This window comes from Nicotiana tabacum, chromosome 16 (genome assembly GCF_000715075.1).
Source record: "Nicotiana tabacum cultivar K326 chromosome 16, ASM71507v2, whole genome shotgun sequence".
NCBI lineage: Eukaryota > Viridiplantae > Streptophyta > Magnoliopsida > Solanales > Solanaceae > Nicotiana > Nicotiana tabacum.
In genome coordinates this window covers 164,216,573-164,277,520 of record NC_134095.1, presented here as the reverse complement: position 1 = coordinate 164,277,520, position 60,948 = coordinate 164,216,573, and the positions used below count along the sequence as shown (strand labels likewise).

At 39.1% G+C, this 60,948-nt stretch overlaps 2 protein-coding genes and 1 long non-coding RNA gene across 7 annotated transcripts in view; 1 reads left to right on the top strand and 2 right to left on the bottom strand.

Annotated features, from left to right (window-relative positions):
• Positions 1–1,819: 1,819 nt before the first annotated feature.
• LOC107831652 (uncharacterized) lies at positions 1,820–19,245 on the bottom strand. Of its 2 annotated transcripts, XR_012699865.1 has the most exons (4): positions 19,056–19,245; positions 18,041–18,147; positions 3,068–3,127; positions 1,820–2,063 (listed from the first exon to the last, which is right to left on the bottom strand). It is a non-coding gene; the product is annotated as an uncharacterized LOC107831652 (long non-coding RNA). The 2 variants fall into 2 exon arrangements; XR_001658423.2 differs by lacking the exon at positions 18,041–18,147.
• A 1,065-nt stretch (positions 19,246–20,310) lies between these two features.
• On the bottom strand, positions 20,311–22,547 carry LOC107831653 (HVA22-like protein e). The gene is made up of 5 exons (XM_016659434.2): positions 22,365–22,547; positions 22,214–22,240; positions 21,823–21,945; positions 20,958–21,150; positions 20,311–20,632 (listed from the first exon to the last, which is right to left on the bottom strand). Exons 1-5 carry the CDS (start codon positions 22,409–22,411, stop codon positions 20,612–20,614), a joined length of 411 nt encoding a protein of 136 aa, XP_016514920.1. The 5' UTR covers positions 22,412–22,547; the 3' UTR covers positions 20,311–20,611.
• A 34,176-nt stretch (positions 22,548–56,723) lies between these two features.
• The window catches only part of LOC107831651 (uncharacterized), a 6,378-nt gene continuing 2,153 nt past the window's right edge, over positions 56,724–60,948 (top strand). For 2 of the 4 annotated variants that reach the window (XM_075233565.1, XM_075233564.1), the window contains exons 1-2: positions 56,724–59,651; positions 59,799–59,885. In XM_075233565.1, the coding sequence (XP_075089666.1) occupies positions 56,956–59,649 (2,694 nt within the window). In that variant the 5' untranslated portion in view covers positions 56,724–56,955 and the 3' untranslated portion in view covers positions 59,650–59,651; positions 59,799–59,885. Of the gene's footprint in view, positions 59,886–60,948 lie in introns of all 4 variants that reach the window. The other 2 variants (XM_075233563.1, XM_075233562.1) reach the window with 1 other exon arrangement.

Sequence of the window (60,948 nt, the reverse complement as noted above, 5' to 3'; positions counted from 1 at the left end):
AGTGCAGAGAAACAGGCCTGACTGCCACCTGATCGACCTCCCCCTCTAGGGCGACCCCTAGTTGGCTGGGTGGGTGGTGATGAAGTAACTGGCGCTGAAGCCGATGATTGACTCTTCTGCTAGGACGAACCCGCAAGACGACGAGGACACTGCCTCCACATATGACCCATCTCTCTACACTCATAGCAACTCCCGGGCACTGGAGACGGGGACTGAAAGGAACCCTTCGAACCAAAATGACTAGTTGATGCACCTGGCATAGAAGAGCCCTGAACTGATGGAGCACGAGACGAACTCTAAGCTAGAAAGGCACTAAGTGATGACTGGCCCTGATGAGAACTGTGAGAACCATGACCCGATGACGCCCTACGATAACCTGGGCGGGCTGGTTGAGCATGCCTGAATGGACGACCTCTATCGTGCTGAAACTGACCTCTCGAGGAAGTACCACCATAACTACTAGATCCTGGAGCCTCTTGGCCTCCCTCTCATCTCGCTCCTAGCGACGAACTGACTCAATCTCACGAGCAATGTCTACAACCTCCTCAAAAGTAGCACCAAACACACTCTCCCTGGTCATAAGAATACGAAGCTGATAAGTGAGGCCATCAACAAACCTCATAATCCTCTCTCTATCTGTCGGAACCAACCAAATAGCATGACGAGCTAACTCAGAGAACCTTATCTCATAGTGCGTCACAGTTATCTCTCCCTGAAGCAACCACTCGAACTGCCTGCGCAGCTCCTCTCTGCGAGACTGCAGCACATACTTCTCCAAGACGAGAACGGAGAACTGCTGTCAGGTAAGGGGTGCTGCACCAATAGGCCTACGCCTCTCAAAGCCTCCCACCAAGTAAAGGCAGCTCCAAAAAACTGAAAAGTAGTGAAAGCGACCCCGCTGATCTCCAGAATACCCGCTGTGCAAAGAATCCGCTGACACTTGTCCAAGAAGCCCTAGGCATCCTCACCCTATGCACCACTGAAATTTGGAGGCTGAAGTCTACCAAACCTCTCCAACCTGCACTGCTCGTCCTCTGGCATAGCAGGAACTACATAGTCTTGAGCAGCTGCAACCGGCTGAGTTGGATGTGCCCCCGGTGTCTGAAGTCCCTGCACGACCTGCTCAGGTGTGCGAGCAGCGGAAGTCTGATTTCCTCCCCTGGCCTGAGAAGTAGTTGCGGCAGTAGTAACTGATATCGCCTGAGCTAGGCTAGTGCATACTGATAGAATCTGATCCAAGGCCTCCTGAAGACTCGGAATCACAATGGGCACAGCTGGTGCTTGAGCTGGTGCTGCTGGAGCGTCCACAACTGGAACTTGATCCTGAACTAGGGCGGCTGGTGGATATGCAGGTTCTGCCCTAGCTGTTGTGCGGGCCATACCCCTGCCCCTACTGCCACTACGATCGCGTCCTCGACCTCTAGTGGCCACAACTGGCGCTATTGGTGGTCGTCCATCCTGACCGGTAGCGCGTGTCCTCACCGTCGGTAAGAGAATATAATAACAGAAGTTTAGTACTCGGATCAACAAATTCGCATGACAAGAATTTTAAGAATATGAAGTTTTTCCTAAAGATTCTGCAGCCTCTCGAAGATAAATACAAACATCTTCGTACTGATCCGCGAGACTATACTAAACCTGCTCATGACTCATGAGACCTATGTTACCTAGGCTCTGATACCATCTTATCACGACCCTAACCCTGGAACCATTTGTGATGACACCTCTCATGAAGACAAGGTCAACCGACATATACCCAATTCATTTTAAGTAGTTAAAATAATATAAATTAATTCTTTAACATAATAATAATCCCAAAATAAGGTGAAAGGTACAATTGCGGAATAGACATAGCCCGATCGGGGTGTCACCAGTCATGAGCATCTACTATCCGAAAAAAGACAGGAAAAATCTACATAGTCTATTACAGAACTAAAACAGAGTAAATAAGATAGGGGGAGAAGCACTGGGCTGCGGACGCCGAGTAGCTACCTAGTGAATCTCCGAATCCGCCTGAGCTGGAAGAAGTTAACACTCACTAGCGGGACCCGAAGCGCCTGAATCTGCACACATGGTGCAGGGAGTAAAGTGAGTACTCCAACTCAGTGAGTAATAATAATAAATGAAGGCTGAGCGATAAGAAATCACATAAAAGCACATCAACATGCTATAAAGAAGCAATATAAAACCAGTACAAGCAATGAAATAGTGAAAGCATATAAAGACACCTTAAATCAGAATAAACTTCTTTAAAACACCTTTTTAACAGTTAAACAATCAAATGAAAAGCAGCTAGAATAGATAAACACATAAAAATCTTCCCCTTGGGCACAATGTCAACAGAATCCGCCCCTCGGGAAATATCATGGAACAACACCAGCCCCTCGGGCTATATCTCATATCATAATAGGTACCCACGCTCACTGGGAGTGTACAGACTCCGGGAGGGGCCCCTTACGACCCAAGTGCAATATTAAGCCATCTCGTGGCAAAATCACTAGGCTCTCGACCTCATATTAACAAGCCACCTCGTGGCATACAATCTCAGGCCCTCGGCCTCATAATCATAATCAGTGTATCACTGATGTGGCGTGCAGCCCTACCCAAAGTATCCTCACAACACAGACCATCGGCCTTACTCAGTCAGAATCTCATAAGCCACTCGGGCAACAGTAAAACATGATGCTCAGCCCAAATTATCATTTAAAATATCATTTAATGTATTAAAACAGAGTAAACATGGTTGAGTTATGAAAACAGTAGAATATAGCATGACTGAGTACAAGTGTAAAGTCAAAAAAGTAAGGAAATATCAGTAAAACTCCCATAAGGGTCCAAATAATTGGCACGAGACCCAAATATGGCATTCAGCCCAAAACATGATGATAGCAAACAGTTTTCAATCAAATACGCGGTAAAACAGTCATTTGGGATGGACTAAGTCATAATCCCCAACGGTGCACGACCCCACGCTCGTCATCTAGCGTGTGTGTCACCTCAATATAGCATAACGATGTGTAATTTGGGGTTTCATACCCTCAGGACAATATTTAAAATTATTACTCACCTCAATCTGGTCCAAACTCTAGCCCGCGGCGCTTCGAATCTGCCTCAACTCGCATCAAATCTATCCAAAATCAGAATCACGACGTCAAAATATGCTAAGGGAACGAAACCCATGCGAAAATAATCAATTGACAACATAAATCCCGAAATTAATAAAAACCTGACCCCCGGGCCCACGTCTCGGAATTCGATAAAATTTACATCAATAGATTCCTTGTCTCCCCACGAGTTTATACATATCAAAAGTCCCAAAATCCGACCACCAATGGCTCCTCAAATCCTCAAGTCTAGGTCTCCAATACCAAGCCCTAGTTTTCCCAATTTTAACCCTTAAATTTCCATAATTACAGCTCTAATTTGTGAAATAATACCATAGAAACAAGTTTTAGGTTCAACAATCTTACCTCCAGACGATATCCCTTGAATCCCTCTTCAAAATCTCCCAAAAAGCTCCAAAACCGACTTGGAAATGGTGGAATAACCCAAAAATTCGCGAAGGAAATAATTTATACCTTCTGGCCTAGGCTTTTCGCACCTGCGGTCCAAATCTCGTTCCTGCACAACCGCTTCTGCTGTCCCAAGCGTTGTATCTGCGGTCCTCACTTACTTGACCATTTTCCGCATCTGCGGTTAAAATATTGCACCTGCACCACCGCAGGTGCATATCTTCGCTTGCTTCTATGGGACCGCACCTGCGGTCCCCTAGTCGCAGGTGCGGTTATGACAGCAAATGGCACATCTTCAGCTGCCAAAACCAACTTCTAAACTTTTCGCCAACTATCCGAAATCACCCGGAGGCCCCCGTGACCTTAACCAAAAGCACGAACACATCATATACCACTATCGAAACTTATACCAATCTTTAAAACACCCCAAACAACATCGAATCAACCAAAACACATCGGATTCAAGCCTAAGTTTTCAAAATCTTCTGAATTACGCTTTTGATCAAAAAGTATACTAAACCACATCCGAATGACCTGAAATTTTGCACACACATCCCAAATGACCCAAAGGAACTACTGAAACTCCTGGAATTCCATTTCGACCCCTATATCAAAATCTCACCTATCAACCAGAAAATGCCAAAATTTCAATTTTGCCAATTCAAGCCTAAATCTACCCCGGACCTCCAAAACACATTTCGATCACGCTCCTAAGTCTCAAATCACCTCCCAAAGCTTTCCAAACCATCGGAACTCACATCCTAGCCCTCTAACACATAAGTCAACATCCGGTTGACTTTTCCAACTTAAGCTTCCTCAAAAGAGACTAAGTGTCTCAAACCTTACCAAAACCTTTCCGAACCCGATCGAACCAACCCGATCACATATATAACCGATAAACAAAGCAATAAGAAGCATAAATGAGGGAAACAGAGCGGTAACTCATGAGCTGACTGACAGGGTCATCACAGTCTCTTGGCTACATTTCTATTAATCTGCTTTGCCAATATATCTAGATATTCTCTATGTATTGGAAGATTTAGAAAAAAAATAAAGAATATTACATCATAGTCATTAAAGATATTCATAAGAAAAAACAGATATATTAAATGAAAAGTTATCTTACTCAATCCAAGCTCTGACTTCCTCACAATTTTGGAGGATATAAAAATGAGCTTGGTTGATTTCAAGATTACTCATGCTTTTCCAATCACCCCTGCTAATGACTTACCATAACAGTAAATATGGACAAGCCATTACGATTTATGTTGGGAGAACCAAAATTTCTATCTGGACGATTTTGCTTTGTTTCCATATCAGTCAAGTATTTAGAACAAAATACCATGCACTCCTCCGCAAGATATTCCTCAGCAATTGATCCTTCAGGGCAGGCTTGGTTGCGTACATAATCTTTTAACGTTCGTAGGTATCTACTAAGTAAATATAAATTAGTTTTATAACAAATTTCTTCTAAAAGAATAATTCAAATAAGTAAAAATCTAACCTTTCGATGTAATACATCCATCGATATTGAACAGGACTACCTACTTTTGCCTCATTTTCCAAATGAATTGCCAAATGAATCATAACATCAAAGAACGTCGGTAGGAACACACGTTCTAATTTATAAATTGTCATCTGTATACTTTTATCTAGTTTCTTTAATCTCTCTACATGCAACCCTTTAGCGCACAAATCACTAAAGAAAAATGATAATTCAATTAAGGGATCATATGCATCCTTTGGCAAAATTCCTTTGATGATAAGTGGAATAATACGCTGAAAAAGGACATGGTGGTCATGACTTTTAAGTCCAAATATTCTAGCTTCACTAACATTGACACACCGACCAATGTTTGAAGCATAAGCATCAGGAAACTTGACTTCTTTTGACGAGTTGGCAAAATTGAATCTTCTCAGTTTTAGACATTGTATAACTTGCCGGAGGAAGTATGTACTTATCCCCACTTTTTATTGAATGAAGGGGATTTTTGATTTTCATCTATTGTATGTCCAATCGAGATTTCAATGTGTCCTTTGTTTTTCCTTCAATATCCAACAGAGTTCCTATCACACTTTCACTAATGTTCTTTTCAATATGCATTACATCCAAATTATGTCTCAACAATAAAATCCTCCAATATGGGAGTTCAAAGAATATACTTTTCTTTTTCCAATTGTCACATCTTTCGGCATCTCTTTTTTTTGTGCTGCCACCAACTAACTCTTGTGAAAATGTATTAAGTTGTGCAAGAACATCATCTCCACTTAAAGCTTGTGGTGAAAGTCTTTCTTCCTTTGTATTATCAAAAGAACTTTTATTCCGGCGATAAGGATGATTTTTCTCCAAGAACTTATGATGATCTATATAGCAATGTTTTCCACCATGTTTTTAGTAAATGGAACAAATATGTACATGACAACCTGGCCACATGCTATAGGTATTACTCATCGAACCAAAAGGATTAAAACCATCTGAAGCTGTGATGACCCGAAAGGTCACTTGTTTAAAAATGAAATTTCCATGTTTTGAGGCCTTGAAACCTCTCTTAGTATCACCTCGATTTGCGTGCGTATAGCCGGAAAGCCTAAATATGAAAACCTATGAAAAATGATAAATTTTGACTGTAAATGAATTAATTTAACTTCGGTCAACATTTTGGGTAAACTGACCCAGATCCGGACCCCTGATTTGACGGTCCTATGGGGTCCGTAGGAAAATATGGGACTTAGGCGTATGCCCGAAATCAAATTCCGAGGTCCCAAGCCCGAGAAATAAATTTTTAAAAGAAAATTATTTTCTGAAATGGTTTAAAGGTTTTGGAAATGAATTTTGATTAGAACGTGTTGGTATCGGGCCCGTATCTTGGTTTTGGCACCCGGTACATGTCTTATATATGATTTAAGATAACTCTATGAAGTTTGGTAAGAAACGGAATCCGTTTGACGTGATTCGGGCCTTGAATACAAATTTGATGTTTAAAGGAGTTTTGAGAAATTTCATTGATCTTGAGGTATAATTCGATGTTCATGATGTTATTTTGGTATTTGAGTACACGAATAAGTCTGTAGGATATTTTTAAGGTTGTGTATATTTATTTTGGTGCCCCGAGGGCTTGGGTGAGTTTTGGACATGCCATGGGGTGGATTTTTAGACTCAGAAAGTTGCAGAAACTTTGCTGGTATGATTAGGCCTGCATGCTTCGCATTTGCGAAGCCTGGCTCGCAAATGCAAGCTTACAAATGCGAAGGCTGGATCGCAAAAGCGAAACCAGCCCAGGCCTGTCTTTCTCACATATGCGAGGCTTTGATCGGAAATGCGATTAGTCCTATTTCAGCCTTGAGTCTCAAATGTGACTCCCCTCTCGCAAATTCCAATTCGCAAATGCTAGGGTCCCTTTCGCAAATGCGAAAGTCCAGCTTTCCTGAAGGGTTCGCAAATGCGAACCCTGTTTTGTATTTCCCATCTTAGCAGAGGTCAGGGTCCGCAAATTTCCCATACCTGCGACCTGCAACTTTATACTTAGACGATTTTAAACTCATTTTTCACATCTTTTCAAAACACAAACTCCTTTGGGCGATTTTCCAAGAATAAATCTTCTTCCAAATCGATTATAAGTTAATTTTAACTCATTTCCTTCAATCATTAACATCTTTTAACATGATTTCAACTTAAAATCAATGGTTTTCATGGGGGAAATTGGGTATTTTGGATAGAACCTAAGTTTTTCAAAAATTGGGGATTTGGACTCGATTTGAGGTCCGATTTCAAAACAAATTATATATTTGGATTCATGGGGGAATGGGTAATCGAGGTTTGGTTCGAATCTCGGGTTTTGACCATGTGGGTCCGACGGCAATTTTTGACTTTTTGGGCAAAACTTTGGAAAACTCATGACTTCGTTGTATCTTTTATGCCTTAGTGGTGGTTTATATTTGTGGTATAAAGTTTGTGGAAGGAATTGTGATCTATGAACCTTGAGGAGCGTTGGCTCAAGTTGTATAATGAGTTGTGAAAGTATAAGTGTAATTGAACCTCTAGAGCATTGGCTCGAGTTGTGAAGTGAATAGTGAAGTGAAAGTGAGAAAGAGAAGAGATCATTATGTTGTCACCCTTGCCGGGCTATTATTGATTTATTTGTTATCTTTTTTGCCGGGATGTTGATGTTATTGATGTTGATCCCTTGACGGGATTAAATTGTTGAATTGTTGTTCCCTTGGCGGGATTTTTATTGCAATTTCATTTGTTCCCTTGCCCTATTGTTTGTGATTGTTGTTTGGGTGAGGAAGAGAGTTAAAGCATGAAGGGTGATGTCGTGCATTGTTTGTTTTGTGAGGAAAGAGTGTAAAGTATAAATGGTGATGCCGTGTATGATTGTGAGGAAAGAGTGTAAAGCACGAGGGGTGATGCTGTGCCGCACGATGTACCATTCCGTGCCGATTATATTGATTATATGGTGAGGAAAGAGAGTAAAAGCACGAAGGGTGATGCCGTGCACATTTTTATTATATGATTGCTTTGGTGAGGACGAGAGTAAAAGCACGAAGGGTGATGCCATGCATTTGTTGATTTCTGCTTCTTTGTTGATATCCGAGTTATATTGTTCCTTTCATTACTTGATGTCTTTCTATTCGAAATTATTATCTCCCCTACAGCGTGCTCCCCCTCCCATATTGAATGGTTATTTCTGAATTTCTTTCCGCTGTATATGTATTTGAACTGCACAGGTTTATTTGGTAGTCTAGTCCTAGCCTCGTCACTACTTCGCCGAGGTTAGGCTAGACACTTACCAGCACATGGGGTCGGTTGTGCTGATACTACACTCTGCACTATTTGCAGATCCTGGAGCAGCTTTTGGACCGTAGTGTGGAAGCTACCTTCAGTCCACCCGGAGATCCAAGGTAGACCTGTAGACGTCCGCAGGCCCTGGCGTCTCCCTCTATCCCTATTTCATGTTTCATCTTCCTTCTATTCAGAAACAGTGTACCGTTATTTCTTCAGACCTTGTATGTAGCAATCCTAGACAGTCTGTGACACTGTGACACTAGGTTTTGGGTGGTTAAGGCTTAAGTATTTGTAATAGATACAGTTTTCATATATTTTATTGTTGTCTTCCGCTTAAATTTGAATTTTCGTTGTTATCACGTTATCTCCTTATATTTGTTATAAAAAAATAATCGGTTAATAAAGTAATTAGATCAAAGGTTTGGCTTGCCTAGCTCACATTAGTAGGCGCCATCACGACTCCTGAGGGTGGGAAATTCAGGTCGTGACAAGTTGGTATCAGAGTTTTAGGTTACATGGGTCTCACAGTTCACAGACAAGCTTAGTAGAGTCTGAGGGATTGGTATGGAGACGTCTGTATTTATCCCCCAGAGGCTACAGAGTTAGGAACAACTTCACATTTATTCTCTCCTATCGTGTGGTTTGGTTTCTCAATGCTAATTGAATTTCTACTCTGTTCTTTCGCAGATGGTGGGAACGTGCGCTTCCTCATCTACTGACCAGCAGCCGGATCCCCCAATAGCAGCTCCCACGAGGGGAAGAGGGCGAGGGCGAGGCCGTGCTAAAGGCCGAGGTAGGGGAAGAGCTTAGCCCCGAGCAGCAGCACCAGCGGCGGAGCCTTAGCTTGACTTTGATGATGAGGTTCCGGCCCCAGCAGTTTCGGTGGGCCCATCTCAGGTCCCAGAGGGGTTTATTGCTACCCTAGTTCTTCAGGATACTCTAGTCCGTCTGGTGGGCCTCATGGAGAGTGTCACCCGAGCAGGCTTGATTTTTTTAGCACCAACCATCTCTCAGGCTGGAGGAGGAGACCAGACTCCTGCTACTCGCACTCTGGAGCAGGTAGCTCCCCAGTTTCAGACTCCAGCGATTTAACCAGTTAGAGCAGTTCAGACGGGTGTGGTAGCTCAGACCGGCGATGGAGCAGCTATGTCTGCCGATGCTTTGTGGAGGTTGGATAGGTTCACCAAGCTCTTTACTACTACTTTCATCGGTGCATCTACTGAGGATCCTCAGGATTAACTAGACAGTTGTCACGAGGTTCTTAGGAACATGGGGATAGTTGAGACCAATAGGGTCGATTTTGCTTCTTTTCGCTTATCTGGATCCGCCAAGACTTGGTGGAGAGATTATTGCTTAGCGAGACCAGCCGGATCGCCAGCCTTGACTTGGGAGTAGTTTACACAGCTATTTCTAGAGAGGTTTCTCCCCATCACTCAGAGAAAGGCCTATCGGAGGCAGTTTGAGCGCCTCCACCAGGGTTCTATGACTGTTACCCAATATGAGACCAAATTCATCAACTTGGCTTGTCATACTCTTATCATACTTCCCACCGAGAGAGAGAGAGAGAGAGAGAGAGAGAGAGAGAGAGGGGGGGGTGAGGAGGTTCATTGATGGACTTATTCAGCTGATTGGTCTTCTGATGGCTAGAAAGGCAAGGAGTGAGATATCTTTCCAGGAGGTAGCCAATGTGGCCAGGAGAGTGGAGATGGTTCTATCACAGGGAGGTGGTTATGGGTTGGACAAGAGGCCGTGTCATTCAGGCCGATTCAGTGGTACATCATTTGGAGGTAGGGATTCATATGGTAGAGGCCATCATCCTAGGCCTTTTCAGTCAGCACTTCAGGTTTCTCACGGTATTTCAGGTGGTCGTGGTCCTCAGATGCAGTATTCTGATCAGCAGTCCTATAATGCACCACCTGCTCATATCATTGCACCGCCGCTTTAGAGTTTTCGGGGTGGTCATTCAGGTCGTCAGGGCCAGCAGTCTCAACAGCCGAGGGTTTGCTACACTTGTGGTGATATGGGTCACATTGCTAGGTTTTGCCCTCGAGCACCGAGCAGCTCTCAGCATTAGGGTTCCCGTGCCATGGTTCAGGCACCAAGTGTCCCACAGCCCACCCAGCCAGCTAGAGGTAGGGGTAGAGGTGCTAGAGGTGGAGGTAGAGGTATTAGAGGTAGAGCTCAGGCCGCTAGAGGTGGAGACCAGCTAGCAGCAGGCCATCCCAAAGATGTAGTTTAGGGTGGTAGGGCCCAGCCCCGATGTTATACTCTTCCAGCCCGACCCGAGGCTGAGGCTTCAGATGCGATTATTACAGGTACGGGTCTAGTTTTTGATAGAGATATTTCAGTGTTATTTGATCCAGGGACTACATACTCGTATGTGTCATCTTATTTTGCACTGTATCTGGTCATGCCTAGTGATTCTTTGAGTGCTCCTATTTATATGTCTACACTAGTGGGTGATTTTATTGTGGTAGATCGAGTCCATCGTTCATGTATAATTGTGATTGGGGGTTTTGAGACTCGTGTAGATTTGCTTCTTTTGGACATAGTTGATTTCGATGTTTATATTGGGGATGCACTGGTTATCACCTTACCACGCTATCTTGGACTGTCATGCCAAGATTGTGACCTTAGCTTTGCCAGGTTTGCCTCGTTTATAGTGGAGAGGGACTACTAGTCATTCCACTCGTAGTGTTATCTCTTATGTGAAGGCTCAGCGTATGGTCGAGAAGGGATGTTTGGCCTATTTGGCATATGTACATGATTCTTGTACTGAGGTTCCTTCTATTGATTCTGTGCCCGTTGTTCATGGGTTTTCTGAGGTTTTTCCTTTAGACCTGCCGGGTATGCCACCCGACAGGGATATTGACTTTTGCATTGATTTGGCTCCACGCACTCAGCCCATTTCTATTCCGTCGTATCGTATGGCCCCGCCGGAGTTGAAAGAGTTGAAGGAATAGTTGCAAGACTTGCTTGAGAAGGGTTTTATTAGGCCGAGTGTTTTGCCTTGGGGTGCGCCGATGTTGTTTGTTAAGAAGAAGGACAGATCGATGAGAATGTGTATTGATTACCGGCAGTTGAACAAGGTTACAATCAAGAATAAGTATCCATTGCCGAGGATTGATGATTTGTTTGATCAGCTTTAGGGTGCCAAGGTATTTTCGAAGATTGACTTGAGATTTGACTACCATCAACTGAGGATTAGGGCATCCGATGTCCCTAAGACAGCTTTCCGCACTCGATACGGGCATTATGAGTTCTTGGTGATGTCATTCGGGTTGACAAATGCCCCAACAACTTTTATGGATTTGATGAACCGAGTGTTCAGGCCTTATTTGGATTCATTCGTGATAGTATTCATTGATGATATTTTGATTTATTCCCGCAGCGGGGAGGAGTAGGGGCAACATCTTAGACTGGTTCTTCAAACCGTGAGGGATAGTCAGTTATATGCTAAGTTCTCGAAGTTTGAGTTCTGGTTGAGTTCAGTTTCATTCCTGGGTCATGTTGTATCAGCGAAGGGTATTCAGGTTGATCTGAAGAAGATTGAGGCAGTCAAGAACTGGCCTAGATCAACATCAGCTACAGAGATTCGGTGTTTCTTGGGATTGGCAGGCTACTATCGTCGGTCCGTGGAGGGGTTTTCATCTATCGTAGCCCTGATGACCAGGTTGACCCAGAAGGGTGCCCAGTTTAGATAGTCGGATGAGTATGAGGCGAGCTTTCAGAAGCTCAAGATAGCTCTGACTATGGCACCGGTATTGGTATTGCCCACAGGTTCAGGGCCTTATACAGTCTATTGTGATGCATCTCGTATTGGACTTGGTGCAGTGTTGATGCAGGATGGCAAGGTCATTGCCTATGCTTCGCGGCAGTTGAAGATTCATGAGAGGAACTATCCGGTTCATGATTTGGAGTCGGCAACCATTGTTCACGCGTTAAAGATTTGGAGGCATTATCTGTATGGCATGGCATGTGAGGTGTTCATGGATCACAAGAGTCTTCAGTATTTGTTCAAGCAAAAGGAGTTGAATTTGAGGCAGAAGAGGTGGTTGGAGTTTTTGAAAGATTATGATATCACTATCTTATATCATCGGGGAAAGGCCAATGTGGTGGCTGATACTTTGAGTAGGAAGTCATCCAGTATGGGCAGTCTTGCTTATATTCCAGTCGGTGAGAGACCGCTTGCTTTGGATGTTCAGGCTTTGGCCAATCAGTTCGTGAGGTTGGATGTTTTTTAGCCCAGTCGTGTGTTATCTTGCACAGTCGCCCGCTCTTCATTATTGGAGCGTATCCGAGATTTCCAGTATGATGATCCCTATTTGTGTGTCCTTAGAGACACGGTGCAGCATGGAGGTGCCAAGTGGGTTACCTTAGGTGATGATGGAGTTTTGAGATTGCAGGGTCGAGTATGTGTGCCTAAAGTGGATGGGCTTCGAGAGTTGATTTTAGAGGAGGCCCATAGTTCCCAGTACTCTATTCATCCTGGCGCCGCGAAGATATATCAGGATTTGCGGCAGCATTATTGGTGGCGGAGAATGAAGAAGGATATCGTTGCATATGTGGCTCAGTATTTGAATTGTCTGCAGGTTAAGTACGAGCATCAGAGGCCCGGTGGTTCATTTCAAAAGATTGAGATTCCTGAGTGGAAATTGGAGTGTATCACTATGGACTTTGTTGTTGGTCTCCCACGGAATCAGAGGAAGTTCGATTCAGTGTGGGTTATTGTTGATAGGCTGACCAAGTCAGCGCATTTTATTCCTGTGGCAGTCTCTTATTCTTCCGATAGGTTAGCTGAGATCTATATCCAGGAGATTGTTTGTCTTCATGGGGTGCCCGAGTCTATTATTTCGGATCAAGGTACACAGTTTACCTTGCATTTTTGGAGGGCAGTTCAGCGAAAGTTGGGCACACGGGTTGAGTTGAGCACAACATTTCATCCTCAGACGGACCGACAGTCCGAGCGGACTATTCAGATTTTGGAGGATATGCTCCGAGCTTGTGTCATTGACTTTGGAGGCTCGTGGGATCAATTTTTGCCTTTAGCAGAGTTTGCCTACAAACAACAACTACCAGTCGAGTATTCAGATGGCTCCTTATGATGCTTTATATGGTAGGCGGTGTCGGTCTCCAGTTGGATGGTTTGAGCCGGGAGAGGCTCGGTTGTTGGGTACAGATCTAGTTCGGGATGCCTTGGACATGGACAGGATCATTCAGGATAGGCTTCGTACTACTCAGTCTAGGCAAAAGAGTTATGCCGACCGCAAAGTTCTTGATTTAGCATTCATGGTCGATGAGCGGGTATTGCTTCGAGTGTCGCCTATGAAGGGCGTGATGATATTTGGGAAGAATGGCAAGCTTAGCCCTAGGTTCATTGGCCCGTTTGAGATTCTTGATCGAGTGGGAGAGGTGGCTTATAGACTTGCATTGCCGCCGAGCTTATCAGTCGTGCATCCAGTGTTTCATGTGTCCATGCTTCGGAAATATCACAGTGATCCATCCCACGTGTTAGATTTCAGCACTGTCCAATTGGACAAGGACTTGTCTTATGAGGAGGAGCCGATAGCTATTCTAAACCGGCATGTTCGTTAGTTGATATCGAAGAGTTTTCCTTCTGTTCATGTTCAGTGGAGAGGTCAGCCTCCTGAGGCATCGAACTGGGAGTCCGAGTCCGATATGCAGAGCCGTTATCCCCATCTCTTCCCCGACTCAGGTACTTCCTTCTTTTGTCCGTTCGAGGATGAACGGTTGTTTTAGAGGTGGAGAATGTGATGATCCAAAAGGTGATCACTTGTTTAAAAATGAAATTTCCACGTTCCGAGGCCTTGGAAACCTCTATTAGCATCACTTTGATTTGCGTGTGTAGTCCAGGCACATAGCCGAAAAGCCTAAATGTGAAAATATGTGAAAAATGATAAATTTTGACTATAAAATGAATTAATTTGACTTCGGTCAATGTTTTGGGTAAACGAACCCGGACCTGTGAATTGACAATCCCGGAGGATCCGTAGGAAAATATGGGACTTAGGAGTATGCCCGGAATCGAATTCCGAGATCCCAAGCCCGAGAAATAAATTTTTTAAAGAAAATTATTTTCTGAAATGGTTTAAAAGTTTTGGAAATGAATTTTGATTAGAATGTGTTGGTATCGGACCCGTATCTTGATTTCGGTGCCCTGTACAAGTCTTATATATGATTTAAGATAACTCTGTGAAGTTTGGTAAGAAACAAAATCCATTTGACGTGATTCGGACCTTAAATGCAAATTTGATGTTTAAAGGAATTTTGAGAAATTTCATTGATCTTGAGGTCTAATTCGATGTTCATGATGTTAGTTTGGTGATTTGATTATACGAATAAGTCTGTAGGATATTTTTGAGGTTGTGTGTATATTTGGTTTTGAGCCCCAATGGCTCGAGTGAGTTTTGGATAGGCCACGGGGTGGATTTTTAGACTCAGAAAGTTGCAAAAACTTTGTTGGTATGATCAGGCCTGCAGGCTTCGCACTCGCAAATGCGAAGACTGGATCGCAAATGGGAAACCAGCCCAGGCCTGTCTTGCTCGCAAATACGAGGCTTTGATTGCAAATGCGTCCTGTTTCAGCCTTGAGTCGCAATGTGACTCCCATCTCGCAAATTCCAACTCGCAAATACGAGGGTCCCTTTCGCAAATGCGAAAGTCCAGCTTTCCTGAAGGGTTCGCAAATGCGAACCCTGTTTTGCATTTCCCAACTTAGCAGAGATCTGCGAACCCCTGTTCGCATTTCCCATACCTGCGACCTACAACTTTATACTTAGACGATTTTAAACCCATTTTTCACATCTTTTCAAAACACAAACTCCTTTGGGCGATTTTTCAAGAACAAATCTTCTTCCATATCGATTGTAAGTTAATTTTAACTCATTTCCTTCAATCATTAACATCTTTTAACATGATTTCAACTTAAAATCAATGGTTTTCATGGGGGAAATTGGATGTTTTGGATAGAACGTAGGTTTTTCAAAAATTGGGGATTTGGACCTCGATTTGAGGTCTGATTTCAAAACAAATTATATATTTGGATTCGTAGGGGAATAGGTAATCGGATTTTGGTTCGAACCTCGGGTTTTGACCATGTGGGTCTGGGGGCCATTTTTGACCTTTTGGGCAAAACTTTGGAAAACTCATTTTATGCATTCAAATTGATTCATTTGGAGTTTATTGATGTAATTAAGTAACTTGTGACTAGATACGAGCAAATTTGTGGTGGAATCAAGGGGTAAAGTTATAATTGAATCGTGAATTGTGTTCGTGGCATCGAGGTAAGTGTTTGGTCTAATCTTAGCTTGAGGGATTAGGAGTTGAGTCCTATTTGCTATGTGGTAATTGTAGAGTACGACGTATAGGCATGGTGACGAGTATCTATACATTGGTATCTAGCATGCCCGTGAGTCTTTATATTGTGATTATCATGACTTTGTTATATCTTTCATTCCTTAGTGGTGGTTTCTATTTGTGGTATAAAGTTTGTGGAAGGAATTGTGATCTATGAACCTTGAGGAGCGTTGACTTAAGTTGTATAACGAATTGTGAAAGTATAAGTGATAATTGAACCTCTAGAGCATTGGCTCGAGTTGTGAAGTGAATAGTTAAGCGAAAGTGAGAAAGAGAATAAATCATTATGTTGTCACCCTTGCCGGGCTATTTTGATTTATTCGTTATCTCCCTTGTCGGGATGTTGATGTTATTGATGTTGATCCCTTGCCGGGATTAAATTGTTGAATTGTTGTTCCCTTGGCGGGATTTTTATTGCAATTTCATTTGTTCCCTTGCCCTATTGTTTGTGATTGTTGTTTGGGTGAGAAAGAGAGTTAAATCACGAAGGGTGATGACGTGCATTGTTTGTTTTGTGAGGAAAGAGTGTAAAGCACGAAGGCTGATGTCGTGTATGATTGTGAGGAAAGAGTGTAAAGCACGAAGGGTGATGTCGTGCCACACGATGTACCATTCCATGCCGATTATATTGATTATATGGTGAGGAAAGAGAGTAAAAGCACGAAGGGTGATGTCGTGTACATTTTTATTATATGATTGCTTTGGTAAGGACGAGAGTAAAAGTACGAAGGGTGATGCCGTACATTTGTTGATTTCTGATTCTTTGCTAATATCCGAGTTATATTGTTCCTTTTATTACTTGATGTCTTTCTATTCGGAATTGTTATCTCCCCCACAACATGCTCCCCCTCCCATATTGACTGGTTATTTCTGTATTTTTTCCGCTGTATATGTATTTGAACTGCACAGGTTTATTTGGTAGTCTGGTCCTAGCCTCGTCACTACTTCGTCAAGGTTAGGCTAGACACTTACCAGCACATGAGGTCGGTTGTGTTGATACTATACTCTGCACTATGTGCAGATCCCAGAGCAGCTTTTAGACCGTAGAGTGGAAGCTACCTTCATTCCACCCGGAGATCCAAGGTAGACATGCAGGCGTCCACAGGACCTAGCGTCTCCCTCTATCCTTATTTCCTGTTTCATCTTCCTTCTATTCAGAAACAGTGTACTGTTATTCAAATTTTGTATGTAGCAATCCTAGACAGTCTGTGACACTGTGACACCAGGTTTTGGGTGGTTAAGGCTTAAGTATTTGTAATAGATACAGTTTTCATATATTTTATTGTTGTCTTCCGCTTAAATTTAAATTTTTGTTGTTATCACGTTATCGCCTTATATTTGTTATAAAGAAATAATCGGTTAATGAAGTAATTAGATCAAAGGTTTGACTTGCCTAGCTCACATTAGTAGGTGTCATCACGACTCCGGAGGGTGGAAAATCCGGGTCATGACAGAAGCAAGCTCAAGTCTTACATTACGTGGATCTGAAGCAAAACTTGAATTCTTTTCATCAAAAGATTTCCATGCCAATGAATCAGCTGGATGCCTTAATACTCCATCATCAACTCTCTTATTTTTATGCCATCTCATATCTTCTGTGATTTGTCTTGTCATAAATAATCGTTTTAATCTTGGTATCAAAGGAAAGTATCTAAGAATCTTCCTAGGAATTCTTTTATTTCTCTTATTCAATTTTTTTGAAGCAACTTCATTATCAATATCTTCTCCTTTTCTTACTATCCATCTTTTTCACTACATTTAGGGCATTGCTCAAGATCAGCATATTCTTTTCTGTATAAAATACAATTATTAACACATACATCTATCTTCACATAATCTAGACCCAAATCTTTTATGATCTTTTGAACTTCATAGATAGAATTAGGGAGAACATTTCCTTTGGGAAATGCATCACTCAATAATTTCAACAAAGAGTCATATTACTCCAGACATGTAGACACTTCATCTAAAAAAGACGCATTACAAACGAGAGTTTGGAGAACTTTTCACAATCGGGATACAACTTTTGCTCTGCATCTTTTAATAACCTATAAAAACTTTTAGCTTCTATATTTGGCTCTTCGTACATAGAGTCAGTGGTCTCATCAAACAAACGACTATTAGAGGGAACACCACGATACATGTCATGCAACATTTCAAAAGTGCAAGCATCATCATTCCCTAAATTTGAATCTGTATTAGAATTTATTTCATCATCCGAAGATGAATCCGACTCACCATGATAAATCCACCTATCATAGATCGGATCTATTCCCCACCTAAGTAAATCATTCTTCACCTCATCGCGTGATTTTCTAAGAACATTATTACATTTAATGCACGAACATTGGATTCTTTCACTAACCTCAGGATTAGAAAATGCAAAGTTCAAAAAATATTTTACACCATTCAAGTATTCCGGTAATGTCCTATTCTTAATAAGTAGCCAATTCTTATCCATCATATGCTTACCTACAATGAAATATAAAACAAGAAATATAAAACTATACAATTAGAATTGTTAAATTATATAATTAACTTTCTCTCTATTTTATTATCTAAAACAGAAGTTAGAGAAGACTCTATATTAGAAAACAGTTAAAATAAAATATATAATTTGAACTAATAGCCACTGAAGCAAAGGAAGATGAGTAGCATCTTGAAAAAGTAACAAAAAAAAGAAGAAGATAGCAAGTGAAAAAAAAAAGAATCTGAAATTCCTAAAATGCATCTGCTACTACTAAAAGTAAAGAAGCTCTAGATTTTAGCTTTGAAAACTAAAACTAAGAAGAATGATTAGTTTCTACTTTAAGCAAAGCATGTCTGATTAACTAAATTTTTTAAAGTGATTCAATTAGGCATGGTAATTTGAGTTACTTGATGACATGTTTATGTGATATTTCCTAATCATATTTGCTATTGAATTTTCTCATTTGAAGGACCTTCTAAGTGAAGAAAAATCAAGGACAATGCTAAAATATACCAAAACCAGATTCAACTACCCATAAAATCCAAAACAAAATCATATTGTTCTATTCCAAAATTTGGAGTTTTGCAACTGAAATTTCATACTTTCGTACCTTCTAGGCAAAAAAATAATCAAAGATAATGCATAAATCAATAATGCCAAAACCATATCCAAATAACTATAACACCCAATACAAAACCAATTGTTTTCTAGTCCAAAACGTTAGTATCATAAAAAGAAAAAACGGAATAGAGATCAAAAGCAGAATATGATTAAGAATTAAAAAGAAACCAATTAAGTTTAGCACAATAACTGAAAAGAGAAAACCTAAGAAGAAGAATACGACTAAGCTAAATCAAACGCAGAAAGCACCAAACATTAAGTAGAAACGAAATCAAAATCGAGAACTCACCAGATTTTGGGTAGAACACAGCGATGGAGATCGAAGAATCGAACACACCAGATGCAAGAACTTAGTTTAGCCGAATAATGAAAAGAAAAAACCTAGATGCAGTGGAAATTAAAAGTGCGCTAAGAATTTGGGGAAAAGTAATAGAATAGGAAAACCTGTTTTGGCGTGTTTGTTTTGGCGGAAAAGTAAAAGTAATTTATTAAATTTTAGGCCACAAACTTTTGGGTAATAGCAACAACTTATATTTGTTGTTGCCAATTATTTTAATATTTAATACTTATTATATTACTCTTAAAATATAGGAACGACAATCTAAAATATGTAACAAGAAAATACTTGTTAAAAATTCTATAATATAACAACAATCTAATCACGTCGTTTCCACTTATTAAACTTAGCCAACAACTGCAATATTGTTGGTAAAAAGTTGTTACTAATTTATATTTATTTAAAATTTATTATATTATTTATTAAATATGGCAACAATATTAAAACTTTTGCTAATAAAAAAAAAATTGTGGGTAAAAATTCTATGATATAGCAACAACTAAATAAAGTTGTTGCCGTTTATTGTATTTTACAACAACATTATTGTTGTTGCAAAAAAACTGTTGCCAATTCTATACTTTCTTGTAGTGCCGAGACTAATGGGGTCACGTCACCCCTCACCTCACCACATAGGTCCGCCTCTGCGTGTACATATAGGTCACAATTTGAGCCATGGAAGCAGTGACTACATCATTTGGGGTGTGACGCTTCCTCGGACCTTGCTTGAATGCATGATGCTTGCACATGTACCGGGATGCCCCCTTTTTTATTGGCGAATTCAAATTTAAACTTTATGCATTCAAGTTCGAAATTCTACTACAACTCGTTTGATTTAATGGATTCGAAATATATTAATTGTACTTATTTACTGGATTTTTAACATAAATACAAATTCTTGGCGAAGACTAAATTTGTCTCTACATGGTAGTGTAAAAGTTCTTTTTATAGTATTATTGTTTGGCACGAGTGACAAAGAATAATTAATCGCAGGATTAAATTTGAGATGAGTTTATCCCACATTTGGTTGGGATAAAAATACGGTATAACTAATCTTGAAATTAGTTATTTCGGGATTGTAGAGTTATTTTTACCCCTATGGAAAGGTGGAATAACAATCCCGGAATAATTAATCCTGAAATGACTTGTTTCCCTACCAAACAATTCTAAGTGTAATAAAAATTATACTCATATTCATAATAATATCGACATCAACTAACATACATAACGGATCTCGTAATTATAAGCTTGTCCATAATACAAAGTTTGCTTCCAGTGTCAAATTAAAATTACAACAGCTAGCAAACTTTGAATATCATACAACAAAAGACTAGTCAACCTGGAAACAGCCTCTCTGCCCCTCGTAATAGGGGTAAGGTGTGCGTACATATTACTCTCTCCAGATCCTACTTGTGGGATTATACTGAATTGTTGTTGTTGTTTTCTTTGTTGTTGAATATGACCAACAAAAAGTTGAGTGATCTGTACTGTAGCATTTCTTGTGTGCTCCTTTAGTAAACTTCATCTTCTCCCTATCCAAGAAAATAGACTGTTAATTATACTGATTAAAATGGCCAATGAGGATTAATCTATATTGCCTGGACCCTTCAAAAAAGTCTTTGGACGTGTGGCGAATTCTGCATAAGTGGTGCATTTTTGGAGGATCAAACACGGGCACGGCAACATTTTGGAGAGTCCATATTATATGGGGATTAATATAATCAACTCCAACTTGTTTAGGATTAAGACATTATTGTTGTTGTTGTTGCTTCTTACAATCAAGACTTTAATATTTTGCTAATTAAACATAAATTATAAAGAAACTTATTCATAATTTGCTCGATCAAATTAACTCACCTTCTTTGGAGTAATGAAGTGTACAGATTTCTTTTTGGCCTTTCCTTCAGGAGACATATGTTGATGTGATTCTCCATATTTCTTGATTAGTTTTTCCCTAACATAGGTTTCATATATAAAAGTAGCTCCTCTAAACTGGGGCAAAACTAGCCATGCCACAATGATCAACTTCACATCGTACCATATTGGTATCCTAAATCAAAATTCAGAAACACAAAATTAAAGTAAATAAATAATAACTTATGATACATATATTTATCTTCACTTTCTATCTCACATTAAACACAAAGTTGCTACTATAGTATGGAAAAAAGCTTCTTTTGAATATGCGGTCATTAAATAAATCGATCCATTAGTAGATAGCATTAGGAGAGATTCATTATGGTGGGATGGACCGTTCTCGAATTCTGGCTGGCATTCTGTCAATTGGAATACTCACGCATACTGGGAGGGTACATATATACGACTTCAAGGGATGGACTCGACCGAACGGCCAACCATTTGCTATTTTAGGAGATGAAATCCAAAAGACTATTATTAGCGTGTAGTAGATTGGCTCCAGTACGTAATAGGCCAGTCGAGAAGAAATTAAATCAATAGATTGAACGGTAGATAAAAGATCAGAGGATGAGAAGGGTAGATCTACCCAATATGGACCGTTAAGGAGTTCAGAAAGGATCTGATCATAAACTGTTGGGGGATGGTGGCGGAACTATAGCCAAGTGGATTAAGATAATGGTGTGAATCCGCCACGACAGTTATTTAGACCATTTAAAAGTAAAATTAGTCGACGAAATCTTTTATTCTATTCTCTCGTAGAATGTGAAAATTCTCCCGAAAAGTTTAAAGAGAGCTAATAACTTACCAATCAAGAATGGGTTGAAGTAGCATCTCCACAAGTGTAAGAAAAGAATAGAGAATCCAATAAGCAAGCCATTGTTCATCATCCAACTTGGAAGTGCTCTCTATAGCTACTATTGATGCATATCTACACAATATTATATTCAAAAGGAATTCAACAATATCACCCTAAAACAATCAACTTAATAAGGAAATGAAGGGCACTTTTTTTATATACTCCTCTGTTTTAATTTAGATATTCATAAACTATACGAGAAATACTATAAGTTGCAATTTTTCTTATGTCAATATGATAAAAAAATATTTTAAAATATTGGTCAAACTTTATACAATTTGACTTTCGATAAACGAAGTATGTCATCTAATTTGAAAACGGAGGGAATAATATTACGTACAGAGGATAGAGCAACATCGTCACTGGCCTGCAATTTTAATACAAAATATACAACTGTCACTTTTCAAGAATTTACAAGTACTAAACATAGATAAATAAAGACCCCATAAGAAAAAGATAAAGGATTTTTTTATAAAAAAATATTAAATTACCCGGCGATAGTATGAAGATGAGTGATCAAAGTCCAAAAATGACCCATTATTTCCTTTTGAAAAGGAAATGATATGATTCAAATGAAACTTCAAAGAAGACGAAGAAGAAATGTCTGAGTGAGAAACTGTTTAAGTAAATGAAATGATAGTTTTGAGAGGAAGAATTGTGGAAGCACAGGCTTTATTGAACAAAAGAAAACACTTGTCGGTTTTAAGATGGACAAATCCGTATCAGGTTCTTACTTTGACGTAGTGTTCTAGGTTTAGCACACGACAGATCAATTGAACTTGAACATTCATGGACAAGATCCAAAATGTAGTACTAACACATCATTAGATGGAGTATTTATATAATATAGTAAGATGTCCACCAAGAGACCAGGGTTGTGTGGAAATTAGACCAAATAGTCACTTTTAAATATGTCCGTAGGCATATAAATTTTATTAAAATTAAATTCATAAAATAATTTGGATTATATTTTAAATTCAAGATATATTGTCCAAATAAATACTATTGGTTAATATAGTTGAATTAATTATATAAGTCCAATATATATGGATTAATAAATAAGTCTTAATCCATTGGGCTAGCGTAGTTAATTGGGACTAAAGTGATAAGCCCACTTCATTAAGCCTAAGATGTCATCTTCCTAGAGGCCCACTTTGGTGCTACGTGTCAAATGACGTGGCATGCCAAGTCAAACAGAAGAGCCAATAGGACCATGTCACGTATCAAAATGACAAGGCATGCCAAATCAAATTAAAAGGCTAATGAAATCGCGCCACATGTGCAAGTGACATGTTCTAACCAATCAAATGCGACTTTGTCACTCTTCAGTCAGATTGGTCGGAAAGAGTTTGTTCTCATCGCAACTCTTCCATCCCACAATTATAAATAGGGGTCTTCATAACTCAAAAAAGACACCAGAAGATGTAACAAGAAGTAAGAAAGAGCTCGTGGATCAAACGCTGCAAATTCCTCCATAAGTTTCAAGCTTCAAGCAATCAAGTTCAAGCTCAAGAACAAAGAACAAATCAAGTTCAAGCTCAAGAACGAAGAACAAATCAAGGTCAAGTTCAAGCAATCAAGCTCAAGCTCAAGAACAAGATCATCGTTCGTGGCAATAACTACATATTCAAGATCAAGCTCAAAGGCCCCTGAATTTATTTATAATTGGAAAGAAGAATCAGAGGATTCATAAAGATTGTACACTCATATTATTTGAAATGAAATACTACGATTGTCGCAATATTTTTAGTCTCGATTATTTTCTTGACGCAAATTTATTATCTACAAATTCTGGCACGCCCAGTGGGACCATTTATACTTCTCATCTCTTCTTTTCCAAGTTCAAGAATAAGATCTAACAATTCGATCATGGAAGAACAACTTGCAAATTTGACAAAACACTTGAGAAGTTGACCAAGTATATGGAGGATAGAGATACCCGCCTCGAAAAGTTAGCAAGTGAGATCGAGAGCTTAGCAGAAGCAAAATCAATTCAAGCACATGTGGAGCTTTCCGAAAATAAAGTAGGGGAGAATCCGCTGCGAGGCAAACGATCGTGGTCAAAGAGATCCAAGTTTCTTCAGAAGGTCTAATTCATGTTGATCAATTGAAGGACTTCATCATGGGGATAATTGAAGATAAAATTGATCCTCCGATTAAATCTTCCCTCACATATGCAAAGTCATACACACAACGGATTGATAACTTGAAGATGTCTACTGGATATCAACCTCCAAAGCTTAACCAATTTGATGGAAAAGAAAATCCCAAGCAACATGTGGTGCATTTCGTCGAGACATGCAACAACTCTGGGACTTATGGTGATCATCTTGTCAAACAGTTTGTTTGTTCTCTCAAAGGTAATGCATTCGATTGGTACACAGATCTTGTATCTGGTTCTATCGATAGTTGGGAGCAGTTGGAGCAAGAGTTTCTCAATCATTTTTATAGCACAAGACGCATCGCAAGCATGATCGAACTTACAAACACTCATCAAGAAAAGGATGAGCCAGTTATTGACTTCATTAACCGCTGGAGGAGCTTAAACCTCAACTGTAAAGATCGCCTTAGCGAGACTTCTGGCATCGAAATATACATTCAAGCTATGCATTGGAGTCTTTGCTATATTTTACAAGTCATAAAGCCCAAAACATTTCAAGAACTAGTAACTCGTGCACATGATATGGAATTGAGTATGGCTACAAGTGGAGATCAAAGATATCCTGGCTTTGAGCCTCATGATGAAATAGAAGTAGAGGATTCTGAGAATGGAGGCAAGTATTTGTCCGAAGATGAAGCTGAAGAGTCCATGTCACGACCCCAAAATCCATTAAGGGTCATGATGGCACCGGACACCGCTGTCAGGCAAGCCAACCATAAATACTTAATTAAATTCTCATTTAAACAGTTGTGAAAAACTCTGATTTTTCTTCTATTTTTTTACTAGTAAAAGATACTCAGTTCAAATTAAATATACATGTCAAGAAGTCAATACAAAATACCCCATAACTATCACAAAACCCGGTGTCACAAGTGCATGAGCTATTTATAGGAAGCAATACAATACAACAACCGCCCGGAATACAAATTGGACAGAAAATAAATACAATAATCTAGAAGAGACTCTGCTAGCTGCGGGTCGTCTCGAGAAGTACAGCTCGCCTAAGTCTCCGCATCAACCATGCTGCTACGCCCGCCAGGCCACTAGTGATGCATGTGCCTGTACAACAAAAATGCACAGCAAGTGTAGTATGAGTACGAAAACAACGTGTACCCAATGAGTATCCCGTCTAATCTCGAAAAAGTAGAGACTAGAGGTCGACTTCGACACTTACTAATGGTGCAATAATGATATGTCCGTAATATAATGAATCGAGGATTTATATAAACAGGATTTGTAATTCAATAGGGTGAAACATGTAAACAATTCTTTCTTTTATGTGAAATTCCCGAAATTTCCCTTTTCATCATTTATACACATATTCTCAAGTCGGGAAGAGGCAATAACAACTTTAATAAGTTTCAAGGCAAGCAATACAAGCATGCGCAAATCATGCTGAGGTCGTACGTCGGTATCCATCAATATTTAAAATGTGCACTGCTAGAGGGTCGAATAGCGCAAACCATAGATGCATCTATTTAATCTACCGAGGCGTTCAGACCGTTCCAGAATTTAAACACCCACATATAGTCAATCAAGAAGTCATTATGGAACAATTATCCAAAGAAAACCAATTCTCTTTTAACAATTTAAGAAAAAGAAGTTAAAATCTTTTTAGAAATTCATTTACTAATTCGCTGTGGTTTAAGCAATTCAAACTGTCAATAAGATTACAAATAATCCAAGTATAGCATGCTTTTGGGTCCTAGACTACCCGGACTTAAACATAATAGTAGCTACGCACGGACTCTCGACACCTCGTGCGTACGTAGCCCCCACAATTAGAAGCACATATTTAATTATTTCTCCTATGGGGACAATTCCCTCTTACAAGGTTAGAAAGGAGACTCACCTCACTCTGAAGATCCATAACCGGCATTCCACGCTCTTTCGAAGACTCGAATCGATGCACAATGCTCCGAAACTAGTTAATAATTATATAAATCCATTAATATATGTTCAAATACTCATTACAATCCAATTTATAATAATTTCTAACCCCGATCGAAAAGTTGAAAAAAATTGCCCTCGGGCCCACGTGCCCAAATTTCAAAATTTTTTTGAAGATAAAGTTTACCCATGAACTCACGAACTCAAATATATTATTTTCTCTTAATTCCATACCCAAAATCGTGGTCAAAATCCAAGAATACGAATTTTCTAGGTTTTCCTCAAACCCCAAATTTCTACCAATTTACATGCTAAAATCCATACATAATCAATATACTTAACTCAAGATAGGTGAGGTTAGCTTACCTTGTCATTGATGATGAAAACCACCTCTTGAAACCCTCCAAGAATCGCCCAAGCCAAGAGAAAAATGAGATAAAATGGCCAAATCCCGATTTTTAAAACACTCACTGCCTCCAATCCTTTCGCACCTGCGGTCTATTGACCCCTTCTGCGGTCCCGCAGGTGCGGACCAATTGTCGTTTCTGCGGTCTTCCCCCAAGCCTTCAACTTCCGCATCTGCGCTTCTCCTTCCGCAGGTACGGTCCGGCATCTGCGGCAAAATGACTGCATCTGCGGTCCCAGCCTAGCCGTCCATTTCCGCTTCTGTGGCACGAAGGTTGCTTCTGCGGCTCCGCACCTGCGGCCCTAGTCTCTCAGGTGCGGTTACACCAGCAACCAGCAACTTCAGCCTTTTCCATACATTTTCGATCCATTAACCACTCGGAATCCACCTGAGACCCTCGGGACCCCAACCAATCATACCAACATGTCCCAAAACACAGTATGGACTTGCTAGAGGCCTCAAATCACATCCAATAGCGCTAAAATCATGAATCGACCTCCAATCCAAGCTTAATGAACTTTATAATTTCAAACTTCTTCATTCGATGCCAAAACATATCAAATCACGTCGGATTGACCTCAAATTTTTCACACAAGTCATATTCGATATTACGGACCTACTCCAACTTTCAGAATCGAAATCCGACCCCGATATCCAAAAGTCCACTTCCAGTCAAACTTCTCAAAAACCTTCAAATTTCTATCTTTAGCCAAATGACTCCAAAATGACCTACGGACCTCCGAATTCACTTCCGATCGAGCTCCCAATTGCAGAATCACCATACATAGCTATTCCTTGACTCAGAATCTCAAACGGATATTGATAACCCTGAAATGCACTTCAATACAAACTTATGAGATTCTTCCAAAAATGCTAACTTCCACAATAGGCGCCGAAACATTCCCGGGTCTTCCAAACCCCAGTCCGGACATACGCCAAAGTCCAAAATCATCATACGAACCTTCTGGAACCTTCGAATCTCGATTTCGAGGTTGTTTACTCAAAAAACCAAACGTAGTCAATTCTTCTAACTTAAAGTTTCCAAAATGAGAATTCTCTTTCCAAATCAACTCCGAACTTCCCCAAATTCAATTTCGACGATGCATACGAGACATAATACTTGAAGTGAAGCTGCTCAGGGCCTCAAACTGCTGAACGATGTGTTAGAGCTCAAAACAACCGGTCGGGTCGTTACATTCTCTCCCACTTAAACATATGTTCGTCCTCGAACGTGCTAAGAACTGCACTGGAGTTGTCCGAAATCACTGTTTAACACCTCGTGCACCTACCCGCTCTACTGCAACCCAGTTGAGCACATTGGCTCGATCAATTCTGAAGATATTTCCTTTTATTCAAGCAAATAAGCTTAGAGCCCAATTCCAACATCCGGAATTCTCTACCAGGCCTATTTCCAACATATGCTCACCATATCAATCACTACACGCTGCACCAAAGCATGACTGTATACCTTTGATGAATTCACGCCTTGCACCACTTTACTCACAGGACTACAATAATGTTCTCTGATCAAATTAGTCGAAATTTCACGAATTTGATGCTCCCATTGCATCTCATGACATACATAGGTCTTGCTCTAACTCTTACAATACCGCCGCGATGGAAGAGATGTGTAGAAATTCATAACCAACTGCTGAATCAACAATCATTGGGGCTATACTCATGACAAGAATCATTACCTCCTTCTGAACCAAATAATGGTATTTGCTCTTTAATATTCTTCATATAATCCGATTGCACTGATCCTAAATCCAATGATCTCGTCTCACCAATACGAACTGCTCAGGCAATAAGCCACTCGGACATGATCAAAAGTCTCGTATGATGCCACAATATGCCAATAGGCTACCAATTCGAACGCGATACAAAAGGGAAACGAACTCTGGAAGGGACTACCTAACTCTCACACAGCTAATATGAGTTTTCCCTAGAAAAATAGCAAACAAAACACATAAAAATAGATATAGGGAACTGTGCTCAACATCACACCATTGCGGTGCGCAACCCGATCCAAACAATATACCTATGGCAGCGTGCCACCCGATCCACATATAAAATTCACGTAAGAAGATACACACAGAGCCAGATTGCTCATTACAACAAAATACCGATCTATCGGCCATGAGCACACTAAGTGCATTATACCATTCTTGGGGAGATATACAGCGCCATAAGCTACAAAAACTCAAGCACAACTGAGGTGCGATATAGATCTGAATCTCAAGAGTCATTCTGCTCATATAACATCATCTCTGCGCGGAACCTCAACACATAAGAAATTCCCCAAGCCGTCTCACAACTGACATGGCGCAATATATCATTATATGAAATAGCTGACGACGAAATAATACTCCGACTACTCTTCTATAAGGAGCGCATTACTGAAATGAACACATCTGGCCTGATATAGAGCCCATATTCACATTTAAATCCATCTACAAACCTTAAGTCGATCCTGATCACACTGAACTAGGCTGATAACTTTTCATGGGTCCATAATGACCCCCTTTCCTCATAACACATAAGATCAACCATCATAACCGGAGCAATCCTCCATAGTCCACCACCCAATAAACCGAGTGCCCTCCAGGCCTAAATTCTCAAATTAATGACATCACTATAATCTTCACACTTGGTTTAATTCTTCAATCAATCAAGTGACTACATGTCACACTTATACATTCTTCCAATGGGGCACGCTCCCACAACCTTCTATAACAGATAACAGGTATGTACATCCAAACCATCGGCCGCACTAATGCTGAAAAGCGATCAAGAATTCTTAACTAGGATGCAAAGCCTTTTTCACAAAACACCGATCTCAGGTGACGCCGAAGACAATACCAACTTACTTTAAACATCGAAACTCCTTTCCTGCTCATCCGAGCTCGTGACATCCTTGTCAACACCAAACTACAACCTTGATCCTTACTTCAAATTCCATATCACTCGCTGCACCCAACATGCCAATATACGATAGAACACGAGTCTCACCATAACTCCGGAACCACTAATAGATTAACACTACATCATATAAAAACTTTTCACTTAACTCACTTCAGGAGAACCATGGCAACACACAGGTGAATTCTCATAACCGTAGAATATGCAAATCTCGAAGAAGTGGTCTAAGCCACCATAGTCCTTTCGGGGTCCGCCTACACACAACAGGCCATAACAGTAGAATACTTCTAAATAACATCAATTACGGCGGCCGACAAGCCTCACATGTATCGTCTCAAATCACTTGCATAACTTGATCACGCTGAATGAACTGATTACTACCACCAATATGCAAAGTCAACTATGGCTAACCAATCCATCTTCTTTCTATTTATCCTTGTTTGCCTTAGATATAACAATAACTCCATTCAACACATACACACTCCATCCGCACTCATCCCAAGTGACCTTGAATCACGAGACCATGCTGTCTCAGATCCCACTAACCATTTCATACCTCCCAAACGCTACACTTCAAGATAAAATATCATAGAACATTCTGGGCCTCTTCTCATAAACTGCTACAAAGCTTGATTCTTAACCGAACCTATAGGCTCGAAATCATTAGGCACCGCACTTTAGCCCTTTGAATCCACTAGGACCATTGTTGAGAACCACCCACTCTAACTTGGCCCCGAATATAATCGACTCCATGAATCTTCTGGCACACGAATACCCCTTTGACGAAGCACCGGGCAGAATCACTTCCCTTGAAACCCGCATCTATACAAGGCATAATTCTTAAATCCTTCCCCAAGTCTGAACATGAGCCAATAAGGCCAATCATATCACACATTTAACAGTTCCTTTGTTCGAATTACCACTTATGTTCCTTTCCCGTAGCTGAAATAACCCATCAATATACTAATAACCAGAACCACGCAAGTAGTAAACCATGCAAACCAATCATAGGCGGTGGGAGTCTCCCACTTAGCCTGAAGCCACTATTACACAACTCTGGAATTCACCAGGTTTCTTTCTCTCTTATTGACGTAACCTTGCGCAATCAACAGTCAAAATTCTCGGAATCTTTCTGTAAAACCCCTTTTTATACTCGGAATCATCAACCACATTCTCACGACCGATCTCCTCGATGTATAACCAATAAAATTCTTCGCAGAATTTTTGCCAACCATGCGACCGCTGATCTGCTCATTGGAGATAACCCACCTGTGGAATTTACGTGCCGACATCTTCCAACGCTGCTCCATGGGGTACAATCACTACGACACCAATAATCCGTCTTGAGTCCTAGCTCACTCTCTAGCTGCCCAAGTCCATTCACCCTCTCATGGACATCAATTAAATGTGCGTCATCATCCCTTCAATTCTAAGTTATCTTGTATCCTTCTTCATTTCAAGTAGCTCCCTTTCCGTTATATCAAATCTCCTGCCGCATAATAGTCCATACCTCAAATTAATCCGTAGACCCCAATCACCAATCACTAAAATTTCCAAATCGTTCCAAACTCTCCTTAAGGTGCGTAGTCATCCTACCGCCAGGCCTATATGCAACTCCGCCACTCTCCCACTTTGGCGGAACTCACCCCTTTAATAGACTACTGGACCTTTGCCTCTTATACCTGGCCTTCTAAAAATTTGAACCACCGCCTGACACTCCCCACGTGTCCTTCCTCATCTCTTGCTGCTCAGTTGTTGCCTTAAATAAAATCTATCTTCGTAGCACTTGAACCCACAAATCGCTACTAACTTTAAACTTTTCCGAATATCATCTTTCTCGAGCTGTCAACATTAGAAACACCTATTCAATCTTGAACCACCGCACCCCGCGATATCTGACAGTCGTTTCTCCAATATTATTCCACAATACCCTGCCCCAAAGGCGGGTTGAAGAAAACCATAACACTGGCAAACTTAACATATTCAATCACGGACGGCGACACCACGTCGCAGATGAAAATCCTATCACACTCGAAATCACCAAGTCTTGTTACCCCATCACTCCAAATCTGGACACCTCTAAGCCAATTGTTTTTCCTCCGTCGGAAATGAAATAACAGATGTCTGAATCGTGCACTGAATAGACTTCCTTTCGAATCATTCACTGCCCCAACACATAGGCAAGTCACTATCAAGTCAATATTGTGCGATAATCAATCGTGAGCATCATAGCAACCTGTGCATAGCCTCCAAGCTCTTAGAAGCACAACTACCGAGCCAAAACGATAGAAAGATCCTTCCGCAAGGCGATGACAATAGCCCAACCAACTATACAGGGAGGAACATCCCAGACCACGTCTGTAGTACTATTACAATTATTCAATTCTCGATTTATAACAAGCGCTTCACGTCGCATAAGATTGAGTAGGAAAGAAACAAAGGCATAAGCCTCAAAGGAATCAAATCGCACAATGAGGAATCAAGAAGGGAAGTACTCCTAACAGCCCTGTAGCCTCCCGAAGATAAATACAAACGTTTCCGCACTGATCCACGAGACTCTACTAGACTTGCTCATGACTCATGAGACCTAAGGGAACCTAGTGCTCTGATGCCATTTTGTTACGACCCAAAATCCACTAAGGGTCGTGATGGCGCCGGACACCGCTGTCAGGCAAGCCAACCATAAATACTTAATTAAATTCTCATTTAAAAAATTGTGAAAAACTCTAATTTTTCTTCCATTTTTTTTTACTAGTAAAAGATACTCAGTTCAAATTAAATATACATGTCAAGAAGTCAATACAAAATACCACATAACTATCCCAGAACTCGGTATCACAAGTGCATGAGCTATTTCTAGGAAGCAATACAATACAACAACCGTCTTGAATACAAATTGGACAGAAAATAAATACAATAATCTGGAAGAGACTCTGTTGGCTGGGGGTCATCTCGAGAAGTGCAACTCACCTAAGTCTCCGCATCAACCATGCTGCTACGCCCGCCAGGCCACTAGTGATGCATGTGCCTGTGTAACAAAAATGCACAGCAAGTGTAGTATGAGTACGAAAACAACGTATACCCAATGAGTATCCCGTCTAATCTCGAAGAAGTACAGACGAGAGGTCGACTTCGACACTTACTAGTGGTGCAATAATGATATGTCCGTAATATAATGAATTGAGGATTCATATAAACAGGATTTGTAATTCAATAAGGTGAAACATGTAAACAATTCTTTCTTTTATGTGAAATTCCTAAAATTTCCTTTTTCATCATTTATACACATATTCTCAAGCCGGGAAGAGGCAATAACAACTTCAATAAGTTTCAAGGCAAGCAATACAAGCATGCGCAAATCATGTCGAGGTCATACGGCCTGATCCAATAATATTTAAATTATGCACTACCAGAGGGTCGAATGGCGCGAAACATAGATGCATCTATTTAATCTACTGAGGCATTCGGCCCGTTCCAGAATTTAAAGACCCACAGACAGTCAATCAAGAAGTCATCAGGGAACAATTAACCAAAGAAAACCAATTCTCTTTTAACAATTTAAGAAAAAGAAGTTTAAATCTTTTTAGAAATTCATTTACTAATTCGATTTGATTTAAGCAATTCAAACTGTCAATAAGATTACAAATAATCCAAGTATAGCATGCTTTTGGATCTTAGACTACCCGGACTTAAACATAATAGTAGCTACGCACGGACTCTCATCACCTCGTGCATACGTAGCCCCCACAATTAGAAGCACACATTTAATTATTTCTCCTATGGGGACAATTCTCTCTTACAAGGTTAGAAAGGAGACTTACCTCGCTCCGAAGATCCATAACCAACATTCCACACTCTTCTGAAGACTCGAATCGATGCACAATGCTCCAAAACTAGTCAATAATTATGCAGATCCATTAATATATGTTCAAATACTTATTACGATCCAATTTATAGCAACTCCTAACCCCGATCGAAAAGTTGACAAAATTGCCCTCGGGCCCATGTGCATGAATTCCAGAGTTTTTTTGAAGATAAAGTTTAGCCATGAACTCACGAACTCAAATATATGATTTTCTCTTAATTCCATACCGAAAATCGTGGTCAAAATCCAAGAATACGAATTTTCTAGATTTTCCTCAAACCCCCAAATTTCTACCAATTTACATGCTAAAATCCATACATAATCAATATATTTAACTCAAGATAGGTGGAGTTAGCTTACCTTGTCGTTGATGATGAAAACACCCTCTTGAAACCCTCTAAGAATCGCCCAAGCCAAGAGAAAAATGAGAGAAAATGGCCAAATCCTGATTTTTAAAACACTCACTGCCTCCAGTCTTTTCGCACCTACGATCTATTAACCGTTTCCGCGGTCCCGCAGGTGCAGACCAATTGTCGCTTCTGCGGTCTTCCCCCAAGCCTTCAACTTCCGCATCTGCGCTTCTGCTTCCGCAGGTGTGGTCCCGTATCTGCGGCAAAATGACTGCATCTGCGATCCCAGCCTAGCAGTCCATTTCCACTTCTGCGGCTCCGCACCAGCGGCCTTAGTCTTGCAGGTGCGGTTACACCAGCAACCAACAACTTCAGCCCTTTCCAAAATTCCATTTTCGATCTGTTAACCACCCGGAATCCACTCCTGGCCTCCGGGACCCCAACCAATCATACCAACCAGTCCCCAAACACATTACAGACTTGCTCGAGGCTTCAAATCACATCCAACACCGCTAAAATCATGAATCGACCTCCAATCCAAGCTTAATGAACTTTATAATTTCAAACTTCTTCATTCGATGCCAAAACATATCAAATCACGTCCGATTGACCTCAAATTTTGCACACAAGCCATATTCGACATTACGGACCTACTCCAACTTTCAGAATAGGAATCCCACCCTGATATCAAAAAGTCCACTTCTGGTCAAACTTCTCAAAAACCTTCAAATTTCTATCTTTAGCCAAATAACTCAAAAATGATACACGGACCTCCGAATTCACTTCCAATCGAGCTCCGAATTCCAGAATCACCATACGAAGCTATTCCTAGACTCGAAATCTCAAACGGACATTGATAACCCTGAAATGCACTTCAATCCAAACTTATGAGATTCTCCCAAAAATGCTAACTTCCATAATAGGCGCTGAAACGTTCCCGGGTCTTCCAAACCCCAGTCCGGACATACGCCCAAGTCCGAAATCATCATACGAACTTGCTAGAACCTTCGAATCCCGATTTCGAGGTCGTTTACTCAAAAATCCAACCTTAGTTAATTCTTCCAACTTAAAGCTTCTGAACTGAGAATTCTCTTTCCAAATCAACTCCGAACTTCCCAAAATTCAATTCTGACAATGTATACGAGTCATAATACCTGAAATGAAGCTGCTCACGGCCTCAAACTACTGAATGATGCGCTAGAGCTCAAAACGACCGGTCGAGTCATTACATTGTCTCCCACTTAAATATACGTTCGTCCTCGAACATGCTAAGAACTGTACTGGAATTGTCCGAAATCACTATTTAACACCTCGTCCACCTACCCGCGCTACTACAACCCAGTTGAGCACATTGGCTCGATCAATTCTGAAGATATTCCCTTTTATTCAAGCAAATAAGCTTAGAGCCCAATTCCAACATCTGGAATTCTCTGCCAAGCCTGTTTCCAACATACGCTCATTGTATCAATCACTACACGCTGCACCAAAGCATGATTGTATACCTTTGTTGAATTCACGCCTTGCACCACTTTACTCACAGGACCACAATAACGTTCTCTAATCAAATTAGTCGAAATTTCACGAATCTGATGCTCCCATTGCATCTCATGACATACATAGGTCTTGCTCTAACTCTTACAATACCGCCGCGATGGAAGAGATGTGTAGAAATTCATAACCAACTGCTGAATCAACAATCATTGGGGCTATACTCATGACAAGAATCATTACCTCCTTCTGAACCAAATAATGGTATTTGCTCTTTAATATTCTTCATATAATCCGATTGCACTGATCCTAAATCCAATGATCTCGTCTCACCAGTACGAACTGCTTAGGAAATAAGTCACCCCGGACATGATCAAAAGTCTCGTATGATGCCACAATATGCCAATAGGCTACCAATTCTCTTTTAACAATTTAAGAAAAAGAAGTTTAAATCTTTTTAGAAATTTATTTACTAATTCGATGTGATTTAAGCAATTCAAACTGTCAATAAGATTACAAATAATCCAAGTATAGCATGCTTTTGGGTCCTAGTCTACCCGGACTTAAACATAATAGTAGCTACGCACGGACTCTCATCACCTCGTGCGTACGTAGCCCCCACAATTAGAAGCACATATTTAATTATTTCTCTTATGGGGACAATTCCATCTTACAAGGTTAGAAAGAAGACTCACCTCGCTCCGAAGATCCATAACTGGCATTCCACGCTCTTCCGAAGACTCGAATTGATGCACAATGCTCCAAAACTAGTTAATAATTATGAAAATCCATTGATATATGTTCAAATACTCATTACGATCCAATTTATAACAATTCCTAACCCCGATCGAAAAGTTGACAAAATTACCCTCGGGCCCACGTGCCCAAATTCCGAAATTTTTTTGAAGATGAAGTTTACCCATGAACTCACGAACTCAAATATATGATTTTCTCTTAATTCCATACCCAAAATCATGGTCAAAATCCAAGAATACGAATTTTCTAGGTTTTCCTCAAACCCCAAAATTTCTACCAATTTGCATGCTAAAATCCATACATAATCAATATATTCAACTCAAGATAGGTGGGGTTAGCTTACCTTGTCGTTGATGATGAAAACCCCCTCTTGAAACCCTCCAAGAATCGCCCAAGCCAAGAGAAAAATGTGAGAAAATGGCAAATCCCGATTTTTAAAACACTCACTGCTTCCAGTACTTTCGCACATGCAATCTATTGACTGCTTCTGCGGTCCTACAGGTGCGGACCAATTGCCGCTTCTGCGGTCTTCCCCCAAGCCTTCAACTTCCGCATCTGCACTTCTCCTTCTGCAGGTGAGGTCCCGCATCTGCGGCAAAATGACCGCATCTGCGGTCCCAGCCTAGCCATCCATTTCCGCTTCTGCGGCTCCGCACATGCGGCCCTAGTCTCGCAGGTGCGGTTACACCAGCAACTTCAGCCCTTTCCAAAATTCCATTTTCGATCCGTTAATAACCCCAAATCCACCTGAGGCCCCCGGGACCCCAACCAATCATACCAACCAGTCCCAAAATACATTACGGACTTTCTCGAGGCCTCAAATCACATCCACCAGCGCTAAAATCATGAATCGGCCTCCAATCCAAGCTTAATGAACTTTAAAATTTCAAACTTCTTCATTCGATGCCAAAACATATCAAATCACGTCTGATTGACCTCAAATTTTGCACACAAGTCATATTCGACATTACGGACCTACTCCAACTTTCGGAATCAGAATCCGACCCCGATATCAAAAAGTCCACTTTCGGTCAAACTTCTCAAAAACCTTCAAATTTCTATCTTTAGCCAAATGACTCAAAAATGATCGACGAACCTCCGAATTCACTTCTGATTGCGCCCCCAATTCTAGAATCACCATATAGAGCTATTCCCAGACTCAAAATCTCAAACGGACATTGATAACCCTGAAATTCACTTCAATCCAAACTTATGAGATTCTTCCAAAAAAGCTAACTTCCACAATAGGCGCCGAAACGTTCCTAGGTCTTCCAAACCCCAGTCTGGACATATGCCCAAGTCCGAAATCATCATATGAACCTGCTGGAACCTTTGAATCCCGATTCTAAGGTCGTTTACTCAAAAATCAAACCTTAGTCAATTCTTCCAACTTAAAACTTCCTAAATGAGAATTATCTTTCCAAATCAACTCCGAACTTCCCGAAATTCAATTCCGACGATGCATACGAGTCATAATACCTGAAGTGAAGCTGCTCACGACCTAAAACTACTAAACGATGTGCTAGAGCTCAAAACGACCGGTCGGGTCGTTACATTCTCTCCCACTTAAACATACGTTCGTCTTCGAACGTGCTAAGAACTGCACTGGAGTTGTCCGAAATCACTGTTTAACACCTCGTGCACCTACCCGTGCTACTACAACCTAGTTGAGCACATTGGCTCGATCAATTCTAAAGATATTCTTTTTTATTCAAGCAAATAATCTTAGAGCCCAATTCCAACATCCGAAATTCTCTGCCAGGCCTGTTTCCAACATACGCTCACCGTATCAATCACTACATGCTGCACCAAAGCATGACTATATACCTTTGCTGAATTCACGCCTTGCACCGCTTTACTCACACGACCAGAATAACGTTCTCTGATCAAATTAGTCAAAATTTCACGAATATGATGCTCCCATTGCATCTCATGACATACATAGGCTTTGTTCTAACTCTTACAATACCGCAGCGACGGAAGAGATGTGTAGAAAATCATAACCAACTGTTGAATCAACAATCATTGGGGCTATACTCATTACAAGAATCATTACCTCCTTCTGAACCAAATAATGGTATTTGCTCTTTAATATTCTTCATATAATCTAATTGCACTGATCCTAAATCCAATGATCTCGTCTCACCAGTACGAACTACTCAGGCAATAAGTCACTCTGGACATGATCAAAAGTCTCATAAGATGCCATAATATGCCAATAGGCTACCAATTCTCTTTTAACAATTTAAGAAAAAGAAGTTTAAATCTTTTTAGAAATTCATTTACTAATTCGATGTGATTTAAGCAATTCAAACTGTTAATAAGATTACAAATAATCCAAGTATAGCATGCTTTTGGGTCCTAGACTACCCGGACTTAAACATAATAGTAGCTACGCACGGACTCTCGTCACCCCATGCATACGTAGCCCCCACAATTAGAAGCACATATTTAATTATTTCTCCTATGGGGACAATTCCCTCTTACAAGGTTAGAAAGGAGACTCACCTCGTTTCGAAGATCCATAACCGGCATTCCACGCTCTTCCGAAGACTCGAATCGATGCACAATGCTCCAAAACTAGTCAATAATTATGCAAATCCATTAATATATGTTCAAATACTCATTACGATCCAATTTATAACAATTCCTAACCCCGATCGAAAAGTTGACAAAATTGCCCTCGGGCCCACGTTCCCGATATCCAAATTTTTTTTTAGATAAAATTTACGCATGAACTCACGAACTCAAATATATGATTTTCTCTTAATTCAATACCCAAAATTGTGGTCAGAATCCAAGAATATGAATTTTCTAGGTTTTCCTCAAACCCCCAAATTTCTACCAATTTACATACTAAAATCCATACATAATCAATATATTTAACTCAAGATAGGTGGGGTTAGCTTACCTTGTCGTTGATGATGAAAACTCCCTCTTGAAACCCTCTAAGAATCGCCCAATTCCGAGGTCTTCCAAACCCCAGTCCGAAATCATCATACAAACCTGATGGAACCTTCGAATCCCAATTCTGAGGTCGTTTTACTCAAAAATCCAACCTTAGTCAATTCTTCCAACTTAAAGCTTCCGAAATGAGAATTCTCTTTCCAAATCAACTCCGAACTTCCCGAAATTCAATTCTGACGATGCATACAAGTCATAATACCTGAAGTGAAGCTGCTTACGGCCTCAAACTGCTGAACGATGTGCTAGAACTCAAAACGATCGGTCGGGTCGTTACATATAGTGTTTGTAATGGCATATTAGCTACTACATGATTGTTATAATTCTCCTTAACACATGAGCCTAAACTGTAAGTTATAATGCTTCGTGGCACTTAATTCTTTATTATATGTCAGGTAGCTCCCCGATTTTGAACTAAATCTTTAATACGTAAAGCTCTTCAAATTCGAGCAAAGTCTTCAAGTTGCAAAGCTCTCCAAATTCGAGCAAAGTTTTCAAGTCGCAAAGCTTTTTGAATTCGAGCAAAGACTCAAATCGAAATCTCTTTAAAGTCGAGCAAAGACAAGTCGCAAACCTCTTTAAATTTGAGCCAAACTTCAACTTGCAGAGCTCTTCAACTTTGAGCTAAATATTCAAGACACGAAACTCTTCAAGTTAAATTTTGCAAAGTCTACCATCCTTCAAGTTGAAGTCTGCAAGTTTGCCAGTCTTCAAGTCGAAGTATTCAAGTTTGTCGGTGGTCAATTTGAAGTCCTCAAGTTCGTCGATCTTCAAGTTGAATTATATAAGCCCTCCAAATCTTCAAGTATGTCTCTCTTCAAGTTGAATTCTGCAAGTCCACTGCACTTCGAGTTGAAGTCTAAAAGTCCGCCAATCTTTAGGTTGAAGTATTCAATCCCTCCAAGTCTTCATGTCCATTGGTCTTCAGTTTGAAGTCCTCAAATTCGCCAATCTTCAAGTTGAATTATTTAATCCCTACAAGCCTAATAATTTTTCATGTTGAAGTAAAAGTCCACAGCTCTTCAAGTTGAAGCATCAAAGTCTACCAAATTTTCAAGCCTGTCAAATCTTCAAATTTGTTGGTCTTCAAGTTGAAATCTTCAAAGTCCGCCAAGCCTTCAAGTTGAAGTTTTCTAATTTTCCAATCTTAAGGTGTACATGTTAGTCTCTTTGCACCTGAAGTTGGTCTCTTCATGAGTTTATCCTTAAAAGGAACTATAATTCTTCAATCCTAAGGCGGACATTAAGTCCCTTTGCACCTTAAGTTATCCTCTTCATGGATTTGATCCTGCTATATGTTTTCTTGGATTTGATACTTCTATATGTTGTCATAAATTTGATACTTTTATATGTTGATATGGATTTATCCATGTATATGGTGATGGAGATTTATCCGTCTATATGGTAATGGAGATTTATCCGTCTATATGGTGATGGAGATTTATCCGTCTATATGTTGCGAGGGATCTATCTTCTTATGTGTTGTTGTGGACTTGATCATCTATATGTCGTCATAGATTTTTCCTTCCATATGATGTTGAAGATTTGTCCTTCTATTTTTTGCCACAAATTTTTCCTTCTAGGTGCATCTAGCCTTATTGATGAAGATATCCATTGCCTACAACAACAAAAAGAAGGCAGCAAAAAAAATACAAGTACAAGAAAGATGGTTACCTGTCAAGGCATGTTAGATTTGAAAATTGAGTTCAAAGTATTGTCTAGAACAATCTTGCATGATTTGGGCCATTATTTTTAGTGCTCTCAGAGTCTAGGTTCTACCAATTAAAACGGTTTTCAACTCCGACATTCCAACATCGAGATACAAAAGTTTTGGTGAAGCTGGGATAATCTAAAACTGTTGGCACATTAGAATATAGAGTCGACTTCAAAAAAATTCATCTAGAACGATCCTAAAAGTGTTTAATTCTGAATTTTGGATATGTTGTATATCTTGAACTTTGGTTTCTGAGGAATTAAACGGTTTGCGATTCCAAGGTTCTTACATGAAGATATAAAACTTTTGGTGAAGTCGCACAAATCTGAAATTGATGGCGCGTCAAAATATATAGCCGACTTCAAAAAATCATTTGGAACGATCTTAAATGTGTTTAACTCTAAGTTTTGGATATATTGCAGATGTTGAACTCTAGTTTCTGATAAATTAAATGGTTTGCAATTCCAAGATTCCTACATTAAGATATAAACTTTTGGTGAAGTCACACAAATCTGAAACTGATGGCGTGTTAGAATATAGAACTCACTTCAAAAAAATCATCTGGAACGATCCTGAATGTGTTTAACTCTGAATTTAGGATATATTGTAGATCTTGAACTCTAGTTTCTGATCAAATGGTTTGCGATTTCGAGGTTCCTATGTCAAGATATAAAACTTTTGGTGAAGTCGCACAAATCTGAAAATATCATCATGACAAAAATTAAGGTTAAATTCGAAAAATCACCTAGGGTGATCTGTGAAGATTCTAATCCTAAATTTCGTATATGTTCTAGAACTCAAAGTCTAGCTTTTGTAGAATTAAATAGACCGTGATTTGAAATTTTCTACAGCAAGATATTAATTTTATACCACAAAATGTAATGACTATAAAAGGTTGACGAAATATTGAAAAGAAAAGAAGAAGAAGTTACCTTCAACTCTTCCAAGCGTCAAAGGCAGATTCAAACTCTCTTGTAACACCATTTCTGGGCTCTAAACCTTTTATCGGATCTCTATTTATAAATAAATAGTGGAGGTGCTTTAAGTCCTAATGTGATAGAAACTGTGGAAGTTATAGGAGTCTAAGAAGGTTTAGGTATCCTAGTTCAACTGAAAGGATAAAGAGGTGTCACATGTCCTTATCTTAATCAAAATGATCAAAGAATTTGTGGAGGCCAACATGACTACATGGAAAAGTAATACTCCATTTTGTTTGCGGCCATTAAATTTCCACATGAAAAATTACTCCATGATTAAATAACTCATGGTATTCACACGAATGGAGTACTTAATAATGCATGTCATTTTTTTTTGAATGAAAAAATGTCAGACATTTGAGAAAGAAGATCTCTTTCTGGTTAAAAAATATAGCTAAGGAGGTCCAAGAAACTCTTAAATTATTCTTTTGGCAGTATATCCCCATGAATAAGCAAGGATACTCGTGCAAGCTTACTTGAAAAAGTTATGGCACACTACTCTTGGGAATAATTACTCTAAAGTAGTGCATGGACCAACAAAAAGGGATCTTAGAAAGAAAGATATTATACTTCAAGCCTCGTCTTGGAAGTGCAACAAATCTACACTCCGACAAGTCTTAAAGTATGGGGCATTTATCGGCATATAAATTTTATTAAAATTAAATTCACAAAATAATTTGGATTATATTTTAAATTCAAGATATATTCTCCAAATAAATACTATGGGCTAATATAATTGAATTAATTATATTGGTCCAATATATATGGATCAAATAAATAAGTCTTACTCCATTGGGCTAGCCCATTTAATTGGGGCTAAAGTGATAAGCCCACTTCATTAAGCCTAAAATGTCATCTTCCTAAAGGCCCGATTTGGTGCCACGTGTCAAATGACGTGGCATGCCAAGTCAAACAGAAGAGCCAATGCGATCATGCCACGTATCAAAATGACAAGGCATGCCAAATCAAATTAAAAGGCTAATGAAATCGCGCTACATGTGCAAGTGACATGTTCTGGCCAATCAAATGCGACCTTGTCACTCTTTAATCTGATTGGTCGGAAAGAGTTTGTTCTCATTACAACTCTTCTATCTTACAACTATAAATAGGGGTCTTCATAACTCATAAAAGATACCAGAAGATATAACAAGAAGCAAGAAAGAGCTCATGGATCAAACGCTGCAAATTCCTCCACAAATTTCAAGCTTCAAGCAATCAAGTTCAAGCGCAAGAATGAAGAACAAATCAAGTTCATGCTCAAGAACAAAGAACAAATCAAGGTCAAGTTCAAGCAATAAAGCTCAAGCTCAAGAACAAGATCATTTTTTGTAGAAACAACTACATATTCAAGATCAAGCTCAAAGGCCCTTGAATTTATTTACACTTGGAAAGAAGAATCAGAGGATTCATAGAGATTGTACACTCATATTATTTGAAATCAAATACTACGATTGTCGCATATTTTCAGTCTCGATTATTTTCTTGACGCAAATTTATTGTCTATAATGTCATTTAAAATAAATGCACAATTTACAACGTATTTAAAGATTAACTAATTTGTTTAAATTTCGGGACATGACGTTGTGAAGTTTGAACCTCAAGGTTCAAACTTCAAGACATTGTGTCCTAAAGTTCAAAAATTATATTGTAGCAAGAAATTCGAATCTTATATATGTCCCGAATTTGAAATTAGCAGTTCAGAAATTCAAGACACTTTGAATTTCAAATTGGCAACTCAATAATTCAGAATACTTAGTCCTGAAGTTTGTGTGAATTTTCTAATTTTTAAATATATTATAAATTTTGAATATATTTTAAATAGTAGGCTTAAAAGTAGCTACTAGTGCACTTTGCCCAAGGATTGTGGTATGACATATAGGATCTGATCTCTCTATCCTTAATTGAAAATCTCGAGTTCAAGACTAATGAAAGAAAAAAATTCGAATATAGAGCGTTTTTCCCTTTAATGAACCTTACACGATGCAAATCCAAAATAGTCGAGGTCTCAATCGAACCTTACACGATGAAAAGACTAAAGTGATGCGAAAGAGTAACACCTAAGTGGAAATCTGTGTGCAAAGTTATTCGACATATTTTATAAATTTTTGTAAACATGAATATCTATTTTGATATATAGTTGTATACGACAGAAATTGGGGCTACCCGATTTCGTGGGCTCGAGAGTCCCTTCAAGAACGAGATCGAAATAGACTAGGAGCAAGCCCGATATATAAGGTCAAAATCATATGCCTCCGTTGTTTTGTAGGCTCGAAAAGTCGCATCGAGGACAAAAGTTCGATATAAACCAAGCTAAGGCTCGGAGGTAGAATAAGAGGCTCGAAGACCTAAGTGCTCGAGGAATACCGGGGTCAAGTTGCTCGACCCCAAAATAGTATCGTTATGGATTTGTACCAGAACGAGCTAGATTCCTACCACGTCTCCAAAGTCATGGCGCAAATCCCGGAATAGGATTGTACGATTCCGTACTAGGCGGTTAGACAATTGTACCAATAATATTCCTTACTGTAAATAGAAATATACCTTATTTAGGGGTTCCCCTATTATATAAAGGGGACCCCAATCATTTATAACATCATCTAATCATTGAGCAAAGAATATACTATGATTACCCAAAAGGGTTATCACTTTTGGGTCATCACTTGTTTTAGAAGTGAATTTTGCATTCTGAGGCCTTAAAAATCTCTTTCAGCATCACCTTAATTTGCATGCGCAGTCCAGGCCCGTAACCGGAAAGCCATTATGTAAAAATCTGTGAAAAATGATAAATTTTGACTATAAAATGAATTAATTTGACTTCGATCAACATTTTAGGTAAACGGACTTGGACCTGTGATTTGACGGTCCCGTAGGGTCCGTAGGAAAATATGGGACTTGGGCATATGCCCGAAATTGAATTCAGAGATCCCAAACCCAAGAAATAAATTTTTGAAAGAAATTGTTTTGTTGAAATAATTATGAGGTTTTTGGAAGAGAAATATGTTTGAAACCATTGGTATCGGGCCCGTATTTTGGTTCCGGAGCCCGGTACAGATCTTATATATGATTTGAGTCAAGCTTGTGAAAATTGGTAAGAAACGATTTTAAAATGATGAGAAGCGGACCTTATTTGAGAAATTTGGTAAGTTTGAAGTTCTTAAGAAATTTTCATGACTTTGATGCTAAATTCATAGTTGTTGATGTTATTTTGGTGATTTGAATGTACGAACGAGTCCGTATGATATTTTTAGCTTGGTGTGCATGTTTGGTTTGGAGTCCCGTGGGCTCGGGTGAGTTTTGGATAGGCCATGAGGTGGATTTTGGACTTGAGGAATTGCAGACTTTCAGTTGTTGCATTGCAGGCCTGTAGGCTTCGCATTAGCGAAGCCTGGCTCGCAAATGCGAGGGGCATGTCGCAAATGCGAGGGGCATGTCACAAATGCGAAAGAAGCCCAGGCCAGCCTACCTCGCAATTGCGAAAATTCTATCGCAAATGCGATACTCCCCCTTTTAGCCAGTCGTCGCAAATGCGACACATTCTTCGTATTTCCCACCTAGCAAATGCAAACATAGCAGAGGGCTGGGTTCGCAATTGCGAACCCTGGTCGCAATTCCCATATCTACAACCTGCAATTTTTATACTTAGCCGAAAATCTCCCACTTTTCACACTCTTTCAAAACCAAAACACTCTTGGCGATTTTTCAAAGACAACTCTTCTTCCAAATCGATTGTAAGTCAATTTTAACTCGTTTTCTTCAATCATTAATATCTTTTCACATGATTTCAACTCAAAATCAATGATTTTCATGGGGGAAATTGGGTGTCTTGGGTAGAACCTAGGTTTTTCAAAAATTGGGGATTTGGACCTCGATTTGAGGTCCAATTTCAAAACAAATTATATATTTGGGTTCGTGAGGAAAAAGGGTAATCGGGTTTTGGTTCGAACCTCGGGTTTTGACCATGTGGTCCCGGAGCGATTTTTGACTTTTTGGGTAAAACTTTAGAAAACTCATTTTCATGCATTAGAATTGATTCATTTAGTGTTTATTGATGTAATTAAGTAACTTATTGCTAGATATGAGCAAATTGGTGGTGGAATCAAAAGGTAAAGCGATAGTAGAGGCTTGAATTGTGTTCGTGGCATCGAGGTAAGTGTTTAGTCTAACCTTAGCTTGAGGGATTAGGAGTCGAGTCCTGTTTGCTATGTGGTATTTGTCTAGTACGACGTATAGGTATGGTGACGAGTATCTATACGTTGGTGTCAAGCATGCCCGTGAGTCCTATATTGTGATTTTTTATGACTTCGTTGTATTATTCATGCTTTGATAATGATTTCTATTGTTGGACAAAGTTTGTGGAAGTAATTGTGACATTTGAACATTGAGGAGCGTTGGCTCGAGTTGTACAATGAAATGTGAAAGTATACGTGGAAATTGAATCTTTTAGAGTATTGGCTCAAAGTTGTGAAGTGAGTTATGAAGTAAAAGTGGAAAAGAGAAGAGAATCATAATATTAACTCCCTCGCCGGGATATTGTTGTTTTTCATGTTATCTCCCTTGCCGGAATGTTTAGATTTCTTTTGATGTTATTCCCTTGCCGGGACTTGATTGTTGAACTATTGTTCCCTTGCCGGGATTCTTATTGTATTTTCATTTATTTCATTGCCCTATTATTTGTGATTGTTGTTTGGGTGAGGAAGAGAGTTAAAGCACGAAGGGTGATGTCGTGTATTGTTTGGTGAGAGAGTGATAAAGCACGAAGAGTGATGCCGTGTATGATTTGTGAGGAAAGAGTGTAAAGCACGAATGGTGATGTCGTGCCGCACGATGTACCATTCCATGCCGATTATATTGATTATATGGTGAGAACGAGAGTAAAAGCACGAAGGGTGAAGCCGTGCACATTTTCATTACTTGATTGCTTTGGTGAGGACGAGAGTAAAAGCACGAAAGGTGATGCCGTGCACTTAATGATTTCTGGTTCTTTGTTGATATCCGAGATTTACTGTTTCCTTCAATTACCTGTTGTTTTTTCTATTCTGAATTGATATCTCCCCCGCAGTATGCTACCCTTCCCATATTTGACTGTTTATTTCTGTTCTTCTTTTCTGCTGTATATAGTTGAATTGCACAGGTTTATGTGGTAGTCTGGTCCTAGCCTCGTCACTACTTCGTCGAGGTTAGGCTAGGCACTTACCAGCACATGGGGTCGGTTGTGCTGATACTACACTCTGCACTATGTGTAGATCCCGGAGCATCTTTTGGACTGTAGATTGGGTGGCTACCTTCAGTCCACGCGGAGATCCAAGGTAGACCTGCAAGCGTTCGCAGGCCCCGGCGTCTCCCTCTATCCTTTTATCCCTGTTTCATTTCCTTAATTCAGAAATAGTGTATCGTTTATTTTTTGGACTTTGTATGTAGTAAATCTTAGATCGTCTGTGACACTGTGACACCAGTTCTGGGTGGTTAAGGCTTAAACAATTGTATTAGTTACATGTTCAGATACTCTTGCTTTTCTTTCGCTTATTTTAAATTTCCGCTGTTTAAACGTTATTGCTTTATAACTGTTAAAGAGAATAAAAAGGGTAAAAAGGTTATTTGTTCAATAATTGACTTGCCTAGCTCATATTAGTAGGCGCCATCACGACTCCCGAGGGTGGAAAATCCGGGTCGTGACATATACTCTCTACCTTTTTGCCTACTGTTCATCAGAATTGTCCTTAGCTCCACTTTTCTTATTTTACTTTTCTTACTTAATTGTTCTTACTGTTCTAACACTACCTCAAGGTCACTAAGCTCGAGGTCACTATTGTTGAGTAATATTGGTTTGATTCACTTGTCTCCTTCATCTCTACTTCATATTTCTTGATTATTAATTGGTATTGAACTAAATCACATATCTTTAAAACCACAAATCAAATTTAATTGTTACTCGTATTTTCAAGGTAAACAGTTTGGCGCCTACCGTGGGATTAAAGATAATAGTGATTATTTCAATACTGATTCTCATAACACACGTTATTTTTACATTTGTTCTTGTCAAGAATTTTTGTTCTCACATAAAAACATGTCAAACTCGCGAAACACACCTGTACACGACTACGATTGTCTTGGATTTCATGGGGAAAACAACAATGTAGGGGTCGGTTTACCACCAATAAACCCTGAGGAAGTGCCAAATGTGGAACCGGTCGATGTTAGTTCATACATTACTTTGAATGCGGATCTAGGCGCAGACCCCAGAGGAAGTGTGCGTAGGGAATCCCGATTTGGGGGCCAAGGAACACAGGGTATAGGAGACGGGGGAATCAGCCTCAAAGTAATATTCGAGATGTTATAAGCTCAACAGATTGCCATCGCTCAACTTCAAAGTCAGGATAAAATTCCAAGTGTGGTCGAACCAGGGGACACTCGACGTACTGAGCCAGTGCCGGAGAGACCAAACGGTAATGGCTCGGGGACTGACCCCACGATAATGAGGATGCTTGAGGAACTCACCAAGAGAATCGAATCCGGGGAGAAGAAGATTGAGGATAATGACAAAAAAGTGGAGACTTATAACTCCCATGTTAATCAAATACCGGGGCACCCCCGATCTTAGAAGGACTAGATTCTAAAAAGTTCGTGCAAAGATCCTTTCCCCCTAGTGCGGCTCCGAAGCCAATCCCCAAGAAGTTCCATATGCCCGAGATTCCCAAGTTTAACGGGACGACCGATCCAAATAAACACGTCACCTCGTATAAGTGCGCCATCAAGGAAACGACTTGGAAGATGATGAAATTGAATCCGTACTGCTGAAGAAGTTTGGGGAAACTCTATCCAAGGGTGCCTTGATATGGTATCATAACTTACCACCTAATTCTATTGATTCGTTTGACATGCTTACAGATTCTTTTGTAAAATCACACGCCGGAGCCATTAAAATTGCAACGAGGAAGTCGAACCTTTTCAAGGTAGGGCAGAAATATAACAAGATGCTCAAGGAATTCGTATCTCGGTTCCAAGTAGAGAGAATGGATTTGCCTCCGGTCACCGATGACTAGGCTGCTCAAGCTTTCACTCAAGGTCTCAACACTCGGAGTTCTATATCATATTAGTTGAAGCAAAGTTTACTCGAATACCCGGCTGTCACTTGGGCCGATATACATAATCGGTACCAGTCAAAGATTAGAGTCGAGGATAATCAACTAGGGACTCCTTCGGGGTCCGTTTATCCTAGCAGGCCCATGGGTAGGATCAAAAGGGAGTCGATCGAGAGCCGAGGTCCAATAGAGATCGAAATCAACCGTATAATGCAGACCGTAGAAGCAGCGAGTCTGGGCAAAGCTTCGCATGAAATGAGAGGAGAAATGATCGATGTCAAAATTCACGGGGGCTTGATGCCGAGGAAGATCATGTTAAATATCCAATATCGGAATGGTACGACCCCAGTCCAATCCTTTCTATTTTTTTGACTAACACTTGTATGTTTTCGACAAGGATCATCATGAAGCTTTGGACCTAAAGCACGTGTTACACTCTTTTTCCCTTAGACCATTTTTTGTCCCAAATGGGTTTTTCCGGTGAGGTTTTTAACAAGGAAACCATTGTCGTGTTAACTTAAAGCAATTCAACGGTATATGAGGTTCCCTACAATAAGCCTCGAGTACTGAAGGGCATTGCCCTCGAATGTTTACTTTGTTGCAAGAAAATCACTTTAGGACATCGGGTCTCCATAGGAGAACTTTGTAATGGGCTAAACGGTCGGATGAACCGTGTCCGTATAGAATAGTCGAGCCCCGATGGCAAAACATGTACGCATGTATCAATTATCCAAAGAATCATTCTTTATATATCAAAACACTTTGTGTATCAAAGAAACTTGCTACTATACGAACATCATACTTGTGATTCCACGAGAAATGGCTCAAGGGCTACAACGCAAATACACTTCGAATACGTGGGGACTGTCATCGACAGTCAACACATTCGAGTATCTGAACTTGAATTTATAAGACCTCAATGAGGCATCCCTCAATGCAAAAGACAAGACCATCATACTCGGAGACTAACCTTTCGGACAAGTTCGAAAGGTTATCGGGAAACAAGTCCAAGAGACATACCCGAAAGCTACGGTCATATTAAAGGCTACAGCCATATTAAAGACCACGGTCATATTAAAGACTACGGTCATATTAAAGACTACGGTCATGTAAAAGGCTACGACCGAAATAATGCGACTTGGAGATGTCCGACTTTCGCCATAAATTAAAGGCCTTCAAATACTTCGAAAAACCGGTTAAACTCGGCTACCCTCGGCAAAAGCAAAAAGGGCTTTGATAAAATCAGCCTTCGAATAATTTAAAGGCTTCGATAACATCAGCCTTTGAAAAAGCCTCAAGAGGTATTAACATGAATGGTTTCTGATCGATTGAACCCTCGAAAAACCTAACGGGTACAAAAAACACATGCTAAGGCATAAAGAAATTTTCACTAAGTCTTTTAGCCAAAAAGAGGGAAAAATTATAGTCGTTTCAGAGGCCGAATTGGCCCAACTTAAAGAGCCAAAGGGCCAATCTAAAAAAGCCTAAGGGCCAATATAAAAAAGCCTAAGGGCTAACTTTACTTCGAGTTCGAAAAAATCCTCACTCGGCTATAAAAGCCTAAGGGCTATTTTTATTTCGAGTTCGAGCAAGTACTCACTCGACTACTAAACCCAAGGGCTACCCGAGTTCGAGAAAATTCTCACTCGAGGACTATCTATGAAGCCTAAGGGTTTCTCTATTTCGAGTTCGAGCGAGTCCTCACTCGATCATAAAAGCCCAAGGGCTATCTTAACCCGAGTTCGAGTAAACCCTCACTTGGGGACTATCTATAAAGCCTATGGGCTAACTTCATTTCAAGTTCTAGCAAGTACTCACTTGACTACTAAGCCCAAGGGCTACCCGAGTTCGAGAAAATTCTCACTCGGGGACTATCTTTCGAGCCCAAAGGCCACCTCATCTCACGTTCGAGCATGTCCTCGCTTGGCCATAAGGCCTTAGGGCTATTTTTATTCAAGTTCGAGCATGCACTCACTCAACTATCAAGCCCAAGGGCTACCTTACCTCATCGACTGTTGAGCCTAAGATCTACTCAAACTCAAGTTCGAATGGCCATTCGGGGACCATTGATCAGAAACGTTTGAGGGCAGAACTTTTTATCTGTCATTACCATCTCAAACTTTGGACATTCAAAAGGAATTTTATGATAAGGCGCTTTGACCCGCACAAAAGGATAATAGATTCAGAAGTCATGGAAGGAAAAAGGCTTTGTATAATCCTTTTTACAAGAGCTATAGGTCACGATCAAGTGTTCCTCGCAAGGGCCGATCAACCTCAAAAGCAAAAAATTAATAAGAGCACGAAACCCAAGAGGCACGGTCCTTATTGGCAGAAGTGTCTTCGCCTTCAGAACTTTCCCCGCCGCCGGACTCGCTAAAAGTTCTTAGAGTTTTCCTCGAGAAAGACCAACTTCCAAGCTCTCATTTCCTCAGCCGCTTACGTCACGATGATGATGTCGTGGTAAATCGGGATAAAGATCAAGGACTCAATTCATTTCTTGTCGTTATACTCTAAGAAACGCGGGGACTATCTGTATCCGGTAGAAATCGGGGCTACCCCGATTTCGTGGGCTCGAGGGTCACTTCAAGAGTGAGATCAAAATAGACTAGGATCAAGCCCGATGTATACGGTCAAAATCATACGCCTCCGATTTTGTAGGCTCGAGAAGTAGTATCGAGGTCAAGAGTTCGATATAGACCAAGCTCGGGCTCGAAGGTAGAATAAGAGGCTTGAAGACCTAAGTGCTCGAGGAATACCGAGGCCAAGTGTGCTCGACCCCGAAATAGTACCGTTATGGATTTGTACCAGAATGAGCTAGATTCCTGCCACGTCCCCAAAGTCATGGCGCAAATCCCGGAATAGGATTGTACGATTCCGTACTAGGCGGTTAGACAGCTGTACCAAGAATATTTCTTACTGCAAATAGAAATATACCTTATTTAGGGGTTCCCCTATTATATAAAGGGGACCCCAATCATTTGTAATATCATCCAATCATTGAGCAAAGAATATACTTTCTACCTTTTTGCCTAATGTTCATAGAATTGTCCTTAGCTCTACATTTCTTATTTTACTTTTCTTACTTAATTGTTCTTACTGTTCTAACACCACCTCGAGGTCACTGTTGTTGAGTAACATTGGTTTGATTCACTTGTCTCTTTCATCTCTACTTCATATTTCTTGATTATTAATTGGTATTGAACTAAATCACCTATCTTTAAAATCACAAATCAAATTTAATTGTTACTCGTATTTTTGAGGTAAACAAGTAGTATATAAGAAAAAAATTATATGCTTTTAGTAATTTAAAATTTGTATAAGCACATTCGTGATGTTTGATTTTGCCATTGAAAAATTGTAAAAATTATTTTTCTAAAACAAGAAAATTTTAAAAATGATATTATTTGACTTGGTTAGAATTGATTTTAAATTTCAATTAACAATGGTTGGTTTGAATTGATTTTAAATTTATAAAAATTGACAGTGGTTGGTTTGATTCGATATTTATAAAAATCAAACTAAACGCCTTATACAATATATTAATAATAATAATAATAATAATAATAATAATAATAATAATAATAATAATAATAATAATAATAGTATTTCTACTGTGGCATAGTTCAAACATCAAGAGTCAAATTTCTTGAATTTGGACATATAATGTTTTAGTTTTTTTAAACAAAATTTACTATAATTCTAAGAATTAATAATTCTAAAATAGAGATACTCACTATGGAGTATATAAAAAGAAACGGAAAAGGGTCAAAACTGTCCTCACACTATTCGATTTGGTAGAAATATGTCCTTTGTTCATTTATTGAGCCAAAAATCCTCCCACCGTTATCTTTCTGGCTCGCTTATGCCCTTACGACTAATGGTCAATGCTAAACAAATAAGGTTTACTTAATTTACAAGTGGCAACTTTTTATTGGTCCAATTTTAAACCATGACCCCAATTAAATAACCTACCCTTAACCTGTTTTTTATCGGCCCAAAAATCCGACTCGCCTTAAAAATGGCCAAACTCTTGATTGTCAAAAAAAATAACTTCTTCATATTTTCAATTCTACCACCTATGCCAACATTCCCTTTCCTCCATAGCAACCACGCTGCCACCACATTTTTAGTCTAGAGGCAATTTTGGTTATTTTTCTTATTTTTATCTTCTTCATTTTATATTTACCATTGGAGTTGTCATTTTTCAAAAATGTTCGTCAAAAGACCTTAATTTTCACATTCAAATGTCACATATAATGATAAATCTTTTTTTGTTTCTCATCACATAAGATAATCAAAGAACCCATTACAAATACATGGGCTTTAAATTTCGGAATAGTCCAGTTTTTTCTTCACAATTTTTATAAATTTTGCAAACTCTTAATAAGTTGTTAGACCCAAATGGTAATTTATTGTAGAAAATAAAAAATTTACGGCCTAGGTACTCCTTCTCGAACAAAATCCTAATTTTACAACAAAAAAAGGACATCAAATCAAAAAAATTAAAGATTTTCTAATCAAACCCTTTCGATTAGCATAATATTCTCGCTGTTAGAGGAATGACACAAACAAAAGAATCATGGTTGTGATGGCAACGTGGTTGTTACGGAGGAAAGGGGTTGGTGGCAACTATGGTTATGGTAGAGTTGAAAAGATGGAGAAGCTAATTTTTTTTATCAATCAAGAATTTGACTATTTTTTTTAGTGGGCCGGATTTTGGGGTTGAGTAAAAAAAAGGGTTAAGGGTGTGTTTGGATTTTTACATTCCTATACACTATTTAAAACTTTATTACCCTCCCTACTCAAGTTTCAATTTAAATACATCCTATATACAAATTTACCAATTATATACACTTTAGGAATTAAATTACTATCCCTTCATATTAATAATCAATTATTTTTCATCCTTGTTCTCTCTCTCTCTCTCTCTCTCTTTCTCTCCGTCTCTCTCTATCTCTCAATCCCTAATTTCAGTAATGTAGAGCAAATGAAAAGAGAGCAGCAATTCCACCATTGACAGCCATTAAAAAGCTTTGAATTCGATTTTGGGTTTTCAAAAATTATTATTTGTTTGGATTTGGTGTTGTTGCAAACAATTAGGAATATTGTTTGGTGTTTATATCTCAATTTTGAGGGTGTTTTGATGAAGATTAGACTTGATTTTGACTGAATTTCAGATTGAAACTCGAAAAAGAAGAAGAAGAAGAAGACATGATATATAGTATACTTACGAAATTGTAGTAAAATTGTAGGTAAATTGTATTATGTTGTTTGTATATATTTTATTATTTAAATATTGTATGAAAGTTGAACAATATTATATAAAAATTGTATTTAAGTTGTATGATATTGTAGTTATATATAACTAGGTAGAAATAATGTAAAGTTGTAGATAAGTTATATAATCTATAATTAGTTGTATGAAATTTATTTTTACTATGTATAAATCAGATACAAAATATATAAAAGATATATTGTATAAAATTTGTATAAAAATTATATTTAAGTGTTATGATATTGTAAATGTATATAACTGGGTAGAAATAATGTGTGAAAGTTTTAGATAAGTTGTATAATATATAATTATATTATACAACAGCCTCTCTGCCCCTCGGGGTAGAGGTAAGGTCTGCGTACATATTACCCTCCCCAGACCCCATTTGTGAGATTACACTGGGTTGTTGTTGTTGTTGTTGTTGTGTATAATATATAATTAGTTGTATGAAAAAGGTTCTCATTGATATTAGAAAAATAAATTTGAGTTAAACTAAAATAAATTTCCTAACTTTGAGTTGTTCGATTACAGCTTGTTTGGATGGTTGTTACGCATCGTTTCATAATGTATTGTATCGTACTGTATTGTATTGTACTGTATCGTTTGATAAATACAATGTTTGGATAGATTGTATCGTTTGCCATCGTTTCATGATATCACGCACCAACAATATTAAGAATAAACTTGCAATATTATAAAGAAAAATTATGATACAAGGTAAAATTACTATATAAAAAAGTAGGGTAAATGATAAAATAAAATAATTTAATAATAATAAAGGGTGAGATTGAGAGAAAAAGACAAGGTAACGACGCGACCATACCAAATCGGTCGTTACATAAAGTGGCACATTTCATCGCTATGTAACGATGAATTTAACGATACGATACAATAAAATTTAAGTAACAATCAAAACAAATATTGTATTTAAAATAACAATACAATACGATACGATACAATGGGTAACAACCATCCAAACAAGCTGTTAATGACTTTCCATTACCTGCCCTAAGCTCAGTCACGGGATTTAACCTTTTTCTCTACCTCAAAAGGCCAAGGAGCAGGTCTATCAACATCAGAACTTTTGCCAAAATACCAAACGATTTTCACAGGTAAAGAATAATACTACAGTAAATGGAACAAGTTCAGAGCAATTGACCAAACACTAAAACCTCCTGTGGTTATTCTTTGATTTTCCCCATGTTTGTTAGGTCATCTTCTTCTATATTAAACAAATATTTGTTCACTTTTTCGAATATTAATTTGTAACAAGAAAACAACTTTGAATAGTTTATTCAGTAGATACATATGTTCATGAATCCCAAGGGTTCAAAGCAGCCGCAGAAAAGATCCCGTACCAATATTCTAGACTTAAGAAAGAGAAAGGTGAAAAAAGGAAAATAGGTGTAACTAAATTCCTTGATTGAAAGCAGTAATAATGAATTGCAAGCCTTTTAAGGTGGAATGTATATATTTTGTAAATAAAATTTATTTAGGTCGGGTAATTAATTAAACATAAGTATTTTTGGTAATAAAGTTTCAAACAGTGTATTAAAAGATAAAAATTCTATGTTTAATTGGGGTCATAGTTTAAAATTAGACCAATAAAAAATTTTCACGTATAATTTAAACAAATATTTTTTTTATTTGGCATTGATCGTTAGTCGTAGGGGCATAATTGAGCCAGAAAAATAATGATGGGGTATTTTTGGCTCAATAAGGGGTCATTTGGTATTTGGTATGAGGTGTAAGAAAGTATATGGGTGGTATAAAAATTTAATACCACCTTAATATTCTGTTTGGTTAGCAAAAGAGGTATAAGTTATTCCGGTGTTAATTTTAACACCGTGATAACTTATACCTTATAGAGGGTGGGGTAATTAGTACTGGTATAACTTATACCTTCTTCTTAGAAATTATGCAATTGCCATTTTTAATACAACATATGAAACAGTGGATAAACAACAATCCTCGCATAACTAATCCCAGCATAACTTATCTCAACATAACTTATACCGGCATTAGGGGTGTTAATGGTTCGATTCGGTCGGTTATTTTATAAAATACATACCATAACAATTTTTCGGTTATTCTATTATATATAACCAAAGTTATATTTTTGAAACCGTCCCAATCATGTCGGTTTCTCTTTCGGTATCGGTACGGTTCGGTTAATTTTCGGTATTTTTTTAAATGTTATGTAAAATTCACCAGTAGAAGTAGAATGCAATAAAATACGTTCTTTTATAGGACTTAGCAAAACTTTCTAGACATTCTTACTGTTTAAAGGGTGATGAATTAAAAAAACATGAAAGATGGCCATAGTTTAGATCCATCAACTATTCTATAGCAACGTAAAAGAAATTAAGTAAAAGCAAAGAAAATATAAATTACATGAGTGGAAAGTTATTAACCAAGCTAGGACTCAAGAATAAAGTCATAGAAGATTAAATATTCAAAAAGGTAAATTCAAATTATATGAATGGAAACATATTCAATACGTTGTAGTTTGCTAATCATAATCGCTAGAATACTTTGTGTCTTACTAATACAAATACTTGAAATAACTTAGTTTAAGTAGAAGTAACATAATAGGTTTTAGAAATTAGTATTATAAGTTTAATTACTTGTTGGCTTGTAATGGTTTTTATAATTCGAAGGCCCAAAGAAAAATTTATTGCTTTATTATTTTTAAACTTATTATCTAAATATATTTTTCACATAAAATTTATTCGATACGGTTCGGTATTTTTCGATTTATTTTTATAAAATAAAAAACATGCCGTAATTATCGGTACAGTTATAGTTTTATATAAAAACCTACGGCTTTTTAAAAAAAGCCTAAAAATCGGTTCGGTATGGTACGGTTCGATCAGTTTAGTCAGTTTTTAAATATTCATTGACACCCCTAACCGACATAACTTTATATCGATATAAGTCGTATTCAAACCAAATGAGCCTAGGTGACGGAGGATATATTTATACTAAATCGAATAGGCAGGGTAATTTTCACCCTTTTCCGAAAAAGAAATAAAAAGTAGTATAGAAAAAAAGAAAAAAGAAAAAAGAAAAAGAGGAACAAAAAATTCGAAAGTCAGCCCTACTGTGTTCAGCAGCCACTGCGTTTCTGAGCTTCCATTTTCAGTCTCCTTCTTCAGCTCCAATGAATCTCAAAACTTAAACGATTTCTTCCATTCACGGAGTCGTCAACACCGCCGTCTGATTTCCCAATACAATGATCCAATTAACGGCGTTGATTACTCCATTCCGTTCAGTTCACTCAATTCCTCTCTTCTTTATCAAATTCTTCCCATTTTCCGTTTCATCTTCAACCTCAGAAGAATCTCCAGAACCTTCCATTAATCACCAACTCTTCTCCCTCCTTTCACATCCGAATTGGCAAAAACACCCTTCCCTCAAAACTCTAATTCCTTCCCTATCCCCTTCTTCCTTTTCGTCTTTCCTCTCACAATACCCAAATCTAAATCCCCAAATTGCCCTCTCCTTTTTTAATTATCTCTCCTGTGTCCCTTCTTTCAAACTCAATGTTCAATCCTACGCGTCCCTTTTACGGATTTTAATTTCTAATAATCTCTTTCGGGTTGCTCAAAAAACCCGACTTAACATGCTTAAATCATGCGAAACTCGTGACGACGCCGTTTTTGCGATGCGTTTATTGCTTGATATGAACAAATATGATGAGTTTAAGCTCAATGTGTGGGCTTATAACACGTTGTTGATGTGTTTATCGCGATTCGTTATGATTGAGGAAATTAAATGTGTGTTTGATGAAATGTTGAGTGATTTAATTAAGCCTGATATTTATACTTTTAATACTATGATTAATGCTTATTGTAAATTAGGTAATATTGTTGAGGCTGAATCTTATTTGAGTAAGATTTTGCAAGCTGGTTTGAGTCCCGATACACATACTTACACGTCGTTTATACTGGGGCATTGTAGGAGAAAGGATGTAGATAGTGCTTACAAGGTGTTTGAGGAAATGCCTAAGAAGGGTTGTCGAAGGAATGTGGTTTCGTACAATAATTTGATTCATGGGTTGTGTGAAGCGGGGAGGATGGATGAGGCGATGAGGTTGTTTGTGGAAATGGGAGATGAGGATGCTTGTTGTCCGAATGTGAGGACATACACGATTCTCATTGATGCGTTGTGTAGATTGGATAGGAGGGCGGAAGCGTTGCGATTGTTTGATGAGATGAAGGAGAAAGGATGCAAGCCGAATGTTCATACTTACACTGTGCTTGTTGATGGCTTGTGTAAAGACTTTAAGCTTGACGAAGCGAGAGTGTTAGTGAATGTGATGTCGGAAAATGGACTAGTTCCAAATGTGGTGACATACAATGCTTTGATTGATGGATACTGTAAGAAAGGTTTGGTTGATGTCGCGTTAGATGTTTTTGACACAATGGAACCGAATAACTGTATCCCGAATGTCCGTACGTACAATGAATTGATTTCTGGCTTTTGTAGGATAAACAAGGCGCATAAGGCAATGTCACTACTTGATAAGATGCTCGAACGCAAACTGTCTCCTACTGATGTCACTTTTAACTTGTTAGTTCATGGACAGTGTAAAGAGGGCGAAATAGGTAGTGCATTTAGGTTGCTTAGATTGATGGAAGAGAATGGTTTGGCTCCTGATGAGTGGACTTATGGTACTCTAGTTGATGGCTTGTGTGAAAGAGGCAGAGTTGAAGAAGCTCACACCATTTTTAGATCTCTGAAAGAGAAGGGTATAAAGGTTAACGTTGCGATCTACACTGCTCTAATTGATGGATTTTGCAAAGCTGAAAGAGTTGATTTTGCCTTGACGTTGTTTAAGGAAATGATTGAGGAAGGTTGCTCCCCAAATGCATGCACTTATAATGTGTTGATTAACGGGTTGTGTAAACAGGGTAAGCAGCTGGAAGCAGCCCAATTACTTGAAAGGATGCCAGAAAGTGGTGTTAAACCCACAATTGAATCCTATAGTATCCTGATCGAGCAACTATTAAAAGAATCTGCCTTTAACCATGCGTACAAGGTTTTTTATTTAATGGATTCCATAGGACACAAGCCTGATGTCTGCATTTACACTTCGTTTCTAGTTGCATATTACAATGAAGAGAAATTGAAAGACGCAGAGGATGTGATGGCTAAGATGGCAGAGGAGGAAGTTAGGCCAGATTTGATGGCCTATACAGTAATGATTGATGGCTATGGTCGTGCAGGATTACTGCATCGAGCCTTTGATGTGCTAAAATGTATGTTTCATGCTGGACATGAACCTTCTCATTACACCTATTCCATTTTGATCAAACATTTGTCCCAAGGAGGACTTGATATCAAAACAAAGGCCAGTTCCATTAATATTGCTGACGTGTGGAAAGTGGTGAAATACGAAACTTTGCTTGAACTCTTTGATAAAATGGGGGAATATGGCTGTCCTCCTAATACAAACACTTTTAATTCTCTTGCTACTGGCCTCTGTAGAGAAGGACGCCTTGAGGAAGCTTCGAGGTTACTTGATCATATGCAGAACTGCGGAATATCTCCTAGTGAAGATATGTACACCTCAATGGTAAATTGTTGTTGCAAGTTGAAACTGTTTGAGGATGCTGCAAGATATCTTGAAACTATGCTTACACAAGGTTTTTTACCATGCTTAGAGTCATACAAGCTCCTCGTGTGTGGATTGTATGATGACGGAAACAATGAGAAAGCTAAGGCGACCTTCTTCCGGCTTCTTGATTGTGGGTACAATAATGATGAAGTAGCTTGGAAGCTTCTAATTGATGGCTTACTTAAGAGGGGTTTTGTAGATAGATGTTCGGAGTTGTTGGATATTATGGAGAAAAATCGTCTTCGGCTTAGTACCCAGACATATTCATTGCTGCTAGAGGGACTTGATAGAACAGACAACAAATAAAAGTATGAAGTTCCTACTTCTGTGATTCTGCTGCATATGTTTGTGCAGTCAAGGATGTCCACAACTAGATCTTCATTGACAATGGAGATCTTCATGTGCACCTTGATACCCTGTTGCTCAAATAAAGATCTCTCGTTCCATGCCTGTAGGCTATTCTGTTTAAGAGGAATTTGCCTCCTGAGAGATCACTTCGGAATCATCACTTGGTATATGCAGCTCCTTCTTACAAGTTACAGGCAAGTTACTTTGTTTTCTTAACTTTTTCTTGCATTCTTCCATCTATTATTCATCTTTTTTTTTTTTTTTTTTTGATAAAGTAAGAGATATTATAAATGGCATCAAGAAGATGCAGAAATATAGATACAAAAGATTTGTTAGCTCCAGTACAAAGAGTCCTATACTAATGTTAAAGAGCTAACAAAGTCCAAAAAAATTGTCAGGGGAGTTTACAGGTGTTAAGGTACTCCAACTGTACAAAAGTAAAAGACATTTAGCCTTAAGGAGTGGTTTGGAGTTGCTATTCCATCAAAACATCTCCTATTCCTCTCATTCCAAATACACCAAAAAATACATAAAGGGATTAGTTTCCAGATTTTCTTGATGGTTGTACCAACTTTCCAACTATTCCAGTTCAAAAAGGCTTCCTTTAAACTCCCAGGCATTACCCAGTCCATTCCAAAAAGAGACAAAAACATGTTCCATAGATCTGTTGAAACTGGGCAGTGTAGTAGGAGGTGCCTGGATGTTTCTTCATTTTGCACGCACATGTGGCATCTGTTTGCCAAGTGGAAAGATCTTCTAGCTAGGTTGTCTTGGGTCAAACATGCTTCATAAAGTGCAATCCAACCGAAAGAAATCACCTTTGGGGATGCTTTTGTTCTCCATATGAGCTTCCAAGGCCAGTTGTCCACCATTTCATTCCGAGCACAATAAGTACCCTGATTTAACTGAGTATTGGCCATCTGGTTCTACCTCACATCTCAAAGTGTCAGCTGCTTGGTCATTATAGGTGATGCTTCCCAATCTAGCCATCAAGTTGAGTAGCTCTTCAATTTCCCAATCTTGCATGTTTCTTCTGAAGATTGGGTTCCAAGAGTTTCCTTCTCTGTAATGGGATATGAGGGAGTCCTGGTTGGTAGATATAAGGAATAGGTTGGGATATTCCGCCTGCAATGGTGTGGCGCCAAGCCATTTATCTTTCCAGAATCTGATGCGCTGTCCATTCCCAAATCTGAGGCTGCAATTTCTTGAGAACTCTTCCCATAATTTGCTGATGTTCTTCCAAAGACCAACACCATG

Coding starts and splice junctions, on each gene's coding strand:
- LOC107831653 (XM_016659434.2), bottom strand. CDS start 22,411: ATGGGTCATTTTTGGACTTTGATCACTCATCTTCATACTATCGCCGG. Junction 22,241..22,364: donor CATCTTCATACTATCGCCGG/GTAATTTAATAT, acceptor TTAAAATTGCAG/GCCAGTGACGATGTTGCTCT. Junction 20,633..20,957: donor ACTTCATTACTCCAAAGAAG/GTGAGTTAATTT, acceptor TTTCTTGGATAG/GGAGAAGATGAAGTTTACTA.